Source organism: Nyctereutes procyonoides, unplaced genomic scaffold (assembly GCF_905146905.1).
Source record: "Nyctereutes procyonoides isolate TBG_1078 unplaced genomic scaffold, NYPRO_anot_genome, whole genome shotgun sequence".
In the NCBI taxonomy this organism is placed as follows: domain Eukaryota; kingdom Metazoa; phylum Chordata; class Mammalia; order Carnivora; family Canidae; genus Nyctereutes; species Nyctereutes procyonoides.
The window spans coordinates 129553-199569 of record NW_026575047.1 but is presented as its reverse complement, the minus strand read 5'-3'; the positions used below and the strand labels follow the sequence as shown (position 1 = coordinate 199569).

General features: G+C 58.3%; 1 protein-coding gene across 2 annotated transcripts; it reads right to left on the bottom strand.

Moving 5' to 3' along the window:
* Positions 1-15323: 15323 nt before the first annotated feature.
* Positions 15324-62920, bottom strand: PCGF3 (polycomb group ring finger 3). Of its 2 annotated transcripts, XM_055326286.1 has the most exons (12): positions 62735-62920; positions 48736-48776; positions 48336-48487; positions 44535-44652; positions 43213-43309; positions 40565-40620; positions 32541-32651; positions 31575-31663; positions 31318-31398; positions 23682-23819; positions 16903-16983; positions 15324-16314 (listed from the first exon to the last, which is right to left on the bottom strand). In XM_055326286.1, the coding sequence occupies exons 4-12, from the start codon at positions 44641-44643 to the stop codon at positions 16267-16269; spliced, it is 810 nt and encodes a 269-aa protein (XP_055182261.1). In that variant the 5' UTR covers positions 44644-44652; positions 48336-48487; positions 48736-48776; positions 62735-62920; the 3' UTR covers positions 15324-16266. The 2 variants fall into 2 exon arrangements, with proteins under 2 accessions (XP_055182261.1, XP_055182262.1); XM_055326287.1 differs by lacking the exon at positions 31318-31398 and having other exon boundaries at positions 62735-62918.
* Between the last annotated feature and the right edge of the window lie 7097 nt (positions 62921-70017).

Genomic DNA, 70017 nt, shown 5'->3' with positions numbered 1-70017 from the left:
AGGGATGGGTGAGAAGATACCACCGCCAAGAGGAGCCTAAGGAGACATGACTCCTGAAACATGCGATACCCTCCATGAGCTCTTGGGGCAGAAGAAGGAAACCAAGGAAAACCTAAGGAAATCTGAATAAAGAACGGACTGAGTTAATAAAAATGTATCCGTGTTGCTTCACTCAGCGTGGCGCGTGTAGCATATTCATGGAAGATGTTAATAGGGGGTCAAGCGCAGGAATTTGGGACCACTCTACACGATCTTCACTTTTCTTAAGATTTAAAACTGTTCAGGGCGCCTCGGTGCGTCCATTGGTTGAGCGTCTGCCTTTGGCTCAGGTCGCGATCTCAGGGTCCTGGGATCGAGTCCCATGTCTGGCTCCTTGCCTGGCGGGGAGCCTGCTTCTCCCTCTGCCCTTTCCCCGGCTTGCGCTCTCATTTCTTGCTCATGCTCTCACTCTCTCTCAAATGAATAAAATCTTTTTTAAGAACTGCTAAATTTATAAGTCCACTTAATTAATTTGGAAAAGGGAGAATCCAATTCATTTTTTAAAAACATTTTATTTATTTATTCATGAGACACAGAGAGAGAGGCAGAGACACAGAGGGAGAAGCAGGCTCCATGCAGGGAGCCCGACACAAGACTCGATCCCAGGACCCCAGGACCATGCCCTGGGCCGAAGGCAGGTGCCAAACCACTGAGGCACCCAGGGATCCCCGAGAATCCAATTCAAACACCATGAAGGACTCAGAAGAGAAGAAGGTGCAGGCTCAGCCCCTGACCGGCTCGCCCGCCTGCAGAGCAGCAGAGCCACTTGGGGATGGACAATCCCCGCTTCCCCTCGGATGTGCTCACTGCCTCCCCACAGGCAGGGTGGCAGCTGCCGCGTCGAGCCAGAAGAGGGAAAGCAGGCCGCTCCCTGATGGGCAGGAGGATCCTGAACTCTGTCCCCCTGGGGGCGATGGGAAGTGCCCCCGGCTGCCCCGGCCCTGCCCAGTGGGGTGAACCTTGCCAGGGTGCCGGATGCCGTCACGGCCAAGCACAGGTGAGACCCACTGACCTGGGCCGCCCGCCCTCTGCTCAGCCCCACCCGGCTTCAGGCCCCAGAGGCACGCGGAGTCACCCCCAGCCCCTGCGCTCTGAGGACCAGGGAAAAGCCAGTCGGTCTCCGAGACCGTGGGAAGACTGTCAAACGGCACCGCGCGGTGTGTGAGCGGAAGTCACCCCGGTGAGGCTGTCGCAGCACAAAACGGGAAGAGTCAGCAAGGCAACCAGACAGACAGACTGCAGAGAACCAGCCTAGGCGGACAGACTGACAGCAAGCAAGGACCGGGAGACCCACCTCGCAGGAAAATAACTCCAGACACAAGAGGAAGAACATGATCGGTACAATCCAAGTGCTGAGGCGAAGAACGGGTCAGCCAGGATCCGGTCCCAGGACAAAGCACTGAACACCCGTCCTCGGAAGGGGGGCGGCTCCGGCGGGAAAGGGTACAGAGGATGCAGACTGAGCTACGTCGGCCAACTGGACGTCCGGGGGTCTGTGCTCCGCTGGAAAATGCACATTCTCTTGAAGTTCACGTGAATATTCATAAAAACTAACTGCTGCCCGGGCCCGAAAGCTTGTCCCAACATAAGTCACGGGGTCGGGCATGGAGAGAGCAACAGAGTTAGAACTGCCGAGCGCTTGGGACTCCTCCGTGGGACAGAGACGCGCTGAGCTGCACCACGTCACGATAAACTGGCTAACGGGCCGGTCGGTGATGCCAAGGCGCAGGGGACAGACCCGGCCGCGCAGCCACAGCCTGGCAGAGGGGGATGGAGGCACGAGATCGGCCACCCGGGCACAGAAAGCGGGTGGAGACTGGGGAGGGTCCACGGACGGCGGCAATCCCAGTCCTGAGAACCGTCACCTAAGTGACGACAGCAGACGCCGAGGCGGCCTCTGTGTCCCGGGCCCCAGGCCCGGCTGCTCTGGTCCACCTCCCAGCTGCTGCAGCCGCCCTGCCGGTGGCCCCGCCGGCGGACCCCGGGGCAGACACCCCAGGCCTTAGCGCACAGGGGAGCCACCCCAGCTCCTTTCACCCCGGAACAAAAAAGAGGAAGGACGCCAAGAGGTGCGGTTGCCTGCATCCTGGAGCTCCTCCCTGGACACGCTCCACGAGTGACAGCTCCGTCACTGTCCTCCGCAAAACCCAGAGACACCCCGTGGCCGAGCAAGCGCGTGTGCCACGTGCCACGGGGACGGGAGCTGCGGGCAGCTCAGCCAGGGAGGCCTTGGCGCTGGTCTGGAGCTGCCTGGGAGCGGGGGGGGGGGGGAGCCTCCCGTGCTGGGTATCTGATCCCCTCGTCCCGGAGGGGAGACCGCGGGCCAGGCACAGCTACCGGCTACCCTGGAGGGCCGGGCCACAGGCTGCTGGGCCATCCTGTCGCCCAGCGTGTGGTGTTGTCTGTGTCCAGCGTGATGGCAGAGCGCTCCTCTGTCCCGACCCATCAGTGGCTTCGCCTGGCTGAGCTGTCCTGCGGTGACAGCAGGCCCCCCCGACAGCTGGGCCAGCTCCCGGGGGTCACAGCGGCTTCCACCCTGCACCACATCCCCGCTTCCCACCTGGTGCTCCCTGCACCTCCAAGGGCGGCACTTGGACACCAGCACCCACCTTTGGGGTGGCTTCCGGGGCAGCACGAACGAAGACATCAGCGGACCGAGGAAGCAGGTCCCCTGGGTGGGACTGGACAGCTCAGCGACACACCACCGCCGGCTGTCCCCTTGCTGAGGAATGCCGCCTCGTCCCTCTTCATGGAGACAAGAAACCACGGCAGAGTCTTGTCACGGACGCTCCCTTGGGCGGGAGGCCCCGAGTGTGGGGACGCGGGGGTCGGGGTGGCGTGTGCCCCACTGGAGAAGCTGCAGACGGCTCCCTGGAAGGGCTGCGCAGCCTCCCCGCCCCTCTGTCCATGCCGGGGGGGGGGGGTCTCCGGGCGCGCAGGCGGCTCCACTAGCCCCGCAGCTGTGGCCCGACGGCGCTGGTTCCTCGCGGTTCTGGGGTGAGGTCTGCGGTTGGGGGGCCACCGCGGCGAGCGGCCTCCTGGTTCTCGGGGGGCACCTCCCGTGTCCTCCGGCAGGGCTTGCGGGCATCCCCCTCACAACCCCACTCATGAGCCAGCACCCCAAGGCCCACCCCCGATGGCATCACCTTTGGGGGTACGGACCTGGGGGGACACGAACGCTCCACCTGTAGCAACCTTCCAAGTGTTAGTCGTCCTCATGGGCTTTGCAGATTAAATTCGTCAAAGGTGGAGGACGTTTCCATGTGCTTCTTGGCCCCTGTCTGTTCCTCGGAGGAGTCCATGTAGCAAGGTGTCTTTTTAAAAAAATCAATTTATTCTTTATCCTTCCGAGCAGGTGAGGCTTACGGAAAGCCTCAGTCCCCATGGATCCCCGTTTCCTCGTTGTTAGCATCGTGCATTAGCCGGGTTGGCTCCGCTGCGAGCCAGGGCTGTGCTGCCCGGCACGGGCGTCCGCAGTCCACGTGAGTTTCCGGTAAGCTCCACGCCCAGCGTGGGGCTCGCACTCGCAACCCTGAGATCAGAGCTGCTTGCTCCTCCACCTGAGCCAGCCGGGCGCCCCCGGACGTGAGCCTTCAGCTCCTTTGGGTAAATACCGAGGGATGGTCCGCTGGCTCGTGTGGGAAGCGGGTCTCGTTCTGTAAAAAACCACCACGCGGTCTCCCAAAGTGGCCGCACCCACCGCTCGGGGGGCACTTCCCGCGGCGGCACCTGAGTTGCCAGCGTTCTAGGCTTTGGCCATTTTGATAGATGCTTCATTATCATTTCAAGTTGTGATCCTCTAAGGACACGATTTAGAGCATCTATTCATATGCTATTTGCTATCTGTGCGTCTTCTTTGGTGAGATGTCCAGGTCTTCTGCCCATTTATTGAGTTGTTTCTTTTTTCTAAGATTTTATTTATTTGAGAGAGAGAGAGGGATCCCTGGGTGGTGCAGCGGTTTAGCTCCTGCAGGGATCCTGGAGACCCGGGATCGAGTCCCACGTTGGGCTCCCGGTGCATGGAGCCTGCTTCTCCCTCTGCCTGTGTCTCTGCCTCTCTCTCTCTCTCTGTGACTATCATACATAAATAAATAAAAATTCAAAAAAAAGTTAAAAAAAAAAGAGAGAGAGAGAGAGCACAAGCAGGGGGAGGAGCAGAGGGAGAGGGGGAAGCAAACGGCCCCCTGAGCAGGGAGCCCGATGCGGGCCTCAATCCCACGACCCCGAGATCACGACCTGAGCTGAAGGCAGACCCCCTCACCCACTGAGTCCCCCAGGCGCCCGAGCTGTTTGTTTTCTTACTGTTGACTTTTAAGTGTTTGTGAATTGTGGCTGATAGTCCTCTAGTAGATGTGTCTTTTGCAAATATTTCACCCCAGCCTGAGACTTGTCTTTATTCTCTCAACAGTGCCTTTCACAGAGCAGAGATTTTACATTTTATTTATTTATTCATGAGGGACAGAGAGAGGCAGAGACACAGGCAGAGGGAGAAGCAGGCTCCATGCAGGGACCCTGACGCGGGACTCGATCCCAGGACCCCGGGGTCACGGCCTGAACCGAAGGAGACGCTCAACCACTAAGCCCCCCAGGCATCCCAGAAATTTTACATTTTAATGAAGTCCAATGTACCAGTTTTTTTCTGTCATGCTTTTGGCGTTGCTATCCAAGAAATCACTGTGAGACCCAAGGTCACCTAGATCTTGCGTGTTATCTGTTAAGAAGTTTACAGTTTTGCATTTTACATTTAGGCCTGTGATCCATTTGAGGGTAACTTCTGTGAAGGGTGTAAGGTCTGCGTCTTGGTTCATTTTTTTTTTTTTCTTGCATGTGGACGTCCTGTTATTACAGAGACTAACTTTTCTCCATGGTGTTGTCTTTGCTCGTTTGTCAAGGATCCCTTGGCTCACCCTTGTGTGGGTCTATGTCTGGGCTCGGTTCTGTTCCACTGAGGTACTTGTCTGTCCTCTCACCTACACCACGCTGCCACGCTGGGTTGATTCCCGGGACTTTATTTTTTTTTTTAAAGATTTTATTTATTTATTCATAGAGACAGAGAGAGAGAGAGAGAGAGAGGCAGAGACCCAGGCAGAGGGAGAAGCAGGCTCCATGCAGGGAGCCCGACGCGGGACTCGATCCAGGGTCTCCAGGATCACGCCCTGGGCTGCAGGCGGCGCTAAACCGCTGCGCCACCGAGGCTGCCCCATGATTCCCGGGACTTACAGTGAGTCTTGCAGGTGGGGAGTGTTGGTCCTCCGACTGTGCTCTTCAATATTGTATTGGCTATTGTGGGTCTTTTGCCTCTCCACGTAAACCTTGGGATCAATTTGTCAATATTCACTAGAGAACTTGCTGGGATTTTAACTGAGATCACCTGGAATCTACAGATCTGGTTGGGAATAACTGACATCCTGACAATATTGAGTCTTCCTATCCGGGAACATGGAATCATCTCTCCATTTATTTAGAGCTTCTTTGACTTATCTCATCAGAGTTTTATAGTTTCTTCCCATAGATCCCCTACATATTTTGTTAGATTTATACGTATGTGTTTAATTTCTTTTTGGTACTGATGTACATAGTATTGTGTTTTTTATTTCAAATTCCCATTGTTCATTGCTGGAACTTGTATTTAAAATTTTGAAAAAAATAAAATAAAATAAAATTTTGGGGGGTGCAGCCCAGGTGGCTCAGCAATTTAGCACCACCTTCAGCCCAGGGTGTGATCCTGGAGACCCGGGATCAATCTCGCATCAGGCTTCCTGCATGGAGCCTGCTTCTCTCTCTGCCTGTGTCTCTGCCTCTCTCTCTCTCTCTCTCTCTCTCTCTCTCTCTCTGTCTGTCTCTCGGGAATAAATAAATAAAATCTTAAAAAAATTTTTCTTTTGTAAAAAAGTATTATACACTACAAGAGACTTTTTTCTTTTAGTGTACAGTCCTATGAGGTTAGTGTGTAGAATTATGTACTTGTGTAATACTTAATGGTGAAATGCTGAATGCTTTCCCCCTAAGATTCGAAACAAGGTAAAAATGTCCTCTCTCACCAGGCTTATTCCATGTTGGAAATCCTGGCCAGGGAAAAAGGCAAGAAAAAGAAATAAAAATAATATAGATTGGAAACAGGCATACACAGACTATATGATTATGTACATAGAAAATCCCAGACTATTCTAAAACAACTACAACATCAGCACAGGATAACACACAAAAATCAATCTTATTACTATATACAGGCAATAAAAAGCAATATAAAATTGGAAACTGGATTTAACACAATAGCCTCCTTGAAAGAAAAAGAAAGAAAGAAAGAAAGAAAGAAAGAAAGAAAGAAAGAAAGAAAGAAAGAAAGAAAGAAAGAAGAAAGAAAGAAAGAAAGAAAGAAAGAAAGAAAGAAAGAAAGAAAGAAAGGAAGGAAGAAAGAAGATTGAAAGACTTAGGTATAAATCTAACCAAACATATATAGGATCCATATGCTGTAAATTACAAATTACTGACAAAAAATTTAAGAAGATCTACATAAGGGGCACCTGGGAAGCTCAGTGGTTGGGCATCTGCCTTGGGCTCAGGGCGTGACCCCGGGGTCCTGGGATCAAATCCTGCATCAGGGTCCCCGCAGGGAGCCTGCTTCTCCCTCTGCCTGTGTCCCTGCCTCTCTTTCTGTGTCTCTCACGAATAAATAAATAAAATCTTTAAAAAAAATTGAAAGACCTACATAAATAGTGATATAGCATACTCATGAATGGGAAGACGCAACATGATATATCACTCTCCCCACAAATGATCTATAGAATTAACATAATTCCAAAAATCTCAGTAGGACATTTGCATAGATACAGATAAGATGATCCTAAAATTTATATGAAAAGGAATCGAGGTAGGATAGCTCAAGTAATTTTTTAAAAAGATTTTATTTATTTATTCATGAGAGACACAGAGAGAGAGAGGGAGGCAGAAACCCAGGCAGGAGGGAGAAGCAGGCTCCATGCAGGGAGCCTGATGTGGGACTCGATCCCGGGACCCCAGGATCAGGCCCTGGGCTGAAGGTAAACGCTCAACCACTGAGCCACTCAGGTGTCCCTCAAGTAATTTTTTATAAAGAAGAACAAAGGTGGATGAATCCAATTACTCAATTTTATTTATTTTATTTTTTAAAAAAGATTTTATGAAAAAAAAAGATTTTATGTATTTATTCATAAGAGACAGAGAGAGAGAGAGAGAGACAGACCCACAGGCAGAGGGAGAAGCTCCATGTAGGGAGCCCGATGCGGGACTCAATCCTGGGTCTCCAGGGTCAGGCCCTGGGCCCAAGGCGGCGCTAAACCGCTGAGCCACCCGGGCTGCCCAGATTACTCAATTTTTTAAAAAATTTTTATTTATTTGTGATAGTCACACACACACAGAGAGAGAGAGAGAGAGAGAGAGAGAGGCAGAGACACAAGCAGGCTCCACGCACCGGGAGCCCGACGTGGGATTCGATCCCGGGTCTCCAGGATCGCGCCCTGGGGCAAAGGCAGCGCTAAACCGCTGAGCCACCTGGGCTGCCCAGATTACTCAATTTTAATGCTTTTCCTAAAGCGACGACGGTTCAGACAGTGTGGTATTGACAAGCGGCAAGACATACAGGTGAATGATCAGAATAGAGTCCTGGAATAGACCCAAATACACACGGTCAATTGATCTGTGACAACAGTGCAGACGCAATCCAGTGGAGGAAGGACAGTCTTTTCAACAAATGGTAATGGAATGATTAGTCATGTGCAAAAAAAAAAAAAAAATGGAACTGTGACCTATACATTATGCCTACAACTAACTCAAATTGGATCACATATAAATAAGCATTAAAGTATAAAATGTTTGCAAGAAAACAAAGATATATTCATGACCTGGCATCTGCCAGAGTTTTAAAAAGGACACCAAGAGCATAATCCATGAAATAATCCATAAAAGAGAAATACTGATAGATTGGACCTCATCAAGATTAGAAACATTTGCTTTGCCAAAGATAGTGTCAAGAGAATGAAAACACAAGCTAAAGACTGGGAAAAATATTTCCAAACCACATATACAACTTAAAGCTTATATTCAGAATATATAAAGAACTCTGAAACTCAACAATGAGAGGAAAAAAAAAAACCCACTTCGATTTAAGGGTGGGCAAAAGGGGCACCCAGGTGGCTCAGCAGTTTAGTGACACCTTCAGCCCAGGGCGTGATCCTGGAGACCCGGGGTCGAGTTCCGCGTCGGGCTCCCTGCATGGAGCCTGCTTCTCCCTCTGCCTGTGTCTCTGCCGCGGTCTCTCTCCCTCTCTCTGTGTGTCTCTCATGAATAAATAAATAAAAGCTTAAAAAAAAAAGTGGGCCAAAGATGCATCACAGGATACAATGAGCACGAGATGTTGAACGTCAGTAGCCATCTGGGCAATGCAAACTCAAACCACACTGCGGCCCTCCTGCCCACCTGCACGGTGGCTGAAGTCAGGGAGGACACGGACAGCTCGAGCGCGCGGAGCTTGCTGCCAGATACGCAAACTGGGGCAGTTACTCTGGCAAAGGGTTTGGCAGCTTCTTGTGAAGATCGATGCACACTTAGCATACGACCAGCGGGTCCGCTTCTGGAGAAACAAAATCTTAGTCCACGTGCAAACCTGTACATGAATGTTCACAGCGGCTCTATTCACAGGAAACTGAAAACACAGAAGCTTTGGGTGAACTGGAAGGGGGGTCCCGACATACGCGGCAGCGCGGGACTCGGAGGTGGCGTGGTGGGGGCGTGCGTAGCAACAGAGGGTGAGCACCAAGGACAAGGACAAAAGACAAGGAGTCTTTTCGGCTGAGGAGCCACCCTGTGTCCTGACTGTAGTGGCTGCATGAATCCATTTCCATGTTAGAACTTCAAAACCAAAGGAAAAAGCTGATTTAAAGTTTTCAATTAATTTACTTATTTTTAAATATTTTATTTATTTATTCATGAGAGAGAGAGAGGCAGAGACACAGGCAGAGGGAGAAGCAGGCTCCCCGCGGAGAGCCCCACGCGGGACTCGATCCCAGGACCCCGGGGTCACTTCCTGACCCAAAGGCAGGTGCTCAACCGCTGAGCCCCCACACATCCCTGAAGTTTTCAATTTAAAAAATAAATAATTAACACAAGTTCCTGGTTAAAATATTTAGTAAGCTGTCACGGAAGGCAACTTCCCGACTTGGCAAAAGGTATTTATCAAAACCCCGCACCCCCGTGCTTAAAAGCAGACATTATCCCCGTCAGGGTGCCCGGGGCTGTGGGTCTGACTCCTGGTTTCGGCTCAGGTCACGGTCCCAGGGCGGTGAGACCAGCCGTGGGAGGCCCCGCGTGGGGGGAGCCTGCGGGAGGGTCTCTCCCCCCATCAAAGTCAGTTGTCCTCGTCAGTCGACCTGGCCCAGGTCCCCGCGCGGAGGGCGAACCCCAAAGGGGCACACCGAGCACATGAAGACACGATTGCTGTGGCTCGCTCCTCGGTGTGGACGCCCCCGAATCCGACCCGTGACCCGCGGAGCCGACTCGACCACAGAGGGTGTCTCTGCCCCACAGTGAGCAGGAGGCCTGGACCCCCACCCACCCGGGTGAGAGCTCGGGGAACGTGAGTGGGTCAGGAACCGCGTGGGAACCCGGAGGAGCCCAGGGCAGACACCTGCCGCCCAGCGGGCTTGGGGTCGAAGCCAACCTGCCACGTAGGTGAGGAGGAACTTGCTGTACCGAACCTTGGGCCTGCAGCTCCCGCGTGGGCCCGGGGCCATTCTGTGACCCGCGGGGTCCCTGGTGTGACCGGATGCTCTCAGGCGGCCCTGGGCCCCGGGGAGCGGCAGGCACACCGAGGGCAGCAGGATGCGGGTCCACCTCTGTGCAGGGGGACATGGGGCTGTGCCTGCGTCCCGGCCTCCCTGCAGGTGACAGTGCGGGGACAGTCCCGGGGCCAGGAGCACCCAGGGCCCCTGCTGAGCTTGTGTGCCCCGGGGTCCCCAGGCCGGAGAGACGCCGTTTCCCACCAGCATATTCTTGGTCGATATGTGACAAAGCCTGGACCCCTTCATCTTTCAAGAATTTGATTAAAGGTGCTTTTTAAAAAGCTTTTATTGATTTATGGGAGCGAGCGAGCGGCCGCGGGGCCTGTGCCGAGCGGAGCCCGAGCGCACCGACCTCCCGAGGCCTCACCGAGCCCGGGCGCCCGGACTGGAGCGGCCCCGGGGGGAGGCGGCAGGGCCGCTTCCCCAGCACCCGGCGCACTGACAAAACCGTAGGAATGGGTGTACCAAAGTCCTCATTTCTCAGACCGAGGTGAAATCCAGCAAAGGTGGCGCCGCAGGAGCCGGAGCAGCTCGGGGGCAGCCTGGGCTCCCCCCCCTCACTGGGTGCTCGGCCCGCACCCACCACACGGGCTCCCCGGCCCTGCTCCTCGACGTGGGGGCTGAGCTGCGCCCGGCAGGTGAGGTACTGGGACGCACAGGTGACCTCGGCGTGACATGGGGGGGGGGGCGCCTGCATGAGCACGCAGGGGTGCCCAGCTCCGGCGCTGTCCTTGGCGCGCATCGGCTCGCCTCAGGCGATGCACACGCACCGAACAGTCCCGACAGCTCACACCGGGCTCCGTCCTCACGCACCTGCATTCGCACTGAGCTGCAGGCAGGGCCTCTGCGTCCTGCCCGCTGTCGTGCACCTGCACCACCTGCCCGCGGACGCCCCAGGGTGGGGCCCTAACCCGCGGGAGGCGGGGCCCTAACCTATGCAGTGCAGCCCTACCCTGCGGGCCGCGTGGCTGCTGTCACCCCTGAGACCACGGTCGCCTGCCCTGACTCAGCCCATGAGGCCACGGTCCTCGGACGAAGGAAGCCACACCATGAAGGCAGATAAAAGAGGCGGTTTCTTAACATGAGACTTTTCTCCAAGTTTATGGACCTGAAACTCGTAAAATACAACTTTGAGCATCACGTTGTTCTCTCAGCTCCTGTTTTCTGATTCCCGAGATTGCTGTCCACTATTTAACCTTTAAAAAATAAGGTGTCGGGGGCAGCCTGGGTGGCTCAGCCATTTAGCACCGCCTTCTGCCCAGGGCGTGATCCTGGAGACCCAGGATGGAGTCCCGCATCGGGCTCCCTGCATGGAGCCTGCTTCTCCCTCTGCCTCTCTCTCCCTCTCTCCCTCTCTCTCTCTCTCTCTCTCCCGCTCCCTGTGTCTCTCATGAATAAATTAAATCTTAAAAAATAAATAACAGAAATTTAAAAATAACGTGTTGGGTGTCATGTCCTCCCCCCGGGGCCTCTCACAGGTCATCTCGTGCGCACTCTGCTGGGCCCGGGGTGCCCACACCGAGGCGACTGCACCACACGAGCACCCGTTCGGTGGGCTGAGGGCTCCCGATGCCGGTGGGCCTCACCAAGCCCCGGGGGGCTCAGGACCAGAAAGCTGGAAGAAAGTGGAGGGCCTCCCGCCCGCCCGACGGCGACACAGGCCCCCTGCCCGGTTGGCTGCTCAGCCGCCAGACCCTGTGAGCAAACGCGTGACCATCCCCTACGTACACACAGGGGCAAATGGGGTCACTGGGTAAGCAGTGACACCACCACCCAGGCCAGGGCTGCCTAAGACCAGAACAGGCTCACAAGGTCACCCAGGACCTGGTCACCAGCACGACCAGGACAGGCGGAGGCCTGGGGCTCAGCGGGCAAGTGTGGGCCCTCAGCTCCGTCCTGACCCGGGGCCCTGGGGGCCAGGCCACGTCGGGCCCCTGCTCAGGGGGAGCCTGTTGTCCCTCTCCCTCTGGCCAGCCCACACTCGTGCTCTGTCTTAAATAAATAAAATCGTGAGAAAAAAAGAACCAGAAGATGCGGCAGCGGCCCAAGACCGTTAAACTCCTTTAAAAGGGAAGACTTCGCATAAAGAGTCAACTCCGGACCCTGCCCATTAACGGCGACTGCAAGGGGCACCCGCCACTGAGCCCCGTCCAACGAATGTCGGCCCAGGACAGGTGCCCAGGGTGGCTCACGGGTCCTCATCTCCGCTGCTCGCTCACAGACTGACTTTGCGTTTGGTTTGTTCGCTTCTTACCCCTGCCGTACGGTGTTTATCGTGATTTTTTATGTGTTCAGTTTCTGTGAGGTTTGGGAAGTCCCATAAAGTGTCGTGTGGTGTGACTGAGCTTGCAATCCCAATCCTGTTTCCCCTTGCTTTACAAGTGGATGAGCTGACGTCTGGGCAGAGCCGTGCGTGCTCCGAGGGCGCCCAGGACACTGACCTGCACAGGAGCGGACGGACGCGCACTTGCCGGTTCTGCTGAGATCCGACCGAGGGAAGTCAAGTGCTGTCGCCCGACCCAGCCCAGGGACCAGCAGGTTCTTTTCTAACAGTGTTGTCACTGGCTCTCCACCAGAGTGAGTGTTCACTCTAAGCAAACAGCTGAGCGGCGTGGACTTTACCCACATTCCCGCCGGAGCTCCGGTACCAAACACTGGCCCCCTTTAAACGGAGTCCTGAAGATACAAGTGCCTCGCGAAGCAGAGTTACTCGGTGACCAGTCAGCGTGGGCTCAGGGCAGGGCGACCCAGAGGGCGGCGTGTGGCACGACGGGCGCTGTACCAACGCGGACGGCGCCGCTCAGACCCTGTGCCTCGCTCGCAGCCCACGCAGCCCACGCTCTTTCAAGTCTCATCATATACACACGTACAGGACAAAACATAAACAAACAAAAAAACCCCAAACCCAAAGACAAGTATTTTAGATGATAAATTTCCAGCCTGAAAAATTTTTAGGTAAGTTTTCTTTTGCTTTTATTACAAGCATATAATATTAATTGGCAAAACACTGAGTACAAGCTTCACTATCATAAAATCAAAACATTTAAGCAATATTCCAAAAAAGATTTTAGACAAAAACTAGCCACCAATGGTACAAAAATTACACACCAACACAAAGCATAAAAAATGTAAACTTTCAAATTAAACAGTCAAAAATATGTATCTGCATTGTCATCTCAGTAAACCGCGACAGCGCCCACGTTGCCACAGGTGACGATCAGCTTACTGGCGGCTCACAGCCCTGAACCCTACGTCACTCGGGGAGAGTATGGTTTTCTTATACCCAATTAAGCCGTTGGAACAGACATTTACACTAACGCTACACACACCTTAGGGGACACTCAACCTTCAGTCCATCCTTCAGATGCGCTCGTGGACACGGGAGCCACGCGCGGTGCAGGCGACGGGCGGGCGGGCGGTGGCGCAGGCAGCCTCCTCGGTGGGACACCTGTCTCTGCCAGGCAGGGACGGGATCTTCGTAAAGACTACGGCTAGCCCGAGTAACGGGTTTCCTAAGCTACGGCTCCCAACTTAGGTCGTCTGTTTAGACACCAGGGCAGAGCAGCACACTGGCTTTCAGGCTACGGCCCCCGGGACGTGCCGGAGCTAAGTGCTTTCCTGAGGAAACAGAGAAACCGCCTTTTTCCCGGGTCAGCCAGCTGCGCTACGTTTACTTCCAGCGTCTTGAGAGCACACCTCATATTCACACGTAAAGTAGAAATCGGCTGGCTCGTTCCTAGAACAATCGATCCAATGACACATTTTAAATTGCTGTAAAACACCCTCCTGTGCACTTTGAGGGAAAAAATGAAACGAATTTGTAAAGACTTCGCCACAAGGAGGCTTCAGAGGGCCCAGGAGCCCCGAGGAAAGGAGCACCGTCCCGTCCGTGGCCGACACGCGGCGGTGGCTCCAGGGCCGGGAGCACGCGGGGCCGGTGTCCACGGGGCACACACACAAACCATCCCCAAACAGCATTCTTGTTCTTAGAACAGCAACGGAAAAGGAAAACCCAAAGAGCTGAGTGTACATACACTGGAATTCCACCTACATTCCCTTTCGATTTAGCAGAAGAGATGTGACGTTACAATTTAGGTAGATGTCTAATCAACGCATCTGGAACCTATTGCACAAAAGCATAAACGATGCTCTTCATCTATACAGAACAAAAACATACAAATTAAAAGCTACTCAAAGTAAAAGGAAGAAGCTTGCAAAACATGTCACAATTTCATTTTATATGCCTGTAAATAAAGCTGGACCACGGAAACCAAACAATCGGATGGGAAAATATGATAGAAGGCTTAAAATAGAATAAATAATTTTATAAAGTTAAGTTTTCTTTTTTTTAACCCCCCAAATCTTAAATTCAATATTATATATTCTATCTGAATTCTCTATCTTCGTGAAAACTGCATTTAGTGAGACCGTGTGCTGGGCAGCGCGTCCCACTGCGGTGACGGTGAGACAGGAAGAAGGTGACCGGACAGCACTTGTTTTACCAGCGGAAACCGTCGTGGAAACCACTTCACAGGAACTCCATCTGTTAACAAAGAAACCTAGTAGGACCCGGCACTAACCGATCCTGGCTTTCGTGCCGGGAAAAGCCAAATTCAGCCTTTCGACGTGGACTGACAGCGTGCCAGCGGGGAAGGGGCCGTCCTGCCGTGAAGACAGTCTGCGTGAGGAATCTTAGAAAAATAGGTATGTCTGCTGCTGAGGTTTCGTCGGGTTAGCACGGTTACAAAAGGGGGTCACAGGAGGGTCAGCGGCCAGCCGGCGGCGCTGGCACGGGCTCCGTCTCCACCTCCGTGTCGGAATGCGTCCACTTAGCACCATAGCAAATTCAAGTGATTTCAAAGATAGCTACAAAGTTACAAATATGTGTCAGGAGATCCTCCGGCGATCCCGATCCCGCGGCTAATCGGACCGGACCGCGGCTCGGCTCTGTGGGTGTGGATGCGGACCCCGCGGAGCCCTCCCCGCCTCCCCGCGGGCGGCCCCCAGCCCGCACCGAGGCACGCGCGGCCAGCGCAGCGCTCGGCAGTAGTGTGTATGCTGAGGTAGACGGTGCGAGTCACTCACACGCGTGCACTCGCTGGACCCCGCGGGGCGGCCCGAAGCACGACGCGGCGCGCACGGCTGCGCCCCCTGCACGCGGCCCCCACGTCGCTGCGCTCGAGCCCGGTCCGACCCCGCGTCACACCCGCCTGCACGCGGCCCGGGCGGCTCTCCCGTCCCCGAGGGTCAGGCCCGGTCGTGGCTGCTCCCGATGCTGACGTCTACGAAGAGGGGGCAGCAGAGACCCAACTCTCGCTGTCGGGGCGGCAGGACGGCGACACGCTCCTGAACACGGGGCGGGAGGGGGCGGCGAGCCCGCGGACCCCAGGGCGACACTCGCGGCCCAGAAAGGCCGCTTCTCCTCCCGCCCTCACACGCTCCAAGTTACTGCTTTAAAGGGACAAATACTGATGTGCTGGCAGAGTTTATTCACTAATTCCACAAAAATATGAACATCTGCGAGGAGAAAGGGGTGAACCGAGAGTGTGCTGCCTGCCACAGCCGCGCCGGCCCATCGAGGAACCGGGAAGGCGACCGCAGGCCCCGCCAGAGCCCACGGATGCGCCGCCCGACCAAGCGCCTTCCCAGGAGAGCCCCCCCCCCCCGGGCCACCACCCTGTCTGGGGAGCACGGGGAGGAGTCAAGCAGGGAGATTAAGCGGGAGCCCTGAGCCACCAGGGCCCTCACACCGTCCGAGGACACGGGTGGCTCTGCAGGCCAGCGCCCAGCCAGCCAAGGCAGCCCCAGGGCCCTGCGGGCCGCGCCAGCCCGGCCGCGTCCAGGGGGGCGGGGGACCCTCCCGGCCTCGGCCAGGGCCGCAGCGCGTCCTCGGGGCCCAGGCACCGGCGAGGCGGGGCAGCTGCGGGCTGACGTGGCTCCTAACGTGGAAAACTAAATCCCGTGGCTAACTCATAGTATTAATGGAATGCTTTTAAATTAACCATTTATATACCTGTAAGTCTTCAGGAAGCTAAAGGCAACATAAATATCGTCATTCACCAAGAAGAGATATTTTTTTCAATAACTTAGGAGGGTTCAATAAACGTACAAGTATTTTTGAGGATTATCGTGAACCCAAATTCATAAACTAAACGGAAATGACCAGATTTTCAAGGCCCGGGAAGCGAGCACAGGTCGCGTGGCCACTGTGTTTACCATCTAGTCTGCGAGAGGCGCCTCTCCGGCCGCTGAGACTGTGAAGTGTTTCGTCGTCTTGTAACCGTGGTGCTGGTAGTGTCTTGTCGAGTGTGAATTCTCTCATACAAAAGTTATAAATACTCTATTCAGGAATCTGGTCCTGCGACACCGCAGGCAACACCCGCATGCAGTGGGGCCCGGCGCGGGGCCGCGCTCAGAGCAGGTCCATCTTGGGTCTGTAGTGCAGCAGGAGCGGTGCCTTCTGCAAGACAAAGTCAGAGCACGGTGCCCATCACGACGGCCAGCCGCGGGGACGGGCCCTGGGCCTGCGCACACCTGCGCCCCACCTGGTCCTGCCCGTCCCCTCAGGGTCCTGCTGCTCTGGGCCGCCCCCCAAGTCGGGGGTCCCGCCATCTGCCTCCGAAGCCGAAGGCTTTCGGGCACCCTCTGGGTGCAGCAGCGGACCACGGGGTGGCCACCTTGGCCATGAGGACCCCAGCCACACGGGCTCTGGACTGATGATCTAGAACCATCCTGTCACAGAGTTGTTACTTCTAAGTTCTTCGTTGGAAATATGCACAGAAAAGTAGTTGCCGGATTCTGACAACCCAACAACCCAATCTTTTTTTTTTTTTTTTTAAAGATTTATTTATTTATGATAGACATGGAGAGAGAGAGAGAGGCAGAGACACAGGCAGAGGGAGAAGCAGGCTCCATGCACCGGGAGCCCGACGTGGGACTCGATCCCGGGTCTCCAGGATCACGCCCTGGGCCAAAGGCAGGCGCTAAACCGCTGCGCCACCCAGGGATCCCCCCAACAACCCAATCTTTACAAAGTGACGGGTCTCACCTTGAATCTCCATCTCGTGACAACCACAAATTTGAGCGTGTGGTCCTTGCCCAGGATTTCCTCATTGCATAAAATGTCCAGCTGGTGGGAGAAGAAGGCTTCAGTCAGGGCGCCCAGAGCACGGCGCTCAGCACGCCTGGCCCCGGCACTGTGCCTGCCAGCCAGGGGCACACGTGTCGCCTGCGGGTGACGGGTCCTGTTTCCAGGTGGCACAGGTGGGAGTGCTTGGAAGGCCCCGCCCCAACCCACCCAAGGGTGGAAAGCACCCGGAATCTGGACTCACACCCCCCAGGTCCCCTGCCCCAGGCCCTTGGCTGCTGTCACCACAGTACCTGTCTCCCCACCTCAGTCCAACTCTTGGCCGAGCGTGTCCCTCTTACCTCAGTGAAAAAGGAAATGGGCTCTTCAGATGGTCTTTCTCCTTTATTTTTTAAAAAGACTATTTTTAGAGCAGTTTTAGGGTGAGGGCAATACTGAGAGGGAGGTGCAGAGGTCTCCCATGTGCCCCCATCCCCCCCAACCCGCACCGGAGTGGGTGTGTCATGGAGACACGTGGTCCTCACCCAGGCCACAGACGGCATCAGGGTCACCCCCTGGGCTGCGCACTCATGGCAGGTGCCCCCCGCGGTATCCCAGGGCGCGGCGTCATAGCCCCAAGGCCGCCGTCCTCCCCCCCCCCCGTTCACCCCCCAGCCCCGACCACCGCTGACCCTGTCACTGTCCCCAGAGGTCCGCCTCTTCCAGAAGGTCCCACGGCGGGAATCGGGACTGCTTTCCCTTAGTGATATGCACTTAAGGTTTTCGTGGCTCGATAGCTCGTTTCTCGTTAGCATGAGTAACACCCCACCGCCTGGGCGGAGCACAGTTTATCCGCTCACATGCTGGAGGACGTCCTGGTGTTTTCAAGTTTGGCAATTACGAACAAAACTGCTATAAACATCTGCATGAGGCTGTTGGTGTGGACGTAAGGATTCGGTTAATTCGGATGAACACCAAGGCGTGTGACTGCTGGACCTCGTGGGCAGAGCGTATTTACTTTTGTAAGAAACTGCACCGTTCTACAGCGTCCACGGGGTTCATCCAGGTGGTGGCAGGTGGCAGTCTCCTTCCTGCTTAAGGCTGAGTAACACTCCTCGTATGGATTGTGTTTATCATTCCATCCGTCCGTCCATCCATCATCCATCTGCTCGTCCATCCATCCATCCGATCATCCATCCACCATATGTCTGCTGTCCATCCATGCATCCACTCATCCATCCGCTAGTCCGTCCATCCATCCATCCATCCCTCCGTCCATACGTCTGTTCATCCATCCATCTATTCATCCTCCTGTCTATCCATCCAATCATCCATTTGTCCATCCATCCGTCCGTCCATCCATCCATCCATCCGTCCACCCATCCCTGGACACGTGGGTGCTTCCACATCTCAGTGGCCGTGACTGTGGGGGCCCTGCCCTTGGCTCTGGGAACCTGCTCAGACGTGGAAGGGCTGGGCCATGTGGTAATTCTGTGTGTTTTTGAGGCCCGTCCACGCTGTCTTCCACAGTGGCTGCACCCTGTTAACACCCCCTGCCCCCCTCCATGGTGCACAGGGTTCCAGTTTCCTCACATCCTTGCCACTTCTATCTTCTTGTTATTTACTTTTTTTTTAAAAAGATTTTATTTATTTATTCATAGACACAGAGAGAGAGGCAGAGACACAGGCAGAGGGAGAAGCAGGCTCCATGCAGGGAGCCTGATGTGGGACTCGATCCCGGGTCTCCAGGATCACACCCCAGGCTGCAGGCGGCGCCAAACCGCTGCGCCACCGGGGCTGCCCTTTTTTTTTTTTTTTTTTTTAACAGTAGCCATCCCTGTAGGTTATGAGGTGGTTCCCAGTAATGACAGTGACACTGAGCATACTTTCACGGCTACTGGCTGTGTGTGCCTTCTTGGGAGAAATGTCTAAGCCCTTTGCCCATTGTTAAAGCGGGTTGTTTGGTTTCTTTTACGCTACATTTTAGGAGTCTCTATATACTCTGGATAGTAATCCCTTATCAGGTGTATGGCTTGCAAATAATTTCTCACATTCCGTACAAAATTTTTTTATTTTCAAAAAAGTCCAATTTGTCTACTTTTTTTCTTTTGTTGACTGTGCCTTGGCTGCCCTAGCCAAGAAATCATTGCCAAATCCAGTGTCCTAAAGCTTTTGTCCTATGTTTTCTTCTAAGAGTTTCATTGTTTTAGGTCTGACATTTAGGTCCCTGATCTACTTCAACTTCTGCACATGGTGTGAGGCAGGGGTCCAATGTCATTCTCCTGCATGCTGACATGCAGTCTCCCCAGCAGTTTGTTGAAAAGCCTGTCCTTTCCCCATTAAGTGGTCTTGGCACCCTTGTTGAACATCACTTGACCACCTACGTGAGGGTTCATTTCTGGGCTCTCTATTCATTCCATTGATCTAGAGGGCTGCCTTTATGCCAATATCACACTTTTTGATTAGCGTAGCTTCATAGTAAAACCTGAAATTAGGAAGTGTAGGTCCTTCAGTTATGTTCCTTTTCAAGATTATTTCAGCAACTTGGGGTCCCCTGAGATTTCATATAAAATTTAGGATGGGTTTTTAAATTTCTGCAAAAGATATCATTGGGATTTTGATAGAGATAGCTTTGACTAAAGATTGCTTAGGTAGCATTGACATTTTAGCAACATTAAGTCTTCCAATCCGTGAACTTGGGACGTGTTTCTATTTGTTTGTTTGTTTGTTTATTTATAAAGATTTTTATTTATTTATTCATGAGAGACACAGAGAGAGAGAGGGAGAGAGAGAGGCAGAGACACAGGCAGAGGGAGAAGCAGGCTCCATGCAGGGAGCCCGACTCGGGACTCGATCCCGGGTCTCCAGGATCACGCCCTGGGCTGAAGGTGGCGCTAAACCGCGGCGCCACCCGGGCTGCCCATTTCCATTTATTTATGCCTTCTTTAATTCCTTTCAGTAATTTTTGTAGTTTTCATTGTACTAGTCTTTCACCTTCTTGGTTAATTCTTAAGTATTTTATTCTTTTTGATGTGATTGTAAATTGAATTGTTTTTTTTATAATTTCCTTTTCAGATTACTCATTACTAACGTACAGAAATGCAGCTGATTTTTGTGTTGACTTTTGTCTTGCTATCTTGCTGAATTCGTTTAGTAGTTGTAACGTGTCTGTGTGTCATCTCTGAGATTTCCTTTTTTTTTTTTTTTTTTTAAAGAAAAAGCCTGCTTTTATTGATGCACCCATAGACAGACCCACAATTTGAAAGGGACAGCGACCCAAACATGACACTCGTGGTGAACGCAACTGAAACACAAGGGGCAGAAGATGGCTTTACAGGGCCACATGCCTCCTAAGTTAGGGATGGCTTCTGCTATCATCTTGTCTTTGAAAGGGGAGAGCTTGCCGACGCCTAGATTCTGCTCCATGCCCTTGACCCCAGCAGCATCGGTGTGGAGCAAGAGGTGGTCTGCTTCCTGGGACTTACCGAAGGAAGAACAACTTCCTTTCTGTTCGTTGCACCCACAAGGGAGAAGACAAAGCAGGCTCCAGCATATGCCATGGACAAGGTGGCAGCGCCTGCCCCAGCTCTGGCCTTCACCATCTCCGTGCTGGCCTCCTGGATTGCCCAGGGAACAGCCATCAGCTAGTCCTGAGGAAGGTCCACTTTGAGGGTGCACTGAGAGATCGGGGGACGACAGTCTCTCCAGCATGGCCGCCAACGAGCCAATGACAGGAACGTTGAGTCGAGCGGGATCCAAACCCTTCAGCTCTACAAAGTGCTGACTCTGACAATGTCCAAGGTCGCCACCTCGAAGATTTTATTGGGGTTCTATGCTCTGTGTTTCTTGAAAACTTTTGTTGTGATTGGGATGGTGGAGTTTAGTGGATTTGCAGTGATGTAGCTCGCGGCCTCAGGTCAGGGTTGGGTGCAGGAGGCAGGCAGGGCGACCACAACTGGGGCACCGGCGTTGACCAGGTCACCCCGTGGCAGGCCTGGTTTTTCCTGGGACTCCTGCTGGAATAACCACCACATCTCGGCCTTTTAGATGGTCAGTCAGCTGCTTAGGTCCGAGGTAGCCTCTCCCGGGTGCCCTGGCCTCAGATCTGCGGCCATCCCGGGCATACAAGCACTGTCGTAGAGGGTCAGGCGGCTGACAGGCTGCGCAGTTCCTCCGAAAGCCCCCAGCACAGCTCTGTTAGCATTTTCTGGGCCGACAGCGGGGTGGGCGAGGGCGGAGAGCGTGGCTGGAGCGGGCGGGCAGCGGACCGGCAGGCAGGTGACACCACGACCTCCACCTCTTTGGGATTTCCCACATTAAGATCACATCATCGGCAAAGAGAGGGACGCTCACTCCTGCATCTTCCGTGTGGAACCCCTCCATCCCCTGCCCGCTCCCAGCAGGACACCTACAGGACCACGTGGAACAGAGGTGGTGGCAGCAGCATCCCCACCTTGCTCATCTCAGAGGAGACGCCTTCAGTCTCACGTCGCATCGGACATCTCCCGGGGTCTTCTACGTGCTTTAGTGTGTGCAGGCGCTTCCCTTGGGTCCCTGGTTCGTGGGGTGTTTTTATGTGGACGCGTGCTGAGTGGTCACAGGCCTGGAGACCAGCCTCAGCGGCAACGATCCAGGGTCCCCCCCTCCACTCTCCGATGCGCGTGTCACATGATCCGTGTCACATGTCCTACCCGACCGCGCCGGCGTTCCAGGAAGAGTCCCCCTTGGTCGTGGGGTACAGCCCTCTGGACGCGCCGCTACCCCGGTTGCTGGGAGGCGGTCACAGATGTCGGGCTCCGGTTTTCCTTTCGGACGGTGTCTCCGTGTGGCTTTGGTACCCGGCTGACGCTGGCCTCCCAGAATGAGTCGGGAAGCTTCTCTCCCCCTCAGGCTTTGGGAAGAGTTGGCAAGGACGTTGGGAGAACCACCTGCGAAGCCGCAGGTCCTGGGCTCTCCTCCGCAGGGCGGTGTCGGATCCTGATCCGGGCTCCGTACCAGTCGTAGGCCTGTTCACACCCGGCGTCCCCGTGACTCGGTCTCGGAGGTTCTGTGTTTGCCGCCCTGCGTCCCCTCATCCCAGTTATCCCGGGTGCTGGTGTTCAGCTGTTCACAGGACGCTCTGACGACCCCTTCTATTTCTGCACAATCAGTAACAATGCCTCTGCTTTCATTTCAGATTTTAGTAATTTGTCTTTTTTCTTATTCCATTAGCTAGAAGTTTGTCAAAACTTTAAAATAATATGTTCTTTAAAGATTTTATTTAAAAGACAGTGCACACAAGCTGGGGGAGGACAAGCAGACTCCACACTGAGCACACAGCACCCCACACGGCTTCGTTCACGACCCTGAGATCATGACCGGAGCTGAAATCAAAAGTCGGAGGCTTAACCAGCTGAGCCCCCTCAGCTGGTTTATTGACCTTTCCAAAGAATTGAATTTCTCTATTGTATTCTGTTCTCGATTCCATTTATCTCTGCTTTGATCTTTATTATTTCCTTCCTTCTGCTGGCTTTGGGTGCAAAGCTTTGTTCTTTTTCTAGTTCTATGTTGTTGATGAGACCTTTCTTGTCTTTAACGTAAGTATTTATGGTTATAAACTCCCCCCCTTAGGATTGCTTTTACTGTAAACTACAGGTTGAGAAGTCGTGTTTTCATTTTTATTTGTCTCTAAGTATTCTCCAATTTCTCTTGGATCCGTTAGTTGTTTAAAAGTGTGTTGTTTAGTGGCGCCTGGGGGCTGGCCAGGAGTCTGCTCAGGTCCTGATGCCCAGGTCCTGGGACGAGCCCCACGTCGGACTCCCCGCTCAGTGAGGAGCCTGCTTCTCCCTCTGCCCCTCCCCGCACTCGTGTGCTGTCTCTCTCTCTCATACTTTTTCCCTCTCAAATAAATAAATCTTAAAGAAAAGTGTGCGATTGAATTTCCACGGTATTGTGAACCTGCCAGGTTTCCTCCTGTAACCGTCTCTGACTGTGTGCTGCTGTGGTCAGAGACGACGCTCTGAGGCAAGTCTGTGTCTGCCCTCCTCTTATAAGGACCTTTTTGCCACTGAATTTAGGGCCCAGCTGGATGATCCAGGATGATCTCAAGGTTCGTGACACATCCACAAAGACCTTTGTTCAAATAAAGCCACATTCACATTGTTCTGGGCGTTAGGAAATGGATGTAGGTGTTGGTGGGGTCACCGCGTGGCCCACTATGGTCTGCCTTCTGGTCCCTCGGATCCACATCCATCTCACGTGCTCGGTGCACTCGCCCCATCTCCACATGTCAGCGTAGTGTTGCCACCTCAGGAGGGCCCCCCAGTGACACCCGAGCCGACAGGCTCACCCAGCCTTCTGTCCACCCCCTGCACACACCAGGGGCTCCGGCTTTCACTTAATTACCATCATTTACCACCAAATACCTGAAAGTATCTTACTAATCTGCCCACTTATTCACCCTTCCCGCAGCCAGTCGTCCGTCCATTTGTGGATGACGAAGAATAGCCTCTCTTCCAGAGGAACACCCTCTCCCTGCCACCCCGCCAGCTGTCCCTCCTGGTAAGGGGCTCCCCTGCTCGCGTCTGGCCTTCCCTCCACGCTCTTCACCACCACGTCCCATCACACTGGCAGGGAGCATGCACAACAAATGGAGATTTTTTTTCTGACTTAAAATCTCCAAACAAAGATATAAAAACAAAAATACCAAAGAACTTTAGGAGTATCACTGTTACAAATGAGAAACGATTTGTTATAGTTTCTATTGGTGGTGTTGTTCCTACCTCATTGAAAGACGAAAGGTTAAGTTTTTTGGCGATGAACTTCTTCAGGTGCAGGACCGTGGCCTGGGCCGAGCAGCGGATCCACTTCCGTTTCAGGCCGCGTAGTTTGCTGCTGTTGCACTCCAGACAGATGCTCACCTGTGAGAGGAGGACACGGCTGGCAGGCTCGCTCAGATGTTAGATGTGACAACGCTGACCTTGTGAAATCAGAAGTCGCTTTGGGCCTCAGCACCGTGGGAAAGGGTTTTACTTCATCATTTCATACACATTATCTTAAACTCTGTTTACTGTTTTGTGAAACATAATCGAACGCTGTTAATTTTGTCTTATCAACGTAGTACTTCAAAGTAACTTCGGGAATTATTTGTTCATGGTACACACAACACTGGTCTCGCCTCGGAGGTAAACTGCCACAGACTGAGCCCTGTCCCGAGCTCCTGGCTGGTGGGACGCACACAGTCAGGCTGCGAGGAGCACCTGCTGGCGTGAGGAGGAAGGACGCAGAGCCAGCAAGGCGGGCGCCCCTGACTGTGCACGGATGCACTGAGGAAGGCTTTGTAAAGGAAGCAGTAGGACAACTGCCCTTGAAAGAAGACGGCAGGGGCCCCTGGGTGGCTCAGCAGTTGAGCGTCTGCCTTCCGCTCAGGCCCCGACCCTGGAGTCCCGGGATCGAGTCCCGCAACAGGTTCCCTGCAGGGAGCCTGCTTCTCCCTCTGCCTGTGCCTCTGCCTCTCTGTCTGTGTGTGTCTCTCATGAATAAATAAATAAAATCTTAAAAACACACACAAAAAAACAGGACAGCAGAGTCTTGAGAGAAGAAAGTACTCTGGCCTCAGGAAAAAACCACAAGCAAAGGCACAAAGTTGGAAAGTTCGCAGTTACCTCCCGGACAATCAACAATTCAGTGGGGTCACAGTATGTGGCGTGTGACAGGGACTGCGAGGTAACCAAGTAAGAGGGGACCAGGGGTGCCCGGCAGAGGCAAAGAAGGACCCCAGGCCGTGCAGCCTGGCTCAAGAGAACCCTCATGAACGAGTAATTCTCCAGGAACAGCCACAAAAACAAGGCACAATCAGACCTCCCAAAATTCAGGTAAAAGGAAGAATAGAGGAGGGGCACCCAGGGCCTCAGTTAGTTGCATGTCTGACTCTTGATTTCAGCTCAGGTCATGATCTCAGGTTTGTGGGACTGAATCCTGCTCAGGCTCCGTGCTGGGCATGGGGTCGGCTTGAGAGTCTCTCTCTCTCTGCCCCTGCCCCCTGCCCACATGTTCTCAAAACAAAACAAAACAAAACAGAGAAATTAACTAAAATCTGTAGGTCTAAAATTACTAGAGATACAAAAGAAGGAATTTTTTTTTTTTTCAAAAGAAGGAATTAAATACATAATACACTTTGGATAAAACCAGGCAGGTGTAAAAGGTAACTAAATACACCTTCTAAGCCTCGTGGTGGCTGAATCACAGAGGAAGACAGACCGATTTCATGAAAAACCAACTTGAGGAAATTATCTAAAAGAAATACAGAGACCAAGATGTCAATTAAAATAACAAGACAAAGAAGAGGGAAAAGGGAGGGATGTAACGCACCTGGGACAGGTGTTCTCAAGGAAGGGAGAACTGGGGACAGAAGTAACAGCTGAAGATCAAAATGGTGGAGGACGTAAACTCTCAAATTTAGGAAGCCAAAGGATCCAAAACAAATGAAATACAGGAAAGCTACACCTACAGAGACGTGGGGAAGGCGGGGAGGTGGGGAGGCGGGGAGGCGCCAGGAAGGAGCAGCGGGTGTCCCCAGCCGGGCTGCCGTGCCTGGAGCCCCGCAGGAAACGCGCAGAGATGAGCACGGTAAGCGACACAGACCCCGGGGAGGAGGGGGCGGCTGAGGAAAAAGACCCCCGTTGGGGAGGCAGGCACGGGCCCCAGGTGGGCGAGCGAGGCCCTCGTGTTGTTGGGGCAAACCAAGAGACTCATTAACATCAGACCTTTAAAAAAATGTAAACATTCATTTTAGAATTTCACAGCCACTAAAATAATAAAAATAGGGCCTGTAACTTGCCAGGTAGTTGCTAAACAGACACAAAAAAGAGATTGAAGAACACGAGTTCAGTAGAAGGCAAGAATGGGGGAAGATAAAAAACTATCAGTGCAAAGTGCAAATAGATTCAGAATTACCACCAATCATGGTAAATGTAAAATAACTTGTCAGTTAAAGAAATTTTCTCATTGGATTTTCTAAAAAAAAATTCAGTTCTGTGCCAACATGAGTGTCGTAGTTAAGTTGGGAAAAAAAAATTGAAATACCAGGCAACTCTTAACCAGAAGCGAGCTGACCCAGCCAACCAGGTGAAGGAGACTTCCAGAAAGAGAGCTTCCTAGCAGAACGCTCCCCGAGAAACGTCTCTGACCCGGAAGGCACTCGGGACACGCTCGGGCTGGCGGGAGGCGGAGGCACCGTGACCCCCACGACGGGCAGCCGTGTGCTCCTGGGACAGCCACCCCGGTCCGAGCCCGCGGCGCCGCGCAGGCCACGAGGCGGTAAGCAGGGCAGCTCCAGCAGAGGCCGCAGGGGCCAGAGGGGGCCGGCCCACAAGAGGCTCAGAGACACGCGGCCTGCGTCCCCGGCTGGACGAGGACCAGACGGCCAGGATTGAGGGGAGGGGAGGGGCGGGGGGACCGGAGGCTGGGTTCACCCCCCCTCAGGTTTGTGTGGACTTGTGCGGGCGGCGGGGACGGTGGCACGGTGGTGCTCCCGTCGCGTTACGGCGTTTGCCGTCCCCGCCGGCCCTAAGGACACGGGTGTGTCGCCAGGCTAACTACACCAGATCAGCCTGGAGGAAGTACCAGGGGCGTGGGGCAGCTCGCGACCCCCAGCAGCCAGGCCTAGGTCAGGCCCTCGGCCAGCCCTCCCCTCCCCGTCCCGCCCCAGCCACCTCCCATCTCCACGATGGGCCTTCCGGGGACACCGTGTCTCAGCGGATCACACGACACGCCGTCGCCCGCACCGGTCACTGGTCACCGCGGGCCACAGCGCCCGCGTGGGGGACCGCACGCCGTCTCCCCGAGGCCTGGCTGCCGTGAGCAACGGGGCCGTTTCCACACACGCAGGGAGACCCGGATGCGCAGGGTTAGTTTGTGTCTGACTCGCCACGCAGCTCCCGCAAGCGGCTCAGCCCTTTACACTCCTGCCAGCTCCCGCGCCAGCCCCGCCAGGCCCCGGCCCTCTGACCCAGCCGACCCCGTGGGCATCACGGTTTGGTTTCGGCTCCCTAACGACTCAGGATGCCGAACAGCCCTCACGTGATTATTAACCAGGAGCAACGTTCACGGACGTGGTTCACCCACCTCTCAGCGGGGTTATCTCCTCACCCAGTTACACGACACGCGTGTTCTACACACAGGTCCTTTACCAGAACGTGATTTGCAAGTATTTTCTCCCAGTCTGCAGCCGGTCCTTTCACTTGACAAAAGCCACTCGTTTTTCTTCCGTGGGCTGTGTTGAACGTGAGAACTCTAGGCCTAGCCCAAGGCCCTAAAGATTTTCTCTCTTTCGTGTTTCCCCGTAAAAGTTTTGAAGTTTCACATACTCTTATATTCTGGGCTGTTACACGTGGTGTGAGATGAGGACGTCCGTCCGTCCAGGGTGTGGACACCCAGCCGTCCACCACCCCCTGCCCCCAGTGCCCTCCCTTGGCTCCTTCACTGAAAACCAAATACTACAAATCTAAGGGCTTATTTCTAGGCTTTGTTCTATTTCTGCAATTTGTTCTACTCACTCACTCATCTACTTAATGCCTCGAACGTAATGTCTCGACTACTGCAGCTTTTTAGCGGGATGTGAGGTTTAGAATTTTCTACATAGATTTCTAAGAAATAACCCATGGGTCAAAAAAGAAATCATAATGAAAATTTAAAAATACTTAGAACCAAAGGAATATATATGGGAACTATGTGGATATTCAACTCAAGAAGCCAGGAAAGGCACCAAGGGTGAACGCAGGGACAGCAGAGGGAAGTGAGAGCATGAGGCGTCCGGCAGGGACGACCCGAACACAAGGCAGAAACGTGGTCTTAGCAACAGGGACAGAGAGCGCGGAGTCGTGGTAAAGCCCCGTTTCTCGCAGCGACACTCGGGCCGGGGGGGGGGGCGGGGGGGGCAGGCGTGTTACCCAAGAGCGCCGGGTCGGACACGAGCACCTGGCGGACGGGCACGGGCCCGGAGGAAGGGAAGGCAACTTCGCCAACGCTACCTTTTCCCAAAGTAACCCTGAGCCCACCCTCTGTCGCTCTCAGAAAGGTCTCTGTGGGTCGCCCACGCAGCGTGGCACGTTGGTTTCTAATTGTTATTTCGAAGAGCAAAAGGCAAGATTAGTCAAGATTATTTTGAAGAAGAAAAATTAGGAGTATCCACAAGTCAACATGTGACTGTGGTTTTGGCACCAGCACAGACGACAGGGCCGTGGCGAGGACAGACCCGAGCACGGACAGAGCGCAGGCGGGGCGAAGGTCCTCAGCAGGAGGGGAGCCGGGGGACGCGGAGGAGCCCACCCGGAGGACGAGAGGCTCGCCCTGCCGCCCTGCCGCCCACGATCACCGCTGCTGGCCTACGACCTCACTGTAGAAAGGGGAACTTTAAAACAGCTCGTAAGATAACGTCAGAACACGTTTAGAACCTTGGGTGTGGAGATTTCCTGAGATACCGGAGGAAACGAGGATGGTTTTAATTACTTTGACCCAAAGGCTCCGAATAATGACAAGCGTCGACTCGAGACAAGCAGGCCCCAGACGGCTCTCGGGGAGAGCCAGGCCACCCGGCGCACCAAGTCCACGGCGGAGTAGGCGACTTAACGAAACGCAGAAGAACCAGGAAAACCAAGAAACACTTGAGGGGACGTTCGGCACGACCGGAGCACACGCGAAGACAGGACTGAGGAAGAGAAGCGGGCGACCCGTCCGGGGACCGCACGTCCTGGCAGGGACAGGCCCAGCGAGGCCTCGGCAGCTGCTCAGAACCTGGGTCTCAGGGTCACAGCGACTGGCCCCTCGGCCCGAGCGTCCAGCAGGCAGGGACACGGCACAGCCCGAGCGCAGCACACGGACGCCGCGTGGCATCAGCACCAAGTCCCCGCGTTACACTCAAGGTTCTCACAACTGGGACTGGGACTGACAGGCAGTCGTAGAAAGACGCATGTTCCGTTTACGCGGCTTATGGCTACAGATACGGACGTGAAGCCCCGGCCCAGCCGGGCACAGCCCCTGCTCTCGGGGGAGAGCCCCAGCCCCCAGCACAGCCCCGCTGCCCGGTCCCCTGCCCCAGGGAGCCCCGGCACCCCTGCTCCCTCCTCCGCGGGCCCTGCTTGGCCGCCCGCCCTCCCTGCCCTCCCCTTGGACAGCCTCCCTTGCTGCTCCCTGGCTGGGGGCCCAGAGGAGGGTGCTTGGGTCTGCGGGCTGTCCCGCGGGGCTGAGGCTCGTGCGGGCCGAGTGCTGCCCCCAGCCATGGCGGCGAGTGGGTGCGTGCGCTTGCTGAGCAACAGCCCAAAGCCCTCACCTGGCGGCTCCGTCGTTGTGGGGGGGGGACCCCCCCACAGGTCACGGGCACCTCTGGGAACACCTGACAGCCCATTTGCTCAGAAGCAGGCCCTAGAGGAGGACCAAATTCTTCTGCTTAAAAGTAGGTGTAGGGGAGCCTGGGGGCTCCGTCAGTGAAGTGCCTGCCTTCAGCTCAGGTCATGATCCCGGGTCCTGGGATCCAGGCTCACGTGCGGCTCCCTGCTCAGCAGGGAGTCTGCTTCTCCCTCTCCCACTCCCCCTGCTTGTGTGCTCTCTTGCTCTCAAATAAATAAAATCTTTAAAAAAAGAAAAAAAGTAGGTGTATATTCTAATTTTCTTGTGTTTGCTTCAGTGACTCATCAGAGCTACAGAATGTAGCCTTTACTGCAGGCCCACCTGGCAGAGCTGGGGTGGGGGGTGCGGTCTTGTCCCAGGGAAAGAGACTGAGCTGCTCTGGGGGAGGCGGGGGGGACGGGACAGGGCTGGGGGGGGGCACAGGAAGGGGGCTGGGGATGGGGCAGGGGAGTGGGGAACGGGGGACGGGAGACAGGGATGGGTGCAGGGACGGGGCGGGAATGGGGACAGGATGGGGGAGACGGGGATGGGGGGTGAGGGTGGAGACGGAGCAGGGATGGGGGGGATGGGGATGGGGCTGGGGCAGGCACCGAGCACCAAGGTGGCCGAGCAACACCTGCGGCTTGACTGCGGATGAGGACGAGCTGCCCGGAATGTCACAGGCGCCCTGTCCGGAGTGCGTTCAGAACAGAGCCAGGTGCTTTGAGGCTCAAGGACAGCAAAGCCTGACAAGCATCGCGGCGAAGTCCAGTTTTGTTCTGAGAAGTTACAGATGCCAACTGACTCTGCAAACGGACATAAAATAGACATTTAAGCGCGCCTGACACTGCTCCTAGAGAACCAGATGAGAAACTCGAACTCCAAACGGCAGGAGAGGACGACGGAGGGCACTTGGGAGAAGGCACGAGAGGGGCGGGCGGGGAAGTGGAGGCCCAGGAGCCCCGCGCACGCAGCCGAGGGCAGGAACCGCGTGCACACACACGGCGGCCACGAGGACGGACTGAGTCAAGAGGCCAGGAAGATTCATTAAGCCAAAGATGGACTCTTTTGAAAGCAATTAATCAAACAGACGAATCCTCGGCACGTGGAGGATAAAAAAGGCAAAAATTATTGACAATAAACTGCGGAAATGTAAGGAGCAATGAAGGGAAAACTAAGCTGGGGATGGGGCCGGCGAGGGAGCCCTCTGCCCACCGGGCCGCCTGTCCTCCACTGGCCCCAGGGGCACCGACCACACCTCTACGTCCACACACCGTTTCGCTCCCAGAGATCTCGACCAGAACCGTGTCATCCGAAGACTCAGACCCTGTTATTCTGTTCTTCCCAAACCACACTACTTAAATCACATACTTAACACACACGTGCACACGTACACACGTAAAGCTGCACCTACCAGCACACGTGCACACACACCCGGACGCGGCCAACGCCCGTCTGCACGGCTGTCCTGAGCGCTTCCTCCCCCAGATGCTCTACGTGCACAGTTAGAGCCACAACCACCGAGGCTCATCTGGCGAGGACACACCTTGCCCTCCCGTGATCCGGGGTCCCTCTTACGTGTTCTCTACGTTCTTCCCACCCGCGCCCACGGATTCCGCAGGCTGATCTTTCCCCCCCGTGAGCAGCCAGTGCCAAGCGCCCGCCGCCGGGGTCCCTGCCGCCGACGCGGGGGACGGGGACGCAGGGGCGGCGCTCTGCTCGCGCGCACGGCTCCTCCGCCCACCACCTCAGCGCGGGACCCAGAGCCACGCCGAGCACAGCTGGGAAGGTGCCTCCTGTGTCCTAACGCCAGGGCCCCGCTGTCAGTGGATGCGCCGCAGCCCTCCGCTCAGGGTGCTGGGAGGCGCGGCACACATGGACTGGGACGGGAGCGCACACTCGCTGCTCCCTCTGATCTGGCGAAGACGCCTCGGGGCTGTCTGCTTCCTTCCCTGTGACACGCGACCCAACTGGACCCCGTCGTACGGGATTCGCGACGCGCACGGAAAGGCGCCCGGCGCCAAGCGACCCCACCTGGGGAGTCGTGTGCAGGGTCTGGGCTTCAATTCTTTTACGTTCAGGATGTTTCAGAGCAAGCACATGTTTCTCTGCCAACTAAAAGGAACAGATAAGGAAGGAGAAACTAAGGAGACGTGTTGGCACTTGGCCGCGTCTACTTCCTTGGCGACTGGCCTTTTCTTCAGAAACGGAGGCAGGCCCCACGGCGGGCGTCGGCGCCTCTCCTGCCGTCTCGTGCCGCGCGGGCTCACACCCAGGCCAACACCGTCTACCTGCTCGTCGCTTCGGTGGTAGTCGTTGTCCTCCTCCTGCTTCTCCTCTGCTGCTTCTTTGTTCGAACTGTCATCTGCTTTGGTTTCACCTTTCAGCAAAAACAGAAGACACTGGGTTACAAATCCAGAACGTTAAACCGTTATCTTTCTATCTTTCTAACGTTAAACCAATATTTTTCTAACCGTACGGTATGGTCAAAATGCTACAAAGATTCATCCAAATAAGACAGTTGCGCCTTTAAAGGGATACGTAACTGGGGCAGCTGGTCTACGATGCACCTGCTAAAACGCCGCGGGGCCCGAGAGCCTGCGGCCAGCTGTACGTGGTCCAGGGGCGTGTGCACCAGGGCGCGGCAGGCCGAGGCCACCTGGGCCGGCGGACGGCGGAGAGCCCTCGCGCCCGGTACTGTTCAACGCCTCGTACACCAACTACCGACTGGGTGACGCACGGCTCCTACGACCTCTAGGGTTCCAACACCCCTTTTGGAACAAAGACCCCATCGAAAGCAAGTGGCTGGGACGAGATCCCCGGCCTCACACGCCGTCCCCGATGGCACCCCCTGCCTCGGCCGCCCCCCACCGTTCTGGGGCCAGCCGTGACCTGTGCTTTCTTGCACCGTGGTCAGAAACACACAGGGCAGTCTGGAACCCTGAGGAACCGCTGTGGTCACTGGGAAAACAGCACGGCACCAAACGTCTGAGTAACTGTTAAATACAGCTGGACCTTACACCACCACTGATTCTACGCGGAGCCCAGGCACTGTTGGGCCGCCCCCATCAGGGCAGACGGGACTGGGCGCCTCTCGGGGCCCCTGCATGGCACCTCACTCCCAGTCCCTGGGAATCCCACCCTGTCACCCAAAGGGACCCTGGTCCAGGACCCGGTCCTCACGCCGCCCCACGAGCACCACACCAAAGCCCGGGGGGTGCCCAGGATGGTGGGCAGCAGGCACACCGGCCACTCACCGTTCCGATGGGGGTCGAGGTGCTGCTTTGCAGAACAGGTCTCCCCCTTGACGTCTCCGGGCACCTCCATGCCTAACTTGTGGTAGAAGTCCCTCTGCTTCCTCATTTCCGCTGTTGGAAACAAACATGTGCTCAGTGTCAGGAAGGCACCAGGGCCCATCAGGGCCCCACTCACGAGCATTGCAGCAAACGACAACCTGGATCCGGGGGCCTCGACGGCTGCCACCAGGAGACCCATCGGGGTGGCCACGCTCCCGAGCGTGCAGGGGAGGCCGTGCAGCAGCAGGAGCCCCCAGTCCGAGTGTGCGCACCCGCGAGACCCCTGCCCCAGACCCAACATCGGGGTGGCCACGCTCACGAACCTGCAGGGGAGGCCGTGCAGCAGCAGGAGCCCCCAGTCCGAGTGTGCGCACCCGCGAGGCCCCTGCCCCAGACCCAACATCGGGGTGGCCACGCTCACGAACCTGCAGGGGAGGCCGTGCAGCAGCAGGAGCCCCCAGCCCGGGTGTGCACACCCGCGAGACCCCCCACCCCCGCCCCCGAGACTCAAGACAGCTGCTTCCGGCAGATGGTGTCTGCCCCATGCTCCCCGACTCTGCGGTGGCACAGGGATCTGGGGCTCAGGCCTGCCCGCCCGCCGACCCTCAGTGGGTGAGGAGCGCCCCCTGCTGCCTGAGGGCGGCCACCACAGCCGGGAGGTCCCTAAGGTGCAGAGGCCGGCACCACAGGCTCCCAGCAGCAGGCTCCCAGCCTCGCTCCCCGCGGGCGGCAAGCCGGCCAGAGCAGCTCCCCGAGCACAACGGGCCGGGCGCCTTCTGACAGCAGGCGGCCGCCCCACGACTTTTAGCACAAAGGGACTCTAAAGCCTGCGCCCAGACAACAGAGCAGCCGGTCATTGCTCAGGCCACACAGCAGATGACAAGGAAAATCTGTTTGCTTTTATTCTAAATATTTATTTGAGCGAGAGAGAGAGAGAGAGAGAGAGAGAGAGGAGGGAGGGCACACAAGCAGGAGGCAGGCAGAGAGAGAAGCAGACTCCCTCCCCGCTGCCGCTAAGCAGGGAGCCCGATGTGGGACTCGATCCCAGGACCCAGGATCACGGCTGAGCCGCAGAAAGACGCTCAACCAGAGCCACCCAGGGGCCCCAACAAACAAAATTTAAACCCAAGTTGTTCCAACTAGTAACGTAAGACTCACCCCATGAAACACACTTGTGTACGGCTAACCCTGTGGTACCCGGTCGCGCTGCCCACCTGCCCCTCGTCTGCCCCGTGCGCCACGTGCTCCACGGAGCCAGGGAGACGCGTCCCCATCCTGGACCAATGCCGACACCTGGCAGCCCAACCCTGCAAGAGCGCGGGCACAGGGGGCAGCGGGCGGAAGGAGGACGGCCCTCGAACTCGGGGACGGCGCTGCTGGCCTAGACGGATGGGGCGCTGGAATCACGTGTGCCAAGTGCCCAACCAGGCTGGTCTGGTAAATTTGGGATTGGCTTGGAAAGAAATTAAATAATCCTATAAGAGCTGGCTCGGGAATAAATGTGTGAAATGCACTGCGTGGCGGTGAGGCCGTCCCCCAGGCTCTCCAAGGCGGTGCGCTCCTGCGGGTCCGCGCCAGAGGAGTCTCCCCTCGTGGAAATGAGGCAGCCTCACGTACCTTGTGTAATTCTCATTAAGAATTCTTCAGCCATCAGAATGGAAAAAAGATGGAAAATAACAATATTCCACGTCAGGAAGACACCAGCATAGAGACGTTCCGGGCTAAGTGTGCAGCACGGTAACCCGCAGCTAGAACCACGGGGCCTCAGCTGCTCGCCCCCACGTGCTGCTGGTGAGCTATCGGACAGCAAGCACCTCACTGCTGCGTAAGGAGAGGGTCGCGCGCCCAGCGGAGGCCTTCAGGCCACACACTAGACGCAGGGCCGGGCGAGCCGGGGCAGCAAGGAGGGAGATCTGCTGCCCTGGGTAAGAGTACGCGCCATCACTCAGCAGAACCCTGTGCAGCCATCGAAGACGACACGGACCTGGGCGCCTCGGCAGCTCTTCATCTCAGTCCAGGTCGGGTTTTGGTTCGTTTATTTATTCATGAAAGACACAGAGAGAGCCAGAGACACAGGCAGGGGGAGGAGCGGGCTCCCCCCAGGCGCCCTCAGCTCAGGTCTTGGTCTCAGGGTTGAGTTCAGCCCCACACTGGGCTCCGTGCTGGGCGTGGAGCCTACTTAAAAAAAAAAAAGATACAGGTCTTATTTTTTTTAAGATTTATTTTAGAGAAAAAGAGCTCATGCGTGAGCAGGGGAGCGGTATGGGGAGAGGGGGAGAGAGAATGTCAGGCAGCTTCCATGCTGCGCACGGAGCCTAACACGGGGCTCGATCCCATGACCGAGATCACGACCTGAGCTGAAATCAAGAGTTGAACCTTCAACCGATGGAGCCAGCCAGGCGCCACAGGCTGTATGTCTGCCATGGAGGGAGCAGCACCCCTGATGGCGAGCAAGATTAAGCAGCATGATCTCACCTTTTGGTAAAATCACAAGTTGTGACCCTGGTGTAACTAGAGTGCTACGAGAATCCAGGGCAGTGATACGAACGCCAGCCTGGCCCTCAGCTCCTCCTCAGTGACAGAGGGCACGGAGGGCATGGAGGGGACGGAGGGGATGGAGGGCACAGAGGGCATGGAGAGGATGGAGGGGACGGAGGGCACGGAGGGGACGGAGGGGACGGAGGGCACGGAGGGGACGGAGGGCACGAAGGAGACGGAGGGGATGGAGGGCACGGAGGGCATGGAGGGGACGGAGGGGATGGAGGGCACAGAGGGGACGGAGGGCCCAGGGCCAACTTGACACAGGTGAGGCCAGGATCAGGCCCAAGATGAGGATGTCCACGACCCAACATCACTCTCAGGGCACCGGCCTGTCAACCAGGAGTGGACACCAGGGCTGTGTGAGCCAAGTGGCACAACTGAGCTACGACGCGGCAGGTTTGCAGTGGGGAGAAGGAAACAACACACATGCCACTGGCACGTCAGCGAGCACAGTCCTGCTCATACTCGTTTCACTTTGAGCGCCTGCCTTCAGCTCAGGCGGTGACCCCGGGGTCCCGGGATCGAGTCCTGCATCAGGTCCCCACACGGAACCTGCTTCTCCCTCGGCCTGTGTCTCTGCCTCTCTCTGTCTCTCAGGAATAAATAAATAAGATCTTATAAAAATAATAAAAATAAAGCTTCACTTTGCCCCCATCCTCCTCGGCTGCTCCTCCACGCTCAGGGTGCGTCCAGGTTCCTCCGCATGACAGAACGCGAGCCCCCGACCTCTCTCCACAGGCCGGCGCCTTGTTCCCCGGTGCCTCCGGGCTGCTCACCACTGCGGCCCTGGGGCAGGAGTCCGGTCACGTCCCACCCACGCTCCTGCGCGTCCCGGGCGCGACTGGCCGTCTGACATCCTCCCGGCCCCGCTCCTCAGCTCGCCCTTGCTCTGCGCAGCATCTGCGTCCCGCTCCGCGCGGAGTGACCTTTCCGAGTCACCCCGTCCGTGGCCCCTTCCAGTTTCGGCCCCGGGGCTTCTGCTGACGGGCCCCACCCTCGGGTTCTTCCTCACCCAAGTCTTGCCGGACCAGCCCCCCGGAGGCTCAGCATCTGCTACCGTGGGGTGACGACCAGCGTTCCTCTCTGCCTCCTTTGTGGGGTCTGCAGCCCCCGGCCCCCGCCCGGCACGCGGCCCCCGCCCTCCCGTAGGGCCTCAGCACGTTCACCACCGTTGTTTCCAACTGCAGCCTGAGGGATCCGACACCCTGGCGTGTCTGGTCCGGGGGCTCGGTCTGCGCCCTCAAAGCCTCCATCTGGGGAGCCTGATCGTCTTGTGCGCCAGCTGGGACCAGGCCCTCCCGGGTGCGGGGAGGGCGGGGGGGGGGGGGCTCCGTGCTCCTCTGAGCTGAGGCCTCCCTCTGACGGCTTCCCCGGGCTTCCCAGCTGGGCTCCCCGCTGGGGCGTGGGCTGCCTACGTTCCCGGGGCCAGACCCTGCTCCAACGACGTCACAGTGGCTCCCCGTCCTGCCCCTGCTGTGAGCACGGGAGGGGTCCTCTGTGCGGCCCAAGTGGGGCCCTGGCCAACCCGGGTGGATCTCCCCGCAGGTTCTTCTCTCCGAACGGTCCCCGCGGAGCCGCCGGCCCTTCCTCAGCCACAGCACAGGTCTCCGGCCCAGAGTGGTTCCCAGGGAGGCCTCCGTCCGCAGTCCCTGCCTGGGGACCCGCGGCCCCACAGCCGCTGTCATTCCCTCCGATCCTGGGGCAGCCGTTTGCCCTGCATCCACCCCTCTTCCCTCTTGTGATCTAAGAGAAGTGGCTGCTCAGTCTGTTCAGCGTTTTACTTGTTAGGACAGCGGTGACTCGGGAGCTCCTTGGGGGGAACCAGAGCAGAAGTGAAATTCAAAGTACAGTAATCACGACCAAGTGCAATTTTTTAGGATATAGACGACCAGCAAGGAAAATACGCTCCTTTTGGGGGCAAGTATCTGTTTCACTGGGGTTAAAAGTCAGTGCTCCTCATTGTCAGTTCCCAACACCCTTCACACGTTCATCCCTGGGATCTTTACATATTTCATTTCTAAAAAGGTCCTTTTGCACAGAAACGCTGGTATCGGTGCAGGTGTGCCCGCCGGCGTGGACTGCGGAGCCCATGCTCCTGTGCCGGCCCCAGGCCGCCGTCCCATCCCCCGACCGGCGCAGCACAGCAGCACCCCTCAGTCCTGAGCGGGCTATGAAATGTGGACTTGGCCTCGCAGGAGCGAGGCACAGACCGCGGTTCCACGTTGAAGGTGCTGCTCTCCCTCCCTAACAGTGTCCTGTGCCCTAAGCTCCCAACCCCACACACGCACTCAGCCCCCAAGGGGCCGTGTGCGAAGGAGGTCGGGCCGTCGGCCTCCGCCTCCAAAGGACGGTGACATCGCCTGGGAAAGGGCGGACCCCGTGTAGTGCTCCGCGGCCGGTGACCCGGGCAGGTCCGTCCTCACGGTGTCCGCGGCTCACCCAGCGTCCTCCCAGGCACCTTCCCGGCCACCGCCGCAGTCACGTCCTCACAGACTTCAGGTTGTACTCCACGAGCTCTCTCCCCCCTGAAGACACCCTTGCCTGTGGGTGCTCTGCACACCAGCTCGGAGACTTGTCTCTGGGTCGCCGAGCTCCGCAGCAGCCGAGCAGACCGGAGACACCCCAGAAACCCCTCGAGACCACCTGCCTCGTGGCCCCACCTGCTTTGCGGCCCCGACCGCCACTCTGTGCCCGGAGGCCCCGGAACAAGCTGCTGTCTCGGAGTGCGTGGCCTCCCTCGCTACGGGCAGGCCTCAGCGAGCGGCTTCCTCGTTTGGCGGACAGCTGAGCCCCCCAGAAACTGGCTGTGATTGAAGCCGTAACTTCACCCCTGATTTCTGTGAAGACCTGCCGCTGTGGTGACGCACCCAGTTAGGTTTCCGCTCCTCCCAACGTTGCTCGTGTCCACCCCCAGGTCAGCACCAGCAGCACTGGCGGCTCGTAGGACCGCTCCCTAAACCATCCACATCTGGGCCCGTGCTGTCCCCCTTTCCTGCTGCGACACGAGGGGCACGTGGCGACCACGGGGTGTGCCCGGGCGCAGCTCCCAGCCGCACTTCTGAGAGCCGCAGCGTGTGGCGCGGGAGGGGGCGCCCCGTCCAGCCTGCCACCGGTACCTGCTGCGTGCGGCGCCGCGGGGGCGAAGGACGCAGGGAGGAGTCCCCACGCCCGTCCCCAACACCGCGGACGATGGAATTCCAGCTAGCGTCACCTGCACATCACACGCCGTTGACCTCTTCCCAACAGTTTCAAGCGTAAAGAACACGCTCGGCTCACAAGTTGCGTAAAGAGGGGCAGCGAGCCGGACGTGGGCTGCAGGGCCGACCCCTGCTCCTGCCGGGAACAGAGGCCACAGGAAGCACCCGTGGCTCTACTGCCAAAGGAAGGCAAACACGCTCCCCCACACCCGCGGAGGTGTTCACAGGGGTGCTCGCCGCAGCCCTCCAGGCCTGTTAAACCGAGGACGAGACACCTACGAGCCGCCGCGTGGCCAGGGTCAGGACGGGGCGCAGCCCACGCCCCAGCGAGCAGCTCTGCGCCACGGTGGCAGGGAAGCAGCTGCGGGCAGCGTGGGGAGGCGTGGCGCCGAGGGCTCGGACAGCGGCAGGCACAGGCGGCGGAGGCACCGTGGGCGCGACCAGGACGACGAGCCTCTGCACACAGCCTGCGCCAAGACAGCAGCTGTGCCGTGAAGGGTCTCAAGGCAGAGACGTTCTCATGAAGAACAGCGAGTGGCCACGAGTCAGAGAAACAAGGACGGAGACCCTGGCCCGGGGGTGCAGGGGCGCCCGCCACACGGAGCGGCTTGCTCGGCCGCAGGACCCCCCCTCCCCCCATACGGGCACCATGTTTGTCACAAACAGAACCTGCACTGCAGCCACGTCACGGGGCATCTCACACACGGAAGGCATGCGGACTCCGTGGGGACGTGGCCGGAGCTGCCAGGGGCAGGAAGTCGACCGGAGAGCCCAAAGCCCACCCGGCTCGGACGGCAGGGCCATGCCAGGCTCCCAGGGTGGTGCCCGGGGCCAGCGGTGGGAGCGCGTGGGCTCCAGAAAGGGCAGGGACCAGTAGGCGCTGTGGAAGCTGCACGTGTCAGCATCCACCCGACGGCGGCCGGCGGGGCCGGGAAGGCAGCTGAGCAGGCTGTGCACAGGGAAGGCCGGCGCAGCTCTGTCCACCAATGCGACACGGCCTCGGGGACCCGGCAGCGAAGGGTGGCTCTGTGGACGCGTCCCCCCACTGCTGGGCCGGGCCGGGCGCCGGAGCAGCCACGGTCTTACCACCTGTAATGAAGCGCTGGCTGGCGCTCTGCTGCTGCGGGGTGGCCGGGCCAACACGAGCGACAGGCCGGCTGCCCCGGTTCAGATGCAGCAACCACGGAGGGGGGCTCGCCGAAACACCAGCCAGAACCTGGCCAGGCCTGCAGACTGGGGCCAGGGGAGGCCAGGGGAGGCCAGGGGCCCACCTGACCCGGACCCCGACGGAAACCAAGGAGAGCAAACTCGAGCCGCGTGGCGTTCAGCAGCAGTCGCGAGCATGGGCACCGACCAGTATGTGGGGCCACGGGGTCCCTGTAACTTTCTACATCTATAAAGCTGCTGTGTTAGAAGAACCTCGTCCCCTGGGATAGGGGACGGCAGGAGCCGTGGATGAAACACAACTGACCGTGAGCTGGGGGCTGTGGACGCGGCGTCACCGACACATGGGACTCCGCACGTGGCTCTGCCCGCTTCTGTGTTGAAAATACCCTGCAACCAGTTTTTAAGTTGCTGGTATGCATTTTGATGTATTCTTGGTCTTAGGACCAAAAGACTTTTGGGTATCAAAGGATGATTGTCCCCATCTACGCTTTCTCGGGAACTTAAATTCTCCTGACAAATGCACTTGGGGAGACGGCGAGGAGTAGGAACGCTAGCGAGCTCCCGGGACGCGGGACGCTCCCTCCGCTGACCTACCACCGCGAGCTGCATCCCGCGTGGTAACCCTGCTCTGAAACACCACAAGGGGAACGTACGGCCCGAGTGAACCCCTAAAGCGGCCCATCCCTGAAAGCGAACGTGACTTGTACCAGTCGGCACCGCGAGCCCGCCGGGGGGCCTGGGCCCTCCACCACCCCACAGAGGGGCAGCGACAGTCTCTGCGTTCACCCCGCAGGGAAGCCTTAACGACAACGGCCGTTTCCACCTTGGGGATATTCACACTACACATGCTTCTACTTAACCCTCAGTGACATCGGCTTTAAACACGGTTAAGCTTTCCCGACGCCCTGGCTACTGGCCTAGAGTCTGCGTAGGCGCCATCGGGGCCGCCGCCCAGCAGGGCCGCCCGTGGGTGCTCGTGAGCGCAGAGGGACGGGACGGGGTGCTGCGGCCCGGGGACCTCCCGCCAGGACCCGCCCCCCGGAGGCGCTCGGCCGCCGAGCCGCACCCACGGACACTCACCTTCTTGAAGGCCCGGAACCAGTTTGTAAACAATGTCCTGCATGGTCCTGTCATGACTGGTGAAGAGAACACAACAGGCAAGGTTATTAGCAAGGCCGCCGCCACACGCCGTGCACGTTCCCAACTCCACGGTCGCAAATCTGACATTTGGCTGAGTTTTGCATCTAGTCTGCACCTCAGACGTGTGTGCTAGCAGGTCCCGTGTGCCCCCAATTAGCGCATCGTTTAATTCAGGTTCCAGAGGCCTACGAATAGTGCGGGTCGCGGGGACACAGGCCAGACCCTGCAGGACGGCCCTGCCCGCCCCTCCACGGTGCTTCCCGGCCTACGCTGTTCCGAAGAACGAGGCGGGCAGGCCGCGTGGTCTTCACGACCCGCCCACGAAGGTTTCCTGAGACGGCTACACGAGACGGTGTCTCGCGCCCGTTCCCGCTCCTCTGTTGCTATTTGTAAACTGAAATCACTGAGACGTCCAAGTGACTGTTGTCACATGACTGTCCACTTAAAAACCCCGCCCGTGAGAACAGAGACCTCGAGGGCAGCCCTGATGGCTCAGCGGTTAGCACCACCTTCAGCCCAGGGTGTGATCCCGGAGACCCGGGATCAAGTCCCATGTCGGGCTCCTGCATGGAGCCTGTCTCTGCCTCTCTCTCTCTCTCTCTCTGACGAATAAACAAATGAAATCTAAAAAACAAAAACAAAAAACAGAGACCTCGAGGACTCGGGCAGGAGCGTGTGAACCGGCAGCCGTGCTTCCCAGTGCATACGAGGCTCCGGCGCCTGGCATCCACCCCGCAGGCCCAGAGTCCTGCACAGACAGCGACCGTCGCCTGGCCGAGGACCACAGGGCCGGGTGGAGGCCTCGGGGCGCTCTCCTCGGGGAGGGTGCCAGCAGGCAGGCACACGACGGGGCCTCCTTCCTGGAGTCGGCCACACCCAGGCCCCGTCTGGGAGCCCCCATGGCCCCCACGTTCACACTCCGTCCTACGGGCTACACACCGTAACTCTGCTCTGTTGTGGGGCCTCCGTCAGGCCACGCAGCACAAGTCCTCGCACAGAGGAGGTGCAGAGCTGCCCCGAGGGTCCCGCAGCCCCGAGGCGCCTGGCTCCCGCCTCCCGCAGCAGCCCCGGTGCAAAGCTTAAGGCCCTTCCTGCGCGGCAACCTCCCGGTCGGCTGGAGCACATCAGAGCAGAAGGGCCCCCGCGGGGTCAGGACAAGGCCCTGACCAGCTACAGAGTCGGTCCCAGGACGGCTGAAACACGACCGCCCTGCGCCACCAGAGTTCCGGGCTGCGCTCCGGGGGGAGGAGCAGGGGACAGGCTCAGCAAGAAGGCGACAGGAGCCCAGGGCCCATGGCAGGCCTCGGGGATGGGCACCTCCCCGGCCTGGTCACCGCATGGGTAACTGCACAGAGAAGGCGCAGACGCCAAGGCCGACGGCCCCGGCCAACGCGCCGGGCGAGCTGCACCCCAGTTAGCAGGGCAGGCTGTGCCTGGAACCCCAGGGCCCCGGCCTGCTGAGGGGTCTCAGCCCTCCCAGAGCATGGGGGCCAGGTCCTGACACCCGGGGACCCGTGCATCCACAGCTTCCCGCCAGCATGAGGCCCCAACCACCACCCGCCTTCCGCAGTTCACGCCAGGAGGCACCCGTGCTCTATGAAACCACACCCCAGGACAGGAAATGTGCACACACACCGCCACAAAGGGCCCACCGGACCAAGGACGTGCGGTGGGAACAGACGCCTCCCAGAAGCCTCAGCGGCCAGCTGCCGTGTGGGGCGAGGCCCGTGCTCACTGGGGATCCAGGCAGGAGCGCACACACCCTCCGAGGGAAGGACGCAGCCCACGGCACCCAGGGGCGCAGCGGTGAGGTCGTGCACCGCGAGGACTCGCATGCCAACAGCCCGCTCTGAGGGACGAGGGAGGGCTCGCTGCACGGGGACACCGAGGCTGGCGGGGAGAGCCCACGGGGCACCCCGACGCCCTGGCCACGACGACACGGCCGGGCGGCTTCAAGGCCTGCTCGCTCCTGCCTCTCGGTCCAGGGAGGTTCCCGCTGCACGGCGGCCAGCTGTCCACGTTCTTAAACTCTTCCGTGCACGCTGCACGCGTCACAACCTTAGGGGTGGAAACACGCACTCTCCCTTCCAGACATCTTCACACTCACCTCTGCTGCCCCCACGGGGTGGGGGGCGCTGCGCTTCCTTTACAATGACCCCCAGATCCGCAAAGCATTTCAAACCCCACACACGAGCCCCCCCAACACGTCCTGCCCACGTCAGCCTGAGCCCTGGGTCGGTCGTGCAGACCTGCTGACGCCTCCCACACGCATGGTGCCCATCCCGAGGGGGCCCAGTGTCCCCGAAACCCACGGAAGGCGGTGGCAGGACGGCCCAGAGGCCCGAGGCCGAGGAGCACTGGGTCCTCAGCAGCCCGGGGAGCGAGGCCGCCGCCCGCCTCAGGGAAGCCCAGCTTAGTCCAGGCGGGCCCCCAGGTGCCCAAGTGACCCAACGTGACAAAACTACCCCCGAACTCGTGGGGACAGCGCCCGCCGGGCTGACGTGGCCGGCCGCAGGGCCAGGGGCAGGGCGAGTCCCTGATGCGCGGGCGAGGCCGAGGCTGACGGGGGCCCGGGCCGACGCACTCACCCGATGTACTGCAGCGGGTGGCTCTGGTGGATCACGATCCTACACGTGGGGCAGGTGTTGTTCTCCTCCAGGTACTTGACCAGGCAACTCCGACAGACTGTTTGCAGAAACACACCCACGTCACAAAGTGTGCCCAGGACGGGGCGGCCGACCCTGCTCGGGCTCCGCACACGCCCCGCCTGGCGCCCGCCACCCCCGCACGGCGGCTGTGACGGGACGCCAGCCTCCCAGGCTGGCCAGCCAGCAGGCCCAGGCTGGCGGCCGCTCACCGCTCACCACGCGGCGGCAGGCAGGACATGTGGGGCTCAGGGGACCCAGGAAGCTAGCCGAGGCGGGGGCGCTCCGGGCGCAGGAGCCCAGAAGCCACCAGGACGCCCCTCAGGGTCTCGCCTCAATATCCTCCCCACAGGCGCTAACACAACTTTCACATTCGTCTTAAAAAAAAAAAAAAAAATCACAAAATTCTCCACGTACAACAAAATTGGAGAGAATTTAATGAAAATAACCATCTAAGTCTATAATCACCTTTAAAATAAAAGTTCTATCAAAATTGGCGAGATTTTATTTTCTAAAGTGGAAAATACATGATCCAAAGTCCTCGGATTACAGGCGCTGGTTCTGCTGCAAGGCCCTGGCTCCCCAAGGGCTCCTCCCAGCGACCTCGGCCACCGCGCACCCCTCGCTGCGAGCGAGCGCACCCTCCATCCAACAGGCGTATGCGCCTCGAGGACCCGAACCACGTTCCTCTGCTTAGAAAGTGTAAGAAATTCCTTTGGAAATTTAAAAAATAACCATTTCTGTCCCCGGGAAGTGAATATTGTGTCGTAACACACTTAGGACTCCTTTCCCGTATTGAACTTTCTTAAACGATACCTCACCTGAAATTACCCATAATATTTGTAATTTGAGACAATTTTTCTGATTTAGGATCTTTATTCCTGCTTCTGTGCCTTGCTTTGTGCTTGCACTAAAAGTTTTTGGTGAAAAACAAAAAAACGAAAGAAAGCCCAAGTATCAGGAAACCACAAGGCTAGAAACAGTCAAAGGCCACGTTCGAGAACATTCTCCACATACACATGCACAGACACACTCCCCACGGCCATCAGGACCACCTTCTGGAACATGCCCCACACACGCCTGTGCAGACACCCACCCCCCCACAGCCATCAGGATGACCTTCTAGAACATTCCACACACACACCTGCACAGACACCCACCCATGGCTGTCAGGACCACCTTCTGGAACATTCCCCACACACATCTGTGCACACACACACACCCCAAGGCCGTCAGGACCACGTTCTAGAACATTCCCCACATACACGTGTGCAGACACTCGGTCACCGTGGTCGCGTCGATGAGATACCCGCTGCACAGGCGGCAGGTGATGTGGGCGTTTATGTCCCAGAGCTTAATCTTTCTCGTCAACATCTTTGGCTTCTGTAAGAGAAAATCACTTTTAATTAATATCTGAAATACTCCCAGGTGCTGCTTTTTTCTTTTAAGAATTATTTATTTATTTTTAGAAAGAGGAAGAGAGAGAGAACAGGGAGAGAGAGAGCAAGCAGGAGCAGGGGGAGGAGCAGGCTCCACGCTGAGCACAGAGCCTGACACGGGCTCGACCCCAGGAGCCTGACATCACAACTTGAGCTGGAAGCAGGAGCTGGACGCCCCGGATCCTTTCGTCACAGGTTCGGGCTCCGTGGCAATCAGGTGACCGCACCTCCCCAGGCTACCTGCCCCCCTGGACCAGCGGCAGTCAGGTGACCGCACCTCCCCAGGCTCAGGTGATGGGGGCTGCTGCCCACCTGGACCAGAGGCAGGCCAGAGGCTCTCTGCTGGACCTGCACGTGGTGCCGCGCCGTCAGCCTCCCCTAGAGGGCCAGGACTGTCCCGCCAAACCCCCGCCGGGCAGCACCCTGCAAAGTGCCCCCGAGTCCCCTCAGCCAGCTGCATGCCCGCCCCCTGGACTCCTCGACCCTCTCCTGCTCAGGACTGAGCTGAGGTCAGTGGGTAGGGGGCGCGTCAGGGACGTTGGTGCAGCTGCAAGAGGAGAGGCTGGGGGAGCAGGCGGGCCGTGCTGGGTCTGGGACGTAGCTGAGGGGTCACTGCGGGAACTCGGGCTCCTCTGTAAAGCTAGGGGACAAAGGACCCCAAGGGATGCCAGTGAGGGCAACCCCGGCCGACCTGAACATGAAGCCAGGTCCCTGGATGAGGCCTCAGTATGGACACACGGAAACAAGGGCACGCGGCCCAGGGACATGTCCATACTCGCGGGTCACGCCACATGTCATTCCAAGAAGGGTCAGGACAGTCGACGTTCAATCCTACAAGCCCCGGGGGAGGGAGGGGCCGCCGGCCAGACGCACCCAAACAGGGCAGAAGCCATTCCGTTCCTAGAAACTTATCTTAATAACGGGACACGTTCGGAAGATGATCGCTGCAACTTTAAGATGGCAAACCATGGGAAACTGCCACACGGACTGGCTGAGAGCAGCCTCGCTTACCGCAGGGGCTCTAGGCCCCCTCCCGTCCCGCGCCCTGTGCAGGGACAGCCAACCAGCCCCCCAGGACCTCAGGAGCCTCCTGGTCCAGCACAGCCCGGCCCCAGGACCGGGGGCACACGCGTGCCCCGCCCACCAGCCGCCTGCTCGTCTGCCACTGACCCACGGGACCGCACCGCTGCACACACACGGCGTCCCCAAGTGCAAGCATGTGCGCGCCAGCGTGCTGAAGCCTGGTCCCCGTCTCGGTCCCCTCCCCCCGCTGTACCTGTCTCTCCCCCTGGACCACGGGCTCCAAGAGGGCAGGTGTGTCACTGCACCTCCTGAGCTGTGCCGGGAGTTACAGCAGCTCCCGGGGATGCTCACGGCTACCCCGGAACCTGTGCATCACCTCACACGGCCCTTTCGAGGGGCAGCGGCAGGGTCGGGGTCATGGGCGAGGGACGGTAGGCTGGCTTGAAGCCGGGCCACGGAGCCGAGGGTGCGGCGCCCCGGACACCACAGAGGACGAGGAACGGTTCTCCCCTGGAGCCCAAGGAGCCCTGTGGGCACCTAGACTTGAGCCCAGGGGCGCGTGTTGGGGACCTGGGACTCTCCGAAGTGTCAGGGACGCACGCGCCTGGGCCACGGCCGCCACTAGGTCTGCTCCTTTGTTACAGCAGCAGCAGGAAAGCAACACAGGACGCCGCTCCAGGAAGTACCGGGAGAACGGGTTCAGATCATCACGATCGGGGTTCCGCACGAAGAGCAGAAGCAGATATGACAGAGACCGAGGCACCACCGAGGGCGGCTGGCCTCACCCGGCGGCCACGGCGTGCACGACTCCCAGGCCGCCGAAGCACGCCCGTGCCCAGTGCCATTCAAGAAAAAGGGAAAAGACAGCAAAGCACCTGGAGGACCTGAGACCCGCCTCCATCCGTGCGAGGTCGGGGGTGGGGGTCGGGGGTCGGGGTCCAGGGCAGGGGCCGGCTCTGCCTGCCACGACGCCGAGCAGCACGGGGGCCTGGCCGGGCTCTGGGGCCGGCTGAGGAGGTGAGGGCCTGGGGGGAGCGGCAACCTAGAGGTGACCTGTCACCCGCCCAGACGCTCATCAGGTCCAACAGCTAGCCAAGCAGACATGCGATCGCGGCAGCCAGACGGACCGGACCGCACCCCGATCCAGCGCCACTCTAGGCTGTTCACCCACCCCCACCCCCGCCTGCGGCAACGCGCGGCCGCCTGGGGCGCTGTCAGCCCTGCTGTCCTCCCTCCACAGGATCAGCCGCACCTGGGGCTGTGGGACCCGGGCCGGGCCGGGCCGGGCCGGCGAGGGGTGCCGACCCTCAGGGAACCCAGCACCACCTCCTGGCATCATCCCCGGCAAACAGAGGCAATCAGGGGCCTGCCGACACGGAAATCCCACGAGAGGCCCCACACTGGCGCCAAGCGAGCACCATTCTCTCATCCTCAACCTTCTACTGAGCCGCCGTGGACGTACCCGCTGCGAAGGAGACGACACGCACATGGCAACGAGCTCAGCAACCACAAATCTTCCCCGCCGCCGGCCAGCTGAGTTGCCCGGCGGGAGCCCCACAGGGCTGGCTTCAGTCGCACCTGGACTGAAAGCACGACGACGCGGAGAAGGAATTGGTGAAGCCAAAGCCTAGGGTCACGTTGCCACGCAGGGCCTGTGGCCCCGTTGAGGGGCCGGGGTCGGCGGGGGCTCTGCTGGCGAGCAAGTGGCTGAACAGATACAGATGTGCGTGCGCATGTGAGCGTAGACTCTGTCCGCCGGGAGGGCTGGGAGCGAGCGCACCCGCGGCCCACGTCCCCGGCTCAAAGGCTCTACCGGCCACACTGGGGACAACGGGAGCTTCGGGAACAGGACGGATCAGATCATCATCAACAGCAGGACGCAGGAGTTCACACGTCCACCCTGCGCTGGTCCTTCCCGCAGCTGCAGACTGTGCCCGCAGTCAGCACCCTCCGCGGGCAGCAACCCTTGCTCGGGCGTCACCCACGCAGGCTTCGCTGAGGAGGATTCCACACGTCTCCCCCCACCCACTCCCCAGGCAGCAGGAGCAGGGCCTGCCGGTGGGAACGCTGCGTGGACGTCGCTGGACACTGCCTCCGGTCAGGCCACCGAGGGCTCGACACCCTCACCAAGGAGCACACACGGTCCCACCAACGGGAAACCCGAGGAGGTGACCCCCAGGGAGGTCATGGGGGCCAGGAAGATGGAGGGCGGTCGCTGGAGGCAGCGTCTGGCAGAGGGGACGGCCCTGCCAGCCTGAGGGGAAGCATCTGCCTGCGGAGCCCCCACCTGCGGACACGAGCGCAGCCTGGAGACGCCCCGGCCGGACCGCTGGCCCTGCCCACGTGGGGCCCCACGGCCAGCCACCGCCACCGTCCCCAACACCGGGCGCCCCCTCTGCAGCCCTGGGCACGAGCCGGAGAAGCAGAGCGGTGCACCCTCCACACCCCACACCTGCCAGCAAACCCGAGACGCCGGGCTGGTGGGTCCCGGACCCTGTCGCGGGACGGAGGCAGGCCGTGGGCGTCCGCCATCAGCATGGCCGTGAGCACGCGGCCGTGTCCACAGTGGGCTCCCCCCAGCGGCCGGGGGGCGCGGCGCCTCACCTCTCTAGATGTCTGCGGCCCTCTCCTCCGGCCTTCGCATTGGGCGCTCAGGCTGCTGCTCCGATGCTGCGCGTCCTCGCCGGCGGCCTCACTCTGCCCCGTGGGTCTTCACCTGTGCGCCTCCCTTCTGTCCCTCGCTCTCTGTCCATTTTCTGGCACAGAAACAGCCCGTTACTTCGTGTCCGCCACGCAGGCCCGATGCACACAGTCCCGTCTAGAGCCTCTGGAGCGTCCCCCACAGCACACGACACAAGGGTCCAGCACAAGCATCGGGAGAAAACCCGGACGCGTCTAAGTAGCCGCGGGACGTTTACGGGAGCCACGTTCTCCGAGGCTGCGTCCCACGGAGTGCTCCCCAAGGAGGCCGCCAGCCGTCCCCACGCTCCGAAGCTGCGCTTACCTGTCCATGGCAGCCGGGAGCCCTCTGCTACATTTTGAAGCCTGTGGAGACACAACACCGGGCGTCACCCACACGCTGTCCGCACGGAGCCCCTGGCCCCCGCACACCAGCAGCTCAAAGCACCAAGAACCAAGGACACTGAGGAACCAGCGCAGAGCACAGACGTGGGTGGATCCCAGGGCCAGGCTGGCGTCACCAAGGCCCGGGGCTGGCGGGCGGGGGGCAGCCCAAGGGGACAGGATGGAGGCCTGCGCAGGCTCCGGAGGCGGGGAGCCCCGGGAAGGGGCTGGGGCCTCTGGGGGAACAGCACACGGAGGAGCTGGATTCCGTGACGCCGGCTCTGCACCCTCCTCACAGCCCACCCGGCGAGCACGCAGGCTCCAAGCCGGGCTCTGGGCCACGCAGGGGCCAGACGGGCACAGGCACCAAGCGGGGCTGAGGTCGGGGACCTGGGAGCCCCCAGGACCCGGTGGTCAGGCTGGAGGCCACGGGGCCACGTGCGGACTCATTCTGAGACCCCCCAGAGCGTCCACGGACCCTCCCACCCGCCTGCCCAGGGGAGCCAGCAGCACGTTCGCCAGGGATGGGCCTGGGGACGCACGCGGCCCAAGCGGCGTGACCCTGGTGCTGGGACAGCAGTGGTTACATGCAACCCCGGGACGGCGGACCTCGGAAGTACTATAGCGGCTGCCCGTGGCATCCGATCTACGGTGTCGCACGCTTCAAGCTTTCCACAACTGCATTTCTCATTCGCTCATCTTCGAAGCTCACTCAAGTTCTACAGAAAAAGGAGGAGAGGGAGGGCGGGACGGAGGAAGGGAGCGCGCGGAGGCCAGGGGACGGGCCTGGCTCGGCCGCCGCGGGGGCGTGTCCGTGAGCAGCCGTCGGCGTCTGTCTGTCCAGTTACGTGGGTCGGACGGCGGCAGCCTATCCGCAGGGACAGGCCCTCGGCACGAGGTCTCCGCCCAGTGACCAGAGCCACACGCCAGCGGAGGCCGAAGGGCGGGAGTGAGGGCACCGGCCGGGCACCCGCTCGCCCGTCACACGCCGTCCGGAGGTGTAGGGCCAGCCCGGAAGGCCACGCGCGAGCGGTCACGGGCCACACTACTATTACGGGTTGTGGACGGCTTTCTGCTGACAAAGTAAAAATTTATATGAAATTGATAAATTCCCAGAAAGAGAACCATGAGCCGCGCGGCAGGTGGACTGAGCGCGAGGAGCACGGTGCGGGCGCAGCGGCGCGGGGAAAGTGCTGTCCCTTCACCCCCCGGCCGAGGCCACCAGGTGCTCACGCAGCCGAGACCAAGCCCCACGCGGTCCCCCCGGAGGACACGTGCCTTCCAGCTCGCTCTGTGACCGCACGTGCGGGGGTCAGACTGGGCTCACGGGCGGCACCCGCTCCGCCCGGCCCGGAGCATCCAAGGAGACGTCGCGCTGGGCACCGCGGGGCCATCCCCATGATTCGGGGATGGTAATTCGACACAAGACCAAACGAGAAAAGTGCTAAGATCTTCCCAAAGATGCCAAAAATCGTTTGATGAAATTCATTATCCATTCATGATTTTTTAAAAAATCTTAGCAATTTAGAAGCTAATAAAAGTTCTCTGCTTAAAAGAGACACAGGGACCCCGGGGGCTGGAGTCGGTTAGGTGTCCGCTCGTGGCTTTGGCTCAGGTCACGATCTCAGGGTCATGAGGTCAAGCCCCGCGTGGGGCTCTGCGCGGGGTGTGCGGTCGGCCTGCGAGGGTCTCAGCCTCGGCCTCTGCCCTAAAGATAAACATGTAAATAGCGTAAGGGAGACACCAACACAAATATCCATCCATTCAACAGTTTATGCCGGAACGTTCAAAGCAGCTTTTAAAAAAAAAGATTTTATTTACTTATTCATGAGACCCAGAGAGGGGCAGAGACCCAGGCAGAGGGAGAAGCAGGCTCCACGCAGGGAGCCCGACGCAGGACTCGATCCCAGGACCCCAGGGTCACGCCCTGAGCCGAAGGCAGATGCTCACCCCTGAGCCCCCCGGGCGGCCCTCAAAGCAGCTTTATTCACACAGCCCCACATGCCCATCAACAGGCAGTAGGAACCAAACGTGGTCCGTCTACACAGCAGGCTCTTCTCAGCAAGACCAGCAAAGGACAGAGCTCTGTGCTGCAGGCAGGCCTGTGCGTCCACGTCTCCCAGACACACGACTGTAGAAAAGGCAGATTTGGGCACCCGGGGCCCCTACCGGCGGGGTTCTGGGTCAGGACTGGGGTGCGGCCTGGAAAACTCCAGGGAGCTTTACTGTGTGTAAACTGCACCTCCATTAATGGTGCATTTTACAATTTTAAAAAATTGCAACAAACATCATTCCTAGTGATGAAATCGGAAAAACAAAACAGAACAAACTCCTAGTTTACACAAAGCGTGTCCCCCGCCCTCACCCCCACGTAATCAAGTGCAGGGGCAAGGCCCGCCCGACTCGGCGAGGAGGATGACCACACAGCGTCAGAAAGCACTGGCCACGGGGACTACTGGCATCAGCCTCGCTCACACCGCGAACCCCCGACACCCCGGCTCCCCGCGAGAGAGAAAGCCCCCACTCCTGACCACAGTCCAGACCGGGCTGCCGAGGCTGCTGTGCCAACGACCTGCGGGGGACCCTGCGCCCGCCGCCTGCGTCCTGCCCGTCCCTGCCACGGGATGCACGCGTGTCCACTACGTGCAGCCCAAAAAGCATCTGCTAAACAGTGGCCAAACCCCACTCCAGACAATAGGGAAAGTCCAAACAGGCCCATTTCCAGACGTCCAGCTTCGTCAGGAAACCAGGAAATGCAAGTGAGATCCCATGAGGGTCTGCTGTCCCCCAGCACCTCCCGACGGCCAACAAGATCCGGGACGGGGGCAGTCCCAGCACAGCCCATCCCCAGGCTCACCGGTCACCGCCTGGACGAGGCCCCAACCGAGGCCCGTCCACATCCGGCCCGGACTCCCCCAGGGCTCCTGGGCACTGGCTCCAGCATGCATTGTGCATGGGGCCGGGGCCATTGGGGGGCCCAGGGCGGCTGCCTCTCCGCTGTTACCTGCCCAGGAGCAGGCATCCCGCATGAAGAGGCCCAGCCTCCCCGCCCGTCCGCGGACCACCCCCCACCCCCGGGCAGTCCTCATGGGCCCCTGGGCTGCACACGGAGCCACTGGGGCTCGCATCCCTTGGCCCCCCGTGCCGGTGTGGGGGTGCCCCCTCCGTGACCGTCTGAGGTTAAGACAGCGGGTCTGGTTTGCGGAGTGGAAGCAGTATGCACCTTTATCATACATGATTTGGAAAGTAAAGAATCACCCTAAGAAAAATGCCCTATAACCCGAGTGCCCCCCAACTACGGTGACCTCCTGCAGCGGCGCCTCCCCCGCGGTACAGCCCTGACCACTGCCAGCACGTGCACACACACCCTCGTCATCCTAGAAAGGCCTCCTCCGACCGCACGCGATGCGCTACACGGGCCCCTTGGGACTAATGACCAGGGTCGGCGTCCTCCCAGGCCAGCACGCCCATCACAGCCGCTGCGGCCTGAGCCCCGGGGGCGCGCCGTGCACCCTAACCGGAGACGGGGCGCCACAGGGCACCAGCAGCGGGCCCCCACCGGGAGTGCCCCCCAGGGCCGTGCTTCCTTCTGTCAACCACGTCTTACAAGAATCAAGCTTTCCACTTACTTTTTAATTAGTTTCACGAAGTGGTAACTTTCTAGGAAAACGTTCATCAAAATCTACTGGCACAAACTCACCGACATATCCCACAACCTTCACTCAACGGCCTTCCTGAAAAACACGCGACGAGACATACGCTTCACCTATTTTAAAGAGACAAGTGGGTCAGGCGTGGACATTCGCCGACGCCCGCGCCGCGGTGCCGTGTCTGTGGGACCGCGGGGCCCAGCTCCCGTCGCTTGTCTGCTCCGATGCCCCCTCGCGGCGTGAACCGCTCCCTGGGCCCTGGGCAGTGCCCGCGGCCGTGTGCTGGCCCGCTCACGGGGAGACGGCTGTCGGGGACTGTCGTGCGGGGTCATGTCGTCCTCCTGGTCAGGCTGCCGCCCGCCCCCCAGAGCACTGCGACCCCACAGCAGGGCTGATGCTGCGTCCTTGCTGTGACCCCTGCCCCGCGCCCACTGCCGCTCGTCACGGACCCGGCGGCCACGCAGGACGCGCCGTGTGTACAGCTGCGTGAAGCCGCGTCCACACCTGCTGCTCCGCGTGATGCCCCCCCCCCCGCCCCGGAGGACGTGTCTGCACGCAGCAGGTGCGTAAGGAAGCGTCCCACTCCATGCTGTGTCTGCAGGCGGCTGACCTCCAGCCCCTCGCTAAGCCCCAGCACCCGGCGAACCCATCCCTGCCTGGTCCCGCTTGCCCCCGGGGCCCAGCACAGGTCGTGAGCCCCGGCACAGGGGGGAACCAACAGGTAGCTGCAGGCGAGCACAGTCGGCGAGGGCCAGGCCAGGTGCTCGGGGAGGGGAGGGGGGGGAGGGGAGGCCCTGCCAGGGCCCACACGGCCCCAGCTCCAAGGACTGTTGCATTCTCAAGATGGACAGAAGCGTGTCACAAATGTTCCTTGCTGGGACGCTGGCACCAGGTCAAGATCAGGAGAAAGAGGGAAACTCGAAACGTGGTTCTAGGTGGCCACACGCTGCCGTGAAAGCGTCTTTAAAAAATAAAGAAATAGGGATCCCGGGCAGCCCTGGTGGCGCAGCGGTTTGGCGCCGCTTGCAGCCTGGGGTGTGATCCTGGAGACCCGGGATCGAATCCCACGTCAGGCTCCCGGTGCATGGAGCCTGCTTCTCCCTCTGCCTGTGTCTCTGCCTCTCTCTCTGTGTCTATGAATAAATAAATAAAATCTTTAAAAAAAAAAAAAAAAAAAAGAAATAGGGATCCCTGGGTGGCGCAGCGGTTTGGCGCCTGCCTTTGGCCCAGGGCGCGATCCTGGAGACCCGGGATCGAGTCTCACATCGGGCTCCCTGCATGGAGCCTGCTTCTCCCTCTGCCTGTGTCTCTGCCTCTCTCTCTCTCTATCATAAATAAATAAAAATTAAAAAAATTTTAAAAAAAATAAAGAAATAACATGAAAGCGCTTGGAGTTTAGACTCTCAAAAGGGTTCGTGACTCAAAGGACAGTGAAGTCCCCACTTGGGGACGCCACGGGCCACCGCCCACAGCTGTTGTGTGCCGCTGGGTGTTTGAGTAACTGGCAACTCCCTGAGGGGTGCCCTGATGGCCACGTCCACTGTGAGCCGTCTCCTCGTTTTTACTTAAATTAAGGGTGACACGTGTCCGGGAGCCAGGGGGACCCCAGACACAACCCCAGGGCGGGATGAGGCACGCGGGCTGAGCAGCACCGAGGCCCACCCATGTTGGACGCGTCCCCCAGAGGCGGACTGAGCGGCTCCCAGGCACCCAGCCCACTCACCCCCGGCCCCACAGTCACACCTGCCCCTCCAGCTCAACGCTCCCTGACCCCAAATTCCAACAACCACGACCTGGGCTCCACCCGGAAGGCCAGGCATTTCCACACGGGTGCAGGCCTGCTGAGGCTCCATCTGGGCCTCCCGCCCACGCAGGCTCGTCCCTTCTGCGGCTTCGCACGCCCTCACACCCATGTACGAGGGGCAGGGGCAACTACGACCCCTCACACCCACCCCGAGTGTGCTGCTCAGCCTCTCCGGGCCACACGCACCCAGCACAGCTCCCAGGAACCCCTGTGAAAACGCAGGTCTGGGCAGGTGGCCCTAGAGGACGCACCTCTCCCCAGGCTTAGGGAAAGCCAAGGCATTCCAGTGGCCAAAGAGGCCCCAAGCCACCTCTCTCACTCCACTGTGGCCATGGTGGGCCCCTGCTGGCTCTAGAACATTCTAGATACGCTCCCACCTCGTGGCTCTTGCCCCTCTCTGCCACGTGCATCCCTCCAACAAGCCTTTTCTCAAACATCATCTCCCCAGCAACACCCCGAGAGACCATCTTCCTTAGAATTACATGCCGCGTACGCACACACCCATCACCCTGAGTGTGGAGTTTACCTGCTTGTTACTGCCCACCTCTGTACTACGATCGCAGCCACGTGACTGGCAGTACTAAAAATTCAATAGAAGGGTTAAATGATAAAGTCGCGAAAATCTTCTCAAAAAGTGAAGACAGGAAAGAGAAAAGATCCAACATCCAAACAACAGGTGTTTTAGGGAAAACAGAAAACTGAGAGAAGGAGCTTTCAAATACACTTTACTACTTTATTTCTCACACTGGGCAATGAGTACACAGGTGTCCGTTGTATCTTTCTCTCTGCTCGTTTGTAGGCGGTATTTCATGATCTGGAAAAATCCCAAGCATTTCCCCAGCTGGGAGACGCAGCAGACCGCCAAGGTCCGAGTGCCTGGCACGGTGAGTGACAATGACCCGCGCCTAACCAGGTCCTAGAATCTCAAGACATCAAGGGTACAAGAGAGCGTCCTCGGGTTGTGGGAGGAGAGGAGTTCACGACGGACTGGGAAGAGAGAGCACCAGACTTTTCATCAGCGACAGTGAATCCTGCCAGTAAAAGCAGCAATTCTTTCAAAGTTCTGAGGAAAGAGACTTTACTGTGGAATTCTACATCCAGCCAAACTACGGGCCGAGTACGGACGGAGGCCGTGGCGTTTGCAGACGTCTCAGGAAAGGTGCTCAAATGCTGCTCCGAGGCACGTGTGTGGGACAACAGGGGCGCTCCCGCTGCGGCCGGAGACGAGACAGGTCCAACCCCTCAGCAGTGAGGAGCACCGTGAAGAGAGCAGACGAAGGCAGCGAAGCAAACGGGTGGAGGGGCTGCTTTAGACAGAGACAGAGGAGAAGCGGTGCGGGGGGACGTCTGGCCTTGGGCCTGGAGGGAGGGGCCCGAGCAGCAGGCGCCCCACCGACGGGCCACGGGACCCCCGGAGAGCATTAGGACCACTTTGCGGCTGGCCGGCCTGGAGGACAAGGCATCCGCACGGGACAGGGGGACGAGGACAGAGGCCAAGGAGGGCACGGGCTCAGACACCATCCTTGAGAACTTGGAACAGGAGACGGTAACGTCAGACAATGTCAGGAGAAAGGGAAGGTGACATTAGAACTCAGGCACGTAACACATCATCACGTAATCACGCCCACTTTAACTGTCAGCTTCAACCCGGAGAAGATGAAAAACACGCGGTGAGAAGGGGCCGTCGGACCCCAGGATTGTTCCCGCAGGGGCTGGCGTGAGGCTGCCCAGCCGCAGGCACGCGCCTCACTTCACGAAAAACGCCGGCTCAGGGCAGAACCAAGGGCCCAGAGGGCGAAGCAGAGAGCCAGCGGGGTCACCCTGACCTTGAAGCCCAGACAAGGATCCCTCTGGGCTTCAGATCTGTGTTGGGCCCGTGACTGTATCGTCCACTCTCCCCCCTCCTTTTTTTTTTTAAGGATTTTATTTATTTATTCATGAGACACAGAATGAGGGAGAGGCAGAGCCACAGGCAGAGGGAGAAGCAGGCTCCGTGCAGGGAGCCCGATGCAGGACTCGATCCCGGGACCCCGGGGTCACAACCGGGGCTGACAGCAGCGCTAAACAGCTGAGCCACCCAGGGATCCCCCCACTTCCCCTTTCTGTGCCAGCTCATCTACACCTGTCCTGCCTTGCACAGGTGCTGGGAAGGCGACCCCTCTCACTGGGCTCCCACAGGCCCGGGGCGGCACCCAGTGGACGCACCCAGGTGGACGATCCAGGACACGTGACTCCAAGGCTCTGTGGTTCAGGCAAGGTTTGGGGCTTGGAGCCGGTGCTACGGTGGGATGAGACCCTGGGGAACCCCAGAAACGGGGCGGGTGTACTTGGTATTCGGGAGGATGTGAATTGTGGGGCACCAGGACGGTGGCAGGCCGGATCCTGAGATGGCCACAAGATAATGGCATACACGTATGTCCCACCTTATTAGCCTAGGCACCGCTGCAAAGGCACTTCTGCGGGTGGAGGAAAGGTCCCACGTCAGCTGACCTGACGCCAGGACGAGCATCTGCTGGCCATCCAGCACACTCTCAGCACGGTCTGCGCCTGCCGGCCAGAGGGTGAGTCACACTGGCAGAAAACGGCTTGCTGTCCGCTACCCCCGGTCCTGGGACGGGGCGCCGCGGGGCCTCTGCGAGCAGAGGGCGGCCCCAGCCTGGACCCCACAGCTGCAGGGGCTGGGCTCGCGAGCTCAGATGAGCCTGCGCCCAGCACGCGGACTTCAGCCTCGGAGGCCCCGAGCCCAAGCACCAGCCACACTGTGCTGGACTTCCAGCCCGTGGAACCCTGGCTAGTAGGTCGCTGTCCTTGGAAAGCACCAATTTGGTGGCAATTTGTGATGCATTAGAAAATTCATGTAGATATTTAAAGAAATGGAGTCAACGGCAGAAGGGCCAGCTCCCCGAGCAGACAAAACCACCACCAGCCTGGAAACATCCTCATTCGGCGACTATTCTCCCAATTCTAGACCCAAGTGGCAGAAGCTAGAGCCCCACCTCCAGTTCACGAAACGAAGGCCCAAACCCTCTGCAAGACGGAGCCTCCGGGGGCGGCAGGGTTGGAGGCTAAGGGCGGGCGTGAGGTCAGCGTCCTCACGGGAGCCGGCACAGGGCTTCCACACCTCAAACCACATCACCGGGCCCCTTGATCTTGGACTTCGGCCCCTGGACAGTGAGAAAGAAACCACCCGCCCATGACACCGTGCTGGGCGGCTGAGCCTACTGGGACTCCCTCTCCTACTTCCGACGTCCGCCTTCCTCACCAGGCTGCCTCTGACGAAAGGCTGGGGAACACGGCGGCCGCAGCCGTTCCGCCTCGACGGCAAGAGAGACCCTTACTTGACATAAAGGAAATGTTATTTGTCAGCAAAAGTCCTATTTCCATGAACAATTTCAAACACCTTCCACCCACTAACCCTTTTATAAAGTCTGCGGAAAGCATCGGAGCTGACGAGCAGCACTCACCCGTGTGCCTGTGAGCATGAGATGGCCCGGGGACGCCTCCCCACCAGAAACGGAACAGGGAGGGCCCTGGCCGGAGCGGGCCTCTCCGCCGCCAGCACTGCCCCGGGGCTCCGGCGCGGGGGCTCCAGGTCTGGAGCCTTCCCCCTGGCAGGACACTGGGGACCGGGCACCAGAAGTACGGCCAGCAGGATGGACCCAAGAACCACCACCGGCCGCGGGTCCCCAGGGGACGACATGCAGCTCTCACTGGCTCCTATGAAGTCATCTCCCAAATCTCGAGCCTGACTCAGCCTCTGCCTCATTCCTTTTAGTTTCTAGAGTACACAGGGACAACAGACAAAAGTGGACACCGTAAGCGAAGAGGCAGAAAAATCCAGGTGACACGCAGCCAAAAAGTCAACCCTGTGGAGGGCAAGTGGGGGACCTAAGAGACGCTAAGGACCATGACCCCCAGTGCCACCAGGCAACCCGCCTGGGTCAGGTTCAGGGAAAAATGCCATGGAAGACATTCCTGAGACAAATGGGGAGATTTGAAAATGGAGGAAACTATTAGCTAGTATGTGAATCACGTGCCCACGTTTCAGGTGTGATGATGACACTGCATTTCTGCGGAGACCATCCTATTCCTGCGACCTGTGTGCTCTGAGTTACTTAGGGAACTTGGTAGGCTGCCGGTAGCTACTTTCAGATGATTCAATGACAATAAATATGCATCTAGAAAAAAGAGGTGAATCAAATATGGCAAAGCATAAATAACTGCTGGATCGGGGTGGGAGTGTAAGACTGCTCATTGTAGAATTCTTTCAGTTTTTCTCCATTGTGTTTTTTCTGAAATAAAACCGTGGGGAATGGGGAGAGTAAAATGAGATCACTTGAAATAAAAAAAAGGGGAAAGGCTAAGCCCTCTCTGCTCCCCACTTCCCAGCCATACCCCGTGCCTGTCTCCTCATCGGGCACGTGGGGGTGATCACGGAGCAGACCCACGGTGGGCGGCTTTAAGAACCAAACAAGTTAATACACACGGTGCCTCCAGACAAGGCCACATGAGGCGTGATGAAGACCAGCTTTGGGTTCTTTGCTGAGCGTCTAACACCGGCCAGGCCCTGCTGAGAATCACAACATCCTCCATAAAACCCACAGTTAGCGGGGCCTTCAAAGAAGAATGCAGGCAACTTTCTACTGTTGGTGTATTTCCTGCTAAACATCTGGAATGTGTTGTCAATGTAGCAAAGTTCAGCAAATATTGATTCGTTTGCAAAATAATCCAATTACCTTTCACTCTCCAAATTCACCTAAATATTTTCTTCAAAAAAGCAATCAACCCAACAGTTTTTAAGAACTGTATTTTCTAGCGAGTTTTCTTTCTTTATCAGTGAGTTTTGCTTAATTCAATAGGCAATCCTCAAAAATGTGTCTAGGCAAGACTCACACCTTAACTCTCTCGTCAACTGTGAAGTGTCTCATTCTTGTTGTCATTTGGCCTTAGGAGAATTTGGTTCTGTAGGGAGGAACGTGGCAGATCAGAAAAGATAGTTTTATTCTTTTTAGAGGTCTTACTCCCCAAAATTTAATGATAAACTATCAACTGGCAGAACAGTATAGTTCCATTTTTTGAAGCACAGTGAATCGGGCAGCATTTCTGCGCTATGAATGGCAAATATCAGAAGGGTAATAAGAAGCTGCCCCCAAACCTCAACATATTTCAATAGTAAAATTACATTTTCAATTTCAGATTTGATTCTGACCACTAAGCAAAGAGCTCCGAATGAAATAATAAATCCCAGCATTTAAAGAGTAACAGTAAAAAAAAAAAATAAAAATAAAAAAAATAAAGAGTAACAGTATAAACCAAAACAAACCTTGCTTTATCATTCAAATCTAACAACTCAAGTAATTCCCATCACTGGCAAAGGGCGGAGCCTTGGCAGGTCCAGAGAGAATCACGGCAGGAGGGGACGCTTCCTTCCCGAGGCCTCCCATATGCACCCTGCACGGGGCCCTGCACGGGGCCCTGCACAGCCCAGCCCCAGTCCCAGTGAGAGACGTGGCCACGGCCCCGAGCACCGAGGCCCCAAGAGACAGGCTCTGGAGCAGGGCTTCCTTACAAGGGTCGAATACTCAAAACATCTCAGGGTCTCACTCCTTAAAAACTTCTTACAAAAGTCAGTTTAGAATTTCTGGAGCAAAATCTTGGGCAGGAATAAAATGATGCTGTGGAAACAGTGAAATCATTGAACTTGAAGCAATCAAAGAATTCCGCAGCACTTTGTCCATTTGATTTGCAAGGTGAAGGGGAGGGTTGCTCCTGGTTTGCTACAGGTGTTTTAAATTATAAGTTAATGCCCAAGAATCTTCCTTATTTATAATTGATCTTCCCTCCTGGGTAAGTTCCGGGGGTTCTAGTGATTGTGGTGACTTCAGAGGAATTGTGTGGTAACCTACACAATTAAAGAGACAGCTGGGCTGCTGCAATCTTGTATTTAACACACTGCTCTATATACAATTCTACTAATTTATTACGGGGTATTTCTCAGGTACAGGCTCTCTATGAGCTGAAACCTGATAATGACAGGCGTTAAGACGGCCACGGTGACGCTCACCCCCACTCCCAGTACATCTCAAGTGAGGGCTGGGCCCAGCGACCAGGTTCTATCAAAGAGAATATGGCCGAAGGGATGGGATGTCCCTGCCAAGACTAGGTCACGCAGACCGGCCTTCCTGCCTGCTCTCCTGTCCTATCACTGGCTCCCTCCGACTCGCCCTATGAAGAGCCCCAATGGCTGAGTGAGCAAGCCTAGAAGCAGATCCCCAGTCAAACCTTCATATGACACCGCTACCCCGGCCTGTGACACTCTGAGCTCGTCAGCTAAGCTGTGCCTGGATTCCTGACCCACAGAAACTGTAAGATAATAATGGACGTTGTTTTACAGCACTAAGTTTTGGGGCAATTTATTGGACAGCAATATATAAACAATGCAACTATGCAGCACTATCATACCTTTAAAAATCCAAAGATAGGAAAATAAAGAGCTTCACCAAACCTGAATGCCAAGTATGGCAAGTCTCTTCCAAAACTTCACAAAACAAAACAACAAAACAAAACTTCACAAAACAAATTAAGTTCTTAAAAAGGTGCAAAAGTACAAAGAAAAAAAAATCAGAAGTGTTGAGTAAGAAGGTCCCAGTGTGGTTACGCCTGACAAATAACAATTCCTACGCTGGACTATTTGGGGACTCCCATTTGGTTAAGATGTGGTCCTATGAAACGTCAACCTGAAAATCGGAACGGGTTTTCTCCTAGGTCACCGAGTGGTGAAGTTGTGGCACAAAGTAAAAGACTGAGCTGAGCAGTTCAAGGGTCTCTCTTGGGAGTCCATACAGCTCGCACTTTCAGATCTGCACCTCATCCTACAGCCCAGCCTCTGGATAAGTTTGCAAGCCTAGCACAAGTGGGTCTTCCTACCAGTACTCCTGCCTTGCACTCACTCATTCACGCACTCACTTCTTCATTCAGTCGTTGTGTGCTGCCCGCTGAGCTCACGCCAGGCAGCCAGGGCCGGGCGCTGAGCCGGGCAAGGCCCTTGCTTGCTCTCCTGGGCTTTTCATCCTCTCAGACTCCTCGGGCACCATCTCGCTGGACACACTCTGGAGCCATTCCCCAATCAAAGAGCAGCACATGCCGCACCCTGCTTTTTCATCAGCACTTTCAAATCAAAGGAAAACACGGGCAAGTTTTAGGTGAAAGTCTCATTCACGGGTTTCAGAGAAGCAAAGACCCCCATTGCTAGGCCCTTGAGTATTTTCCTTTCCCGGAGTGGAGAAGGTGCCCGATCCGGTCCCCTGAGAAGTGTGCCGGCCTGCGCCAACTTTCCTGCACTGTCCAGGCCCCCCCCCCACCCCCGAACACAGCCCTAGGCTTGCAACAGTCCTGGCTGCACTGCACCCGCCCGGAGCCTCCTGGACACGCAAAACACGTCCAGGAGTTTTGCTCAGGATCGAGGGTGTATCCACACAACCACACGGCCTCCGACGGAGCGAGGAGGGCTGGGGCGGCTGGAGGGGATGGAGGCACGTCCACTAGGCCGAGGCCCAAGGCCGCAGGTGGCCCTGGAGTAGGGGGACAGCTTTCTGGGTCTGGGGCGCGAGCACCGAGGGGCTTGAGGCCCGGAGCCCCACCTGAATCCCCGGAGGCAGGACGGGTCCCGACCCGCCCCACGTGCGCCCTGGGCCCGGCCGGGCGGCCCGAGGGCAGGTGCGCAGGGCGGGGGCCTCCGAGGGTCTGCAGCTGGGCTCCGGCGACCGGGTCCTGACGCCCCCACGGCCGCACAGCAGGCGGGGCCGGCCGAGGAGACTGGAGGCGTTTAGGCACCTCCGGAGCCCGCGCCTGGCTGGCGAGTCCCGACCCCGAGTCCGCTCCCGGCCGGGCCTGGCCTCCCTGGGAGCCGGGCTCCTCCCCCGCCGCGGCCCGGCCTCCGGGGGCTCCCGGGTGACCTACCTGCGCCCCCGCGCTCCGCGGAGCCGCCTGCCGGGGTGGCCCTCGGGCGGCGCGGCCCGGCCCGGCCCTGCCCTGCCCCTGCCCCGGCCCCTGCCCCTGCCCCTGCCCCGGCCCCTGCCCCTGCCCCTGCCCCGGCCCCGGCCCCGGCCCTGCCCCGGCCCCGGCTCCCGCTCCGCTCCCTGCCCCGGCTCCCCGCTCCCGGCCCCCGCTCCCGGCCCCGGGGCCACCGCCGGCCCGAGCTGCGTCCCCCGCGAGCGGGGCTCGGGGCTCCTCGTGACCCGGCGGGCTCGGACCCGCGGGATGCCCCAGCGCGGCCCTGCCCTGAGCCCCGCGGCCCCCGCGACGACCCGGCGCGCCCCGGGGGTCCCCGCGCGGAGCCTGCGGGCAGGCGGGGCCGGGCCGGGCCGGGCCGGGCCGGGCCGGGGGCGGGCGGGGCGCGGAGCCTTCCGGGCGGGCGCACGGGCCGAGGCCGCGGCCTGAGGAGCGGGCGGCGCGGGCCCGGCCGGGCGGGGCGCGGACTCACTGACCTGCCGGCTCGGCTGCGGCGAGCGGGGCGCACGCGGGGCAGCGCCGGGGGGGGGCGCCGCTGCCTCCGGGTCCCCCCAGGAGCAGGAGAAAAAAACCCGTCCGGAGTTTAAAACAAAGAGGCGGAAATGCCCGAGCGGAGCCGAGCGGCGAGTCGGGGGCGCCGCGCACGGAGCATGCGCGCTGCGCGGAGCGGCTCCCACCCGGCAGCCGGGAGGGGGCGGGGCCCGGGGGCGGGGCCGGGGTGGGCGGGGCCGGGGCGGGGTCACAGGGCGCAGGCGCGTTGGCGCAGGACCCGGCCGACGGATCTGGAGCCGAGAGGGGGCCGGGGGCGGGGCCCGCGGCGGGGGCGGGGCCTGGACGGGGGCGGGGCCTGGACGGGGCGGGGCCTGCGAGCGCGGCGCCGGCGCTGGCGGGGAGAGGGCTGCCCCGGGACACAGGACCCGGCGGGCGGCCGGCGCTGGCCCCGGCCCGGGACCGGGCATTCCCGTGGCGGCGTCGGCCTCGTTGTCGTGACCCGGTCCTTCCTGGGACCCGGCACCGAGCGCTCTCCGCGCACCGGGCGGGAGCGAGGGCGCCGCACGCAGAGGACAGCGCGCAGCAGGGCTGACCCCGCAACCCTGGGTGTCCGCGCTTGCACGAGCTCGGCTCTGCAGCTGTAAGTAGTGACCGTGACGTGCACCCGTTCGTGGGCCCACACCTTGACGGGAGGTGTCATGTGGGAGCCACATAAGCTGGGTGGGGAGGCAGTGGATGTCTGGAGTGTTGGCCACGATAGGGCGGATGGGCACGCGAGGGCACAGGGGGCCAGCCATGGAGACACAGAGGGAACGAGCCCTGCAAGTAGGGACACGTAGGGTTCACAGGCAATTGGTCCTGCCAGCACCGAGCTGCAAACGGGGGGATTGAGGGATGCTTGCCAGAGGCCAGCATGGAAGCCAGAGGGCGTGGAGCTCGGAGAGGGAGGAGGTGAGATCAGAGGGACACGTCCCTGGCCGTTCTGAGCAGGGCGGGAATGGCACGGTGCTGGCCTTCTACAGCCTCCTCTGGCTGCCCTGTGTTTGTCTGTGAGGACCCATGCAGTGCAGGGGAGAGCCTGGTGCTGCACCGGCAGTGCCCCGGAGGGGAGGAGTGTGGACTGCCGGGGGAGCAGCCTGAGGATGGGCAAGCATGGCTGGGGAACACCTGGAAGGGTGGGCAGCCTCTGACAATCTGGGGGTGGTGAAGGAGTACCCGACAGTGGGGTCAGGGTGCAGCTGTAATGTCCGCTAGACTCCCAGGGGCGCTGCTGTGAGGCTGTGGGCCTCAGGAGCATAGGATGAGTTTGCAGTGTTTGCAGGTGGATGAGCTAGTCCAAGGAGTGAGTGAGGGACAGGAGGCTGAGCCCCCTGCCCACGTGGAGAAATCTGTGAGTCCAGGAAGATCCAGCAAGAAAGACCCGGATTGAGCAGACTGGGGAGGGGGATCCCTAGGGATGAGTGATGTGTGGTCAGCTGCTGAGAGGGCGTGGGGAGCGGGACCCTCTGGGACCTTGGCCAGTGCAGTATGGATGCATTGCAGGGGGAAACACTGGATTATGGTGGGCTCAAGGGAGGAGCGTAGATACAGGTGTTTTGCTTTGGATGGGTTTCTGAGACTAGAGAGCTGTTTTCTGTTTGGGCCAGAGCCTCAGTGGTACTGATGGGGTACAGGAACAGACAACCTCCCCGGAGGGAGGGAAGGCCGCCTGAGCCCAAGCCCTCATCCGGGACTGTGGACCAAATCTGGGGAGGAGGGCTGTGGACGCCCTTCACCCTGAGGGAGGAAGGCCCTGATGCAGGGAGTGGGGCCTGGGCAGCATCTCATCCAGCTGCTTTTGTTTTCCAGTGAAATGGCAGCTAAGGAGCGGAGGCCTGGCTGTCAGAGGTGAGGACAACAGGCCAGGAACGGCCCTGGACAGAGGGCAGCAACCCCACTAAGTCATGTGATGGCCCTCTGACACCATAGCCGTCCGTCTGCAGATGGAGGAGAGCCAGGAGCATGCATGAGGCAGGGCCGAGGGTCTCCGGCCAAGGGGGCAGACAGGACAATTGACCTGCCTGCTCTCTCCGTGACCTGTGCCGACCTCGTCAGCAACAACACCCCAACCTTGACCTTGAACCCTGGGCTCCCGAATGCAACTCTGGCCATGTCTCTGCTGGGATATCTTTAGGGAGTGCAGGCTCTGATACCGATACCTCAACTCCTGGTCTTCCTGGAAGCCGACTACTCACCCTCGCCCACACCACCGAAGGAGGGCTCCATCCTGCCTGCTCAGCCAGGATGCTGGGGTCCTTTCTTCCAAGCCGCCTGCCGTCAGCACACCCCTCCGAATCTGGCTGTAGCATGCCACCCCCACTCTGGACCGAGCGCCATCGACTGCCCCAGGATTCGTGCAAGGCCTCCGGACTGGTATCCGCGTCTTCCCTTGACACTTCCTCCCCTAACGTCTGTCCTCAGCACAGAGTGGTAACTTGCACAACACACTAGTCGAGCCATGTCTCTCCTCTGCTCAAAAGCCTCCGGGAGCTTCACTCAGAGCAAAAGCCCAAGGGCAGGGTGATTCCAGGGCGTCAAGGAAAGCTGGGACGATGGAACTGTGTGGGTGGCAGTGGTAGTTCTTGGGTGTATACGTGGGGCAAAACTCACTGAAGTGTGCCGGCTACATATGTGCAGTTACATCTCAATAGAGCAGGAAAGAAAGAAGAAACCAGAAGCCATGGCACAAGCAGTGAGAGGAGACTGCACCCCTCCCAGCCCACCGCTCCCTCCTCCCCGGAGAGGGGGCTGTCCTCACTCCTGGGCCACCTGCCCCCCGGGGCACTGGCCTGTCCTTTGCACCCACCTGCTGCTCCTCCTCACCTCCCACGGGCCATCCTCGGTGTGGGATCACTCCATTCACTCACAAACTCAGGGCGAGGCTGCCCGTCTTCACAGAACGGAGCAGGACTTGCTCTCCTCATGCTGGGCTTCTGTGCTTGTCTTCGCAGCAGGACTCCTCGGAAGAGCCGTCTACACTCAGCCTCTCCAACTTCTCTTTCAAGCCCTCAGGCCTCTGCCCTGCCCTTACTACAACAAAACGCCCTGGTCCAGGCACCCAAGACCCTATGGGGCTCTGTCCAGGGGGCCTTTGTCATCTCCATGACCCCCCGGTGCTGCTGTCCCCTGAAATACTTTCCCCATGGCCCGCTCTTCATCTGCGCTGCCCCACGACTGGCACCTTCCAGCCCCTCTGCCGTCCTCTCTCCTCCTGTCCTCTCCCTGAGGCTCTTCTCCTGGCCGGTGGTCGCTCCACCCATGGTTTTGAGCCTGGTCCAGATGCTGGCTGCCCTCCAGTGAGCAGCAGACATCATTCCCCCCAGGTTCAGGGCCTCTGAGGTGACCCGCTTCCTTCCATCGTCCTCATCTCAGCCAAGAGCCGCTCCATCTTTTCTGTTACTGGGGCACAAACTTTTGGACTCGTTCCTCATTCCTCTGTTTCCTCAGATCCAGTTCCTGGGGAACTCCTGTGGGCTCTATCAAGCACGCCACAACCCAACCATGGCTCTCAGACTCTGCAGCTGCTGCCCTGGCCAACCCCCACCTGTCCTTCCTGGGTTGGTTCCCACCCCTCCCAGCCGCCCCCCCCCCCCCCAGTCTATGCTGAATGGAGCTGCCAATGAGCTGCTCCGCAGGACCTACATCAGGGGGCGCCTGGCCTCTGCCAGCAGCCCAGTGGCTGTTCTGAGTCTCCAAGGTCCTGTTCTGGGACCAAGCCCTGCCTTGCCTCTGGCCTGGCCCTGGTGCTCTCCCCACTCACTTCCAACTGCATGGCTCTCCTGGCCCATGCCAGGCCCTCACACCACAAGGCCCACGCTCTTGGACCTGCGTGGCCTGTCCTGCTGGCTCTTCCCTCCCTCAGGTGTACGGGCAGATATCCACCTGGGTGGCTCAGCGGCTGAGTGCCTGCCTTCGGCCCAGGGCATGACCCCGGGATCCCAGGATCGAGTCCCACATTGGGCCCCCTGCATGGAGCCTGCTTCTCCCTCTGCCTCTGTGTCTACCTCTCTCTCTCTCTCTCTCTCTCTCTCTGCCTCTCATGAATAAATAAATAAGATCTAAAAAAATAAAAAAAGATATCCACTGAGGTCTCTCCTGACCAGTCTGGCGATAAAACCCCATCGTTTGAGAACTTACCTTGTTGGCAAGACTCTCCTATATTGCTACTAGAGAGTGACAATATCCAGTGCAACCATGTGGACGTTTATCCTTTGGCCCAACTAATGCCAAATAGGAATTTATCCCAAAGGTGAATTGGGAAAACTGGCAAAATGCTGGGAAAAATGAGGGGAAAAAAAAAAACAAGAATAAACAAGGCTACTAATTGGAGCATAGTTTGTAATAGAAAAAAACTGGAGCCAGCCTGGAAGGCATCGTGTGTGAATAACCGATAAACTATTACGTGTGCACTGTGGGTCCTGGCGGCTGACTTCAGTGGCGGGTACCTGAGCAAGCTGCCACGGGGCCACCACCAGGGATGAGAGCCAGGGCATATTGTTAGGATAAGCAGGGTACAGGGGCACCTGGGGGGCTCAGTCGGTGAAGTGTCTGCCTTTGGCTCACGTTCGATCTCAGGGTCCTGGGATCGAGTCCTGCGTCGGGCTCCCTGGTCATCAGGGAGACTGTTTTTCCCTCTGCCTCTGCCCCTGCCCCCGCGCCCGTGCTGGTGGATAAGGATCAAGTCACTCCATCCTTTTCGAGGCAGCCTGAGAATCCAGATTCTGATTTCCTCTCTCAGTTTCCTGTTGCGGCACAGCGTTGGTGTGCTTGGGCTTCAGCAGCCGTGACCTCAGGGAAAGCAGCATGGAGTGGACCTGAGTAAGGGCGTGGGTGCTGGGAAGGGAGGCCGTGCCTCTGGAACCAGGCTCAGAGGCTCCTGTCCAGGATGCACATCACCGGGTGGGGTGGGGAGTGGCCCACCCCACGGAGAGCCTGCTGGCCAGGCCGGGGGCAAGGCGGAAAGGCCACCCACCCCGCATGTGTCGATGTTCTCCCACAGCTCTGTGCTGGCCCCGGCCTGTTCCAGGGATTCGGCCCTGGGCAGACCTGCTCCTGCCCCTCAAATAGCTGACATTCTCTCCAGAGGAACAGATAAAAGCCAAGTCAAAACCCGACAAAGAGGATGGGCTGTGACCACCTCCCTCTATAAGGTGAGATTTCTTCCCCAACATCCTCGGAGAAGAAAGTGTTGCCTTTGCTCCATTCTTGGCAGAGGGACTGCTCTCAACTTGGGAAGACACAGTGGCCTGAAAAAGCCTTGACTACCGCTAGTTGGGATGCTGATAGGAGTCTGCATTTGGTTAAGGAAAAAGGAGGTACGGGGCGCCTGGGGGGCTCAGCCGGTGAAGCATCTGCCTTGGGCTCAGATGATCCGGTCCTGGGATGGAGCCCGAGGCAGGCTCCCTGCTCCACGGGGCGTCTGCTGCCCACCTCCCCCGCTCCTCGTGCTCACCACTCGCTTGCTCTGTCAAGTGAATGAATAAAATCTTTTTTTAAAGGAGGTAAAACACTGAAGCAAAGATTTAGTCAAAATTGTGTGTCAAATGTTATTTGAAATAAGCCTTTGAAGATCACTTCAAAAGGAAGCGACGAGTGGAGATGACTAATGGGTATCCTCAAGCGGGGCGCTCCCGAAGGTGTGCGATGGAGCCGGGTGCAGCACGGCACTTCCTTCCGAGGATGGTGTTTCAGCTCTATTCAAAACTTGAACAGCTTAGATGCTTACGTTGCAGATACTTGCCCAAATTTAAATAGAGTGTGAGAGTGGAAAAAGTTGTTTCCAAATGAGTATGCTTTCCATGTTATTTTTAAAAAGATTTTATTTATTTATTCATGAGAGACACAGAGAGAGAGAGAGAGAGAGCCAGAGGGAGAAGCAGGCTCCATGCGGGGAGCCCGACGCGGGACTCCATCCCAGGACCCTGGGTCACGCCCTGACCCGAAGGCAGACACTCAACTGCTGAGCCACCCAGGTGCCCCCCATTTTATGTGAGTTTTTAAAATTAAACTTATTTTAGATAATTATAAATTCAAATGCAGTTGTAAGGCCTAATACCGAGATCCCTTGTACTCTGTGCTCGGCTTCCCCAGAGAGAACATCTTCACAACTGTAGGATGTCACAGCCCTGATGCCGACACTGGTGAACCCCGATCTCGGGCCTCTTCAGGTGTGCTCGCGGCCCCGCACACGACTGTGTCACGCGTAGGTTCCGGTACCCAGGCCTCAGGGCAGCCGGTTTCTCCATCCCCAGGAGGACCCCTCCCTCCCGCTCCCGCATCCCTGAGACCACTTCTACAATCCTATCTTCTCAAAAATGTAAACACATGGAATTTGCGAATATTAATAAGGAGAAACCTCATCAAAGTGGTTTGGAGGGTCCACAGGTGAAGCTCTTAACTGCAGACCCAACAGGAAGGGAGGGGCTCGGTATGGGTGGGTCAGTGCCACCTTCACCGCAGCCCCGCAGCCCGGAGGAAAGTTTCCTCCTCCCCCAGCAACAGCCCAGCCAATGAGAGACGGTCACGGCCCCGCCAACGAGAAGCCACTTCACTTTCCGCTCCCAGTTTACCCCAATGGACTCTCTGCTTACAGCAGCGACCCAGCTCCTGTGTCCTCTATAAGCAGAGTCCCTTCGCCGTGGGTCTCCACGCCAGTCTGTGGTGTTGCAGTAGGTTTGTTGTCCTGGACTGCCATTCTCTGCTATTCCCAAATAAACCCGTTTTCGCTGGTAAAATAACTGGTAGTCTTACTTTTAAGGTAGTAGCTCAGATAGTGGACAACCCTTCTGCAGTTGGATACCTTCCCCCACCCCCCAATGAGCATAATTACCCTGAGATTCACCCAGCCTGCTTGGCTATGAACAGTCCCTTCCCACTGAGCCCCACCCCACGGTGTGGATGCACTGCAGTTAGCGCAACTGCTGGTCATATGATAATTACATGTTAGTTTTATAAGAAGCTGTCAACCTGGTTTTACATTCTTAACAGCAATGAATGAGTGAGTTAAGCATAACCTCAGCAGCATTCAAGGTCATTGGTTTTTCTTTTAGCCATTCTGAAAGGTGTGTAGTGGTATCTCATTTTGGTTTTAATTTGCATTTTCATAATGGCTAGTGATGTAAGCTGTTCAACATCTTTTGCCATTTGGGTATCCTCTTCAGTGGGATGTTTCTTCATGTCTTTTGCTAATTAGACTTTATGTTTTGTTTTGTTTTGTTTTTACTGCTGG

What these genes read in the sequence shown, in the direction of transcription:
- PCGF3 (XM_055326286.1), bottom strand. Translation starts at nt 44,643, where the DNA reads ATGTTGACGAGAAAGATTAAGCTCTGGGACATAAACGCCCACATCACC. An exon ending in GACCGAGTGTCTGCACACGT is followed by an intron (nt 43,310 to 44,534) that starts GTATGTGGGGAA and finishes TTCTGCAAACAG; the next exon opens with TCTGTCGGAGTTGCCTGGTC. An exon ending in CCTCGACCCCCATCGGAACG is followed by an intron (nt 31,664 to 32,540) that starts GTGAGTGGCCGG and finishes TTTTGCTGAAAG; the next exon opens with GTGAAACCAAAGCAGATGAC.